General features: G+C 38.0%; 4 protein-coding genes across 6 annotated transcripts in view; 2 read left to right on the top strand and 2 right to left on the bottom strand.

Annotated features, from left to right (window-relative positions):
- Positions 1-750, top strand: part of LOC137036025 (B- and T-lymphocyte attenuator-like) — a 4,570-nt gene extending 3,820 nt beyond the window's left edge. For both annotated transcript variants that reach the window (XM_067409941.1, XM_067409943.1), the window contains one exon: positions 433-750. In XM_067409941.1, the coding sequence (XP_067266042.1) occupies positions 433-621 (189 nt within the window). In that variant the 3' untranslated portion in view covers positions 622-750. The remainder of the gene's footprint in view (positions 1-432) is intronic.
- An 8,492-nt stretch (positions 751-9,242) lies between these two features.
- On the bottom strand, positions 9,243-29,839 carry zgc:113337 (uncharacterized protein LOC503741 homolog). Its single transcript, XM_067410554.1, has 6 exons — positions 29,770-29,839; positions 29,371-29,691; positions 26,198-26,527; positions 23,694-23,978; positions 19,143-19,244; positions 9,243-9,301 (listed from the first exon to the last, which is right to left on the bottom strand). Exons 1-6 carry the CDS (start codon positions 29,837-29,839, stop codon positions 9,243-9,245), a joined length of 1,167 nt encoding a protein of 388 aa, XP_067266655.1.
- A 16,687-nt stretch (positions 29,840-46,526) lies between these two features.
- Positions 46,527-52,129, top strand: si:ch211-214p13.7 (uncharacterized). Its single transcript, XM_067409679.1, has 4 exons — positions 46,527-46,789; positions 46,983-47,005; positions 47,295-47,335; positions 51,701-52,129. The coding sequence occupies exons 1-4, from the start codon at positions 46,764-46,766 to the stop codon at positions 51,878-51,880; spliced, it is 270 nt and encodes an 89-aa protein (XP_067265780.1). The 5' UTR covers positions 46,527-46,763; the 3' UTR covers positions 51,881-52,129.
- A 1,878-nt stretch (positions 52,130-54,007) lies between these two features.
- si:ch211-214p13.9 (cell surface glycoprotein CD200 receptor 1) lies at positions 54,008-60,579 on the bottom strand. 2 transcript variants are annotated; one of them, XM_067409746.1, is made up of 7 exons: positions 59,836-60,579; positions 58,845-58,901; positions 56,956-57,258; positions 56,405-56,680; positions 55,108-55,237; positions 54,933-54,996; positions 54,008-54,818 (listed from the first exon to the last, which is right to left on the bottom strand). In XM_067409746.1, exons 1-7 carry the CDS (start codon positions 59,903-59,905, stop codon positions 54,726-54,728), a joined length of 993 nt encoding a protein of 330 aa, XP_067265847.1. In that variant the 5' UTR covers positions 59,906-60,579; the 3' UTR covers positions 54,008-54,725. The 2 variants fall into 2 exon arrangements, with proteins under 2 accessions (XP_067265847.1, XP_067265848.1); XM_067409747.1 differs by lacking the exon at positions 58,845-58,901.
- Between the last annotated feature and the right edge of the window lie 741 nt (positions 60,580-61,320).

Genomic DNA, 61,320 nt, shown 5'->3' on the forward strand with positions numbered 1-61,320 from the left:
TAAATACAGTCTATATTCCAGAACACACACACAGTTATGTGAACTTTAATTGAACTTGGGATATCACTGAACTTCTGCTCCATCTCCTAACAGCTTCAGCCTAAAGGTCCCAGACAGCAAACTCATTAACGAACAAATAAATATACAAAATAAATGTAGTGCAAAGTGTTACTCATGAACGTTATTTTCACACACATGAACATTATCAATATCTGCTTCATGCAGACATCATAAAATAAAGATGCACTTTAAAAATCCTGTTTTCAGTTTTCAAAATGGCATTTAACAACATTGAGTGATTTACAAGATGCAAACGTTCAACGGAACACTGTTTATGTTGTTTTTTTCTTTTTTCAATGTAGAAAATTCCTCCTGTGAACTCATAAATGGTAAATGAACCCATTCTTAACAATTTTCCTGTTGTGTTTACAGTATACAGATCTTCTGAAGTGTGATGAATTTGTCTGTGTGCAGTACTCAGAAGAAACACTGACCACAACACATCCGGCCTTAACACCTGAAGTGTCTACACTCTATGTGTCATATAGCGGTGATGATCCTTTATACATGAGAGATAACTGCTTGAGCCAGGTTGTATATACATCTCTGCTTCACCAGTAAAATCATCTACTGCAGCCCGTCAGAAAGGATATCCATCAGAACATTTTAAAATATGTTCCCATTGACACAAAGCTACAATTATGTTTAGTAGTTGATCATCTGGTGATCATTTTGAAAACACAATAAATGTTTTGTTCTTTTAGAGCAGGGATGGACAACTCCGGTCCTGGATGGCCAGTGTCCAGCAGAGTTTAGCTCCAACCCTAATCAAACACACCTGAACCAGCTAATCAAGGTCTTTAGGATTAGTAGAAAGTTATAGGCAAGTGAGTTTTTATCAGGGATGGAGATAAACTCTGCAGGACACTGGCCCTCCAGGACCGGAGTTGTCCATCCCTGTTTTAGATGCTTAGATTTAATAGGCTACCTTAATAATGCATTTGGGTTCAGGTTTTTTTTTTTTTTTTTTTTTTAATCCATAATTTTTAGTACAAAACTTAAACCTTGAATGTGTTAACACTGTCAAAATACATTCTTTAATGACATTTTTTTTTCTTTAAATTTAACCAAATTGTTACACCTGTTTTAACCTGAAAGTGAACAAGTGAAAGTGAAATTTTTGTGAACTTTTAGTTAGATTTGTCTCAAATTACTTCTGCAAAATACATGTAGCCTCTTTCTTTAACTCTCTCTCTCACACACACACACACACACACACACACACACACATTTTTTCCTTCCCTCCGGGACTGCATTTTGTTTATGAACATTGCTTGTGTATGCGCACACAGAATAAATGAAAAAGGAAAGAGGGTTTGAACAAGAAGTCCACATTTCACTCTGCTGCCACCTACTGGTGAATCATTGCAGCATTAAAAGGAGATTCTGGCTGTTTGCCATCTTTAAACATCTAAAAAAAATATGCAAGTCAAATATATATTTTGTTTTAAAACATTTAAGAGAATACTGGTATTGTTAAAGTTTCTCATAAATATTGATAAAAATATATTTCATTGCATCACACTGGTTTTTGCTGTAGTTCTTGTAACATTTTAAATGTAAAAGAATTTCTCATTTTTTTTATAAATAAAAAAGGGGCAAATGAAGTAATAGTATTAAGCATACGATAACATTCAAAAAAATAATGGACATTTACTCATTAATGAAAATTTACTGATATAGGTACAATATGCTTTCTGTTGAAAAATATTTTTATAAGTATTTTATAATATTGTTTTATAAACTTAAGTTCCATGGGGTCCAAACAGATCCTGGAAACAGCTGTATATACTGTAGTTTTTGGATGCATTAGGAGAGTTAACAGGAACATTCTCATTTTTTCAAACTGCTTGGAGCTTGATCACATTTACTATGATGTCAGAAAAATAAAAACATGAAAACAAAAAATGACAATTAATGACTGTAATGAACCATTGATATTAATCAGTAGATGGAGTCATACCAATATTGCTCTCGTCTACCAAGAATAACCAGTACACATGACTGGAATACACATAAGTGTTTTGTATCTTAAATAAATACAATTTTGTTTAGTTTTTGTCTATTTTTATTCATATATTACTTCATAAAGTAAAATAATGCAACAAAGCAAAGTGACTTGTTCTGTGTGAATATATTGCCACATTCTGTTTTGATTGCAAAGTGACAGTACCTAATTTTCTGTAGATTTTCAATACCATGGCTCAAAAATTACTCAGAGATTAATGTTAAAAATACTAAAAGTCACATCATGGCAGTAACAGCAGCCATATAACATGCACTCTCAGTTTTTTCTTTCACTTTACCTTGTCATGGTTTTAAAAATATACGTAAACATGAGTAAATAATAATAAAGGTTAGAATCCACTAGGTTGGAATACATGACTTATCTTTGCCTGGATTTACAGTCTGGAGGAGTCAACTGTATTTGCTGAAATTAAGAGACTAGAGTTGACTTCTGTTCAGATTTTAAAAGTCGTTTAGTGTATTCTGGCCTTAAACCTGACATGTCTCTTATTAAAGGAGGCCAGTGGAGTCACAAGGCCAAAACCGATGCTTATCAAATAAGTGTCAAATGTTATTCACACAGCCAGGACAGTCTCTCTCTGTAATTTCATGAACAAACTGCTGTCTGTTTTCACAGCTGAACAAAGCTGGTATCAGCCACCTGACAGGAGAACACAAGGGGCTGGTTCAGATCTATTAATCTGGAACTCTTCAGTGTGAAAAGCATTCGATTTTGGCAAGATCACAAGTGCTGAAACACATTTTTCCTGGAATCTACAAAAATGTTATACTTTTGCCTATTGTCAAAATTTATGACACTGTGAGGAACCAAAATTATGTATTCATTAAACAGACATCACATTATTTACATTTATGCATTTACCAGAAACCTTTTTTCCATGTAACTTACATTTTGTGTGTGTTTGAGTGTGTGTGATTTTGGCATTGCTAGCAAATGCTTTACCAGCTATAGGAACACATTAAAAAAAGCTTTAGGTGTATTTTGTGTATTTTTTTAAATCAACATATGATTTACACAATAGAAAATAATAATAAAATAAAATAAATATGTTTCCCTACCCATGTGTACCAAGAATGTGAAAAACTAAATATACCATAAATAAAAATGTTAAAGAACTGCATGTACTGGACATTATTTTTCTTTCATTCGCTTTCATTGAAATATTTAAAACATAATGCCCATTCATTTCAAGAGATAATGACAAGGACCTTGTTTTCTTCTGTTGCCCTTAACATTTCCAATGCAAAGCAACTATGCTAATAGACTCAAGTCACACATACCATGTCATTTAATTTGATAAATATCATAACAGATTCAATTAAATCAAAGGCCGGACTTCCTTTGATTATTGATGCAAATGCAATGCATTACATAAACAAGTCAATAATTTCCAGCTTGAAGTGGATAATAAATACAACATCCATATATCACAATAGGAAAATAAACTTTTTAATTCTATACTTTATTGAATAGACAGAATTTGTGGTGAATTTATTAATTCTAATTAAAAGTGTGGCCACACTTTCTCACATCCTTAGGACGGCAAATCATTTAACATACACATGACAGAATTAAAAACTCTTTCACCTTTTATCAGATGTTATCATTACACTGGCTTGCACATTTGCACATGCATTAATACAAAGTTCAAAGCAACATGATTTTCCAAAAAATGTAGCCAGCAAAAATGCAATATTTGTCAGACGTTTAAAGACTGCAGATAATGCATTTCCAGTGGTATAGTGAATGCTTTGAGAAGCTGTCATGACCTCTCAGTGTTATCTGAGTGCATCTCCAGTATGGTTTAGGATTCCCACCACTGCTCTGAGCTCAGAGACCAAAGAATTTAAATTGTATAGTTCTAGTTAATCTCTAAAACTCTAGTTCATTCTACCAAATCATTTAACAACAACAACAACAAAAGAATGAGATAGAAAATATTTAATGATTTCATACAGTATCCAAAGACTAGAGTGAAAAACAACAGTGTAGTGCTCAATCTACCTCACTGGACTTGCATCCTTTCATCGGCAGTCCAAATGTCCATCTTAAAAATGAAGGGACAGAGCAAAATCAAGATTAAACGAAACTAAGAAACTATATATTTGATTATGATACAAGAATCAGAAAACCGAGTATATATATGTCTGAGTATATATAAAATCTTGGTTACATATGTAAACCTCGTTCCCTGAAGGAGGGAACAGAGACGTCACTTCAGTGACTGACGAATTGGGAATCTTGCCAGAGAGACCAATCTACGCCAAAAGTTTTTGGATGCCTGCCTTTACGTGCACATGAATTTTAATGACATCTCATTCTTAATCCATAGGGTTTAATATGGAGTTGGCCCACCCTTTGCAGCTATAACAGCCTTAACTCTTCTGGAAAGGCTTTCCACAAGGTTTAGGAGTGTTTTTATGGGAATTTTTGACCATTCATCTAGAAGCACATTTGTGAGGTCAGGCAGTGATGTTGGCGAGAAGGCCTGGCTCACAGTCTCCACTCTAATTCATCCCAAAGGTGTTCTATCGGGTTGAGGTCAGGACTCTGTGCAGGCCAGTCAAGTTCCTCCACACCAAACTCGCTCATCCATGTCTTTATGGACCTTGCTTTGTGCACTTGAGGGCAGTCATGTTGGAACAGGAAGGGGCCATCCCCAAACTGTTCCCACAAAGTTGGGAGCATGAAATTGTTCAAAATGTCTTGGTATGCTGAAGCATTAAGAGTTCCTTTCACTGGAACTAAGGGGCCAAGCACTACAACTGAAAAACAACCTCTCACCATAACCCCCCCTCCACCAATCTTTACACTTGGCACAATGCAGTCAGGCAAGTACCATTCTCCTGGCAACCGCCAAACATTCAGCATTCTCTGACCCGCTCTGTGATTTTGCGTGACCTGCCACTTTGTGGCTGAGTTGCTGTTGTTCCCAATTGCTTCCACTTTGATATGATACCACTAACAATTGACCGTGGAATATTTAGTAATGAGGAAATTTCACAAATTGACTTATTGCACAGGTAGCATGCTTTTTTTTTAAAAATTCACTGAGCTCCTGAGAGTGACCAATTCTTTCACAAATGTTTGTAGAAGCAGTCTGCATGCCTAAGTGCTAAATTTTATACACCTGTGGCCATGGAAGTGATTGGAACACCTGAATTCAATGATTTGGAGCGGTGTCCCCAATACTTTTGGCAATATAGTGTACTTTGAGTGTAAACTAAACAAGCCAATGCACTTTGGCATGCAATATTTGTTAATGACTGCCACGTCTTGCCGGGTGGGTATAAATATTATAAACATATTATGTTTTCGCTGGGGATCCGAGCCAGTGACCCGGCGCCCCAGCAGTGGTACAGCAACTGTGGCACCAGGATGTGACATCTACGTTCCTTCTTTCAGGGAAAGAGGGTTACATATGTAACCAAGACTTTCTCTTTCAGTCGGTCACGTTCAATGTCACGTCAGTGACTGACGAATTGGGAATCCCTACCACAGGTGCTGCCCCTTCCAGCACCCTGCGTAAGCCTGCTGAACCACCAGGAGATGGGACAGGGCGTATGCAGAGAGAGTCGATCACTGCTGTCCCATCAATGGGACTTGGATAACACAGGGAAAACATACCCTTTCCATAGGATAAGGAACATTGCAGATGCCATATCCTACGATAGGGAGGTTCTAAGTGGAGTATAGACATATGAACTAACCCCTTAGGGATGTACTGCATATTGAAGTCGCTGAGGTGGCTTTCACCCAATTTGGGAGGAAGCTACACATGGCAGAGACAGCAGAGCGGACTCTGTCAAGGAAAAGACACAGGCTTACAATGGAAAATACACATATGGGATCCCCTCAGGGTCACAACATATGGTCTACAAAGCTAGGGCTGGGTCTGCCTCCTTCAGGGTCAGTGCTTGCAGGTTCACCACTTGGTCCCTGAAGGGAGTGGTAAGAACCTTGGGCACGTAGACAGGCCGGGCTCTCAGGGATACACTGGAGTCAGTCGGCCCAAATTCTAGGCATGATTCGTCAACCAAAAATTCCTGCAGGTCCCCTACCCTCTTGATGGAAGCCAAAGCAACCAGCAGCAATGTCTTCGTAGACAGAATCTTTAGATCTACTGACTGCAAAGGCTTGAATGGGACTCTCTGAAGCGCTCTAAGCACTAGAGCTAAGTCCCAATTCCCAAGAGGGTATGGAGGTAGGCCGAGGAGGATGCAACCTTCTGCCCCCCAAGGAACCTGTTGACCAGGTCATGCTTCCCTACCAACTTGCCTTCTATGAGGTCGTGATATGCAGAAATTTCAGCAACATATACTTTAAGGGTGGAGGGATGCCTGAATCACATAGCTGAGTCTGATGGTCTGAAGGAGCCAGCAAGATGGGCTGCAAAGCGTTAACCAGGCTTGGACCAAGTTGGACCAAAGGAACCACAGACATACCCGTGTTGGCACAGCAAGGAGTAATGCAGGGACCCGGCCCGGGGGGGCTTCATGACAGCCCGCAGCGGGGTGTGAGTGTGAAATTCACACTTACCTGGTTCCACCCTTGGGCAGAGGGTGTGAAAGAAGACTCTCGAAATGCCCACAGCTGCCCACTGGCAACAGAAGAGGAGGATGAGAGTGGTAAGGTTTTTCACCACCCACTACTTTCCATGTCTTCTTGGGACCCAGAAGACACGTTCATTGGGAAGATCTACTGGTGCAAGAGGGGTGAGGGGCCCTTTGGAGGTCGATCACCCATGCAACTACCTGAAGTAGTCCTCGTCTGATTCCCTCCAGAATGAGAATTAGATCGAGGCAGAGGCAGGGGATTGGAGTCTAGATATTAGATATTGGAGTCTAACTCTGAGATGGTCATCTTCCCGCAGTGGGTACATGACTCATCCGCAAAAGCCACCTTAGCATGCTTTATGCCCAGACACATGAGGCAGCGATCGTGACCATCCGGTGCAGCGCCATCTCACCAAAACTGAAGAAAAGAGGCTTCTTCCCTGAAGAACTGGGATCTTTTAGAAAACACTCTTTATAGATCAGAAGAGCAGACAAACAAACCGCTCAACTACAAAGTGAAAAGCTGATATGCATTGCACCTGCTGCCTATTTATACCTACACGGTAAGGCGTGACAGTCAGATGCAAATATTGCATGCCAATGTGCGTTGGCTCATTAAGTTTACACTCAAAGTAGATTGGTCTCTCTGGCGAGATTCCCAGTTTGTTGGTCACCAACATGACCGACTGAAAGGGAACTACTGCTGTACAGTGCAACATTTAAGTTGCATGTGCTACGAAAAAAAAAAAAAACGGTCTGTGCGATGAATACATTTATCACAGTAGCTCCTATATGACACAGTTTAGCATGTGAGACAGAGCAGCGTGTTTGAAGTGAGAATTTGTTTTGTGCTTGTGTGAGGTTAATCTAGGGCTACACGATTGACTGAAATTAAATCAAAATCACAATTATTATTTAATTTAAACATACAGACCTGAGAATCATGGATGAGAATCAGACCTGAGAGAATGTAATTCATGATACCGTTTAACTGAATGGCTGCTCACTGCAGAACTAATGAGTGGAGCTTGACGTTCAGCCACTCCCTAACTCTAACCTTAAGGCTGGTTTACACTGTGCAATTTATAACAGTCCTTTAGTATTGTTACTTGTCAGACTATACGAACATGATCCTCATGTCACACTGTGGGATTTCAGCTGTCATTTATGTCAGACTGTACGACAGTCAAGACACGTTAAAAACGGACGCGCATGAAAACTTGTCAGAGATTTACTTCATCAACTCATACACGTTCGGTGACTGTGAGCTACATTACATGCAGGACTAAAATGGTGGCTAAAAAAGACATCTCTATCATTAATTTTAAACACGGCTTGTCTTGAAAAACGAAGACAATCTGACGTTCCTCTTAGATGTCACAATGCAGGATTGTGCACCAAATCTTCTGACACTGCCAGAATTTGATCGCAGCGGTCATTAACTGGCTGTCAGTGAACATGTCAAACTAGCGATCAAAGACTACTGATTTTAGTCTGGGATTATAGGAATCTTTTAGGATTTGCAAAATTTGTCAAAATCACACAGTGTGAACCAGCCTTTACCCTACCCCTAAACCTAATTAGGCTGAGCCCCACCCATTAGGTCCACAGAGGTGGAGCTGGACCAGATCAAAAGAGAGGGGACAGTTGTTATTTGGCACTGCAGTGACCACTTTTATGATTAATTAAGTTTTCCTATACTTTATTTGAGTGGATAATTTTTTTCAGAGAATTCAAGAGTTTTTTTTTTATTATTATTTTACCGACGCATTACACCATGGCAAATATTAACTTAACTAATTTACCTCCTGTGCCAAGATAAAATGCTATCTACTGCAATATTTATATTAGTGATAGATTTACAAATTGTTCAGAATGTAGAATCTTTCCTCAAGTAGAGATGTGTCACAGGATTTCTTTGGCTGGAAAAGCAGGTAACGTGGTGACAGGAGATTTTTGTCTTCACAGGTGTCTCAGCATATCCCTCAACCACGATCAATATGATTCACTCTGTGGAAACATGACCGAGCACAGAAGTAACTGTAACATCATAAGTTGTTAAAATATACTTATGTTAAACCCAATATTCTCCCAGTTGTAACCCGACTGTTTTTAATTCCAGACTGATCAGAAAGTAGAATGAATGTCAGAATATGGGTAAAATTAGTAAATTAGAGGTTTGTTGATCAGAACTTAAGGACTCCACCAATGCATGAGCCATGAGAAACTTTCTCACAATAATGAAATAATAATTAAGAAATAACACTGCCAGCTTTGTTTGAACAGGAACCCCGTATGATATTAAAATAATCCAGAATGAAGTCTTTGTTAGATACTTTAGGAGGAACATAAAGGGTAAAGTAAAATAAAAATTTTAAATATACCTGGGATTTACACTGACATTTTGTATAATAAATATTAGTATTTAAACCATTGGTACGGTAATTACACAAACACAACAAATAAAAAATAGATTAATTTCTCATCAGTAGATCAGGCCTGAAGGATTCGTGTTAAGGGCCATCAGAGTAAAGCAGAAATGAGTCACAGGAAGAGGCTTTGCACTTCCTGTTCTACATTCCAGAAGACACCTACATTCAACTGTCTGTTTGTCTGTCTTCTCGGCCTCTTCTCTGTAATTGATGCTCTTCAGGCTCTGTTCATGTAGAACATTACAAATATACACACAAAATTCATAAGCCATAGCTATATTGGACAAAGGTTTCACATTAATTAAATGTTATCTATTTCTTCAAGTGTCAAAGTCTTTATATATATAGTCATGAAACTCTAGAGTGTGCAGGCTGATAGGTCCTTTACATGCAATCTGCAAGCAATCACATGATTGGCCTCTGCTGCTCAACATTTAAATAGTCTGATTTGTTGTTTGCTGTAAGCTAGTCCTGCAGCTCTCCACCTCCCCCAGCTCCACCTGCCTAGAACTGCTACGGTATTAATATGTTTTGTTTTGTTTTTTTGCAGCAGCATAACTTACATGCTCACAGCAGTGTGTCTGTGTATCTATTAGCAGTAGGAAGTCCATATTTAATCTGCAGCAGCAGCAATACTCTGCAATAATCAACTGCGGCAGCCTAGCAGAACTAGTCCGCCAAGACCAAACACAGCCATATTGCCATTATGGGGCTATTATTATAGGTATTATTATAGGGCTTTTCGGTCAGGCTAACATTATGTGGAATACAATATTTATTAATATCTTCTAATTAAAACAAAAACATTAAAAAAAAAAAAAAACCTTTACAATTAAAAAAAATAATAATAATAATAATGAAGCAGCGTGGTTTTAAAATGAAAGAGACTATTTTGTTGTAATGCCCAAAAAACTTAGAACAGTTTCATAACATGGCAAACTACCACCTCTTGATGGAAATAAATGTGGTGATATTATTACCATCAAGAAGTACAAACATTTTGGTCAAGATCTTGAGTCGAGCACTCTATAAAGTCTAGTACATACCAAAAACTTTAAATATTTAAAAATAATTTAAGGTCTGGACTAAGAGGTGCCAATTCATGTGTGAAAATGATTATTCATGCTCCCTCCCAACCATTCTTTCACAATTTGAGCCTGATAAATATTGGCCTTGTCATCCTGGAATATGGCCATGATACGTCCAAATAAACAATGATATGCATTTCCACAGTTTGTTTGAAGCTGCAGTCCATAATTTTTGCCTCTTTGTCGCCATCTCTGTTTGAAACCTACAATTGCAGCTATTTGTGGAATTATCATCTTTAGGTGGGTTATGCATCAGTACGACTCCTCAGTGCCGATGAATCTAATGTTTGCTGTCAGTCACCACATCGATGTGGATACTGTACTTTGGAATCATGTCTTGGAAGACCAAAATAAGAATTTTCGACAGAAAATGTCACCTGAACAAGTAACATGCCTGCCTCTTTTGTTCTGACCAACTGAGAAAAAAAGCATTACAATAAATCGTGCTGCCAATGGTGATTAAATCTAACAATCGCTTAGTTCGGATCATGCCAAACCATGCAAATTATTATTACTGTTATACTTTTTTCTTAAATTGTGAACTTTAACAACATCAGCATTGCGTGACTATGTGTATTTAGTGTGTATTAGTGTTACATGTAGATTTAAATGTCTGTAGCCATTCCGCAGTCCGAAGTCTTTTGCTTTTGACTACTGGTGAAATTTTCAGTTGTCACTGATGATTGTCATTTGGACCTTTCTGGATTACAATTACAAAACGATAAGTTTAATTTTTCCAGCTGCTGTGATAAATGATCCGTCATCAGCAGTATACTCACATGCCAAATAGCCTACTAGCTGGTACTCCTTCTTTCTGTTTACAGATGTGATGTAATGATTCAAAGACGAACAGTGGGATGTATGAATTTCCAGCAGAAACCCACCAGTATCGATTTTATTATAAAACTTTATTACAAGCCTACCGTTGTGAATTGGGCTAAGGTAAGGAGATAGTTTTGAACGCTGGCTGGTTATGTACTATGTAAATTGATTATGGATAATTTTTAACCAAAAAAGTTACAGACTGCAGCTTTAAGAAATTAAAAGTTACACACTCCATCAGTTAGGGTTAAAAGAACTGTTGCCAAACATATAACATGCTAGAAACCACACACCATTAATGATCTAGTCATAGACTCTTATGTATTTGCCTATTTAAATCCAAACAGCAACTTTTTTTTTTTTTTTTTGGTTGGACCTATCTTTAAATGACAATTTTAGGAGCAGTTCCCATAAACACTTTTTTTTTTTTTTTGCATTTAATAATCCTAAGTGCAGAGCAGTGGAATGAAAACAAAACAAACAAACAAAAAAAAACACAAGGTCTAGAGACCTGTTGAACATCTTATAACTTGACATGCCATTCTAAAAGCATGCTGCTCATACCTGAGATACTGCAAAAAATGCAACGTCCAGCTTAGTGCATGTTTACATACAAAAACAATGGAAAAGCAGAACAGTGTGAAAACATGTTTGATGAACTGCCCCTTAGAGTCATTATGTCATTAAAAAAAATTCTTTAATAAAGATATCGTTTGTATGATCATCTTTGGAGCACTTCATTGTCATTTGTAATGAACTCTCGGTAACGCTTTAGATTACAGCCCGGAAAGTACTGCGTAATTACGACGAATTTACAGCATAACTTTCAATAATTATAGTGTAACTATACAGTAAGTATGTGTAAGTATAGGGGAACAATATGTAAAGTATTGGGAATAAAGTGGCACGATCACCAGTGAGAGTGCCCTATCAGCCACTAGAGGGCACTCCATTCCGGACTCTCATTTCCATCCATTGCATTCACTACATTACCCATAACGCACTCCCCGGACTCATTATCACCATGTCATTGCACCCAGCTGTTTTGAGTTCTCTCATCAGTGTCTGTCTTTTTATACTCAGTTGTTTCTGTCCTTGGTTGTGGTTTGTTGTATTGTCTTGCACATTTTGTATTGCTGGCTTTTTGTTTTGTGGACTGATATTCTGGATTTTGACTCTTGCCTGTTCTCTGGACTACGATTTGGATTGCCCAATAAACCCTTATGCTGCACTTGGATCTATCATCTTGTCCACCATCGTGTGCACCCGTGACAGAACAAACCACCGCTATGCAAGGATCCAGCAGCAGGAGACTCCGGTCATCAGTGGGGGCTGAGGAGGCTCAGGCCCTGTTGTCAACTCTTCGTCAGAGGAGAATGGGAGTGCGGGCATTCGTCCAGAAGTTCTGGTCGCGGGCGGAGGGGTATGGTCTCCCTGATGTGGTCCTTAAGGACATATTCAATGGATGTCTGGATAAACCTCTGCCGCAGTGGGAGATGGAGCTGGTAAAGGGGTTAAACTTTTGGAATTTCTCCAATTACCTGCATCTGCGTGGGAATGGGCCGATTCGACTACCTCCAGCACCCGCTCCAGCCCGTGAGACCACTCCAGCCCGGGTGTCCACTCCAGAGCCCGCTCCAGCCCGTGACTCCGCTCCAGTCCGTAAGTCCGCTCCAGCCCGTGTGTCCTTTTCAAGGCCTGCTCCAGCCCATGAGTGCGTCCCAACCCGTGAATCCGCTCCAGAGGCCTCAGAGGAGGTTGGCACTGAGTCTCCGCTTCACACTCGTAAAAGGAGGAGGAGGAGGAAGGCTATAGTCATCCCTCAAGGCCTGGAGGCTTTCCCAGAGCCCGCTCCAGCCAGTGAGTTCACTCCAGAGCCCGCTCCAGCCAGTGAGTCCGCTCCAGCCAGTGAGTCCGCTCCAGCCAGTGAGTCCGCTCCAGCCAGTGAGTCCGCTCCAGCCAGTGAGTCCGCTCCAGCCAGTGAGTCCGCTCCAGCCAGTGAGTCCGCTCCAGCCAGTGAGTCCGCTCCAGAGCCCGCTCCAGCCAGTGAGTCCGTTCCAGAGCCCGTTCCAGTCAGTGAGCCCGTTCCAGTCAGTGAGCCCGCTCCAGTCAGTGAGCCCGCTCCAGTCAGTGAGCCCGCTCCAGTCAGTGAGCCCGTTCCAGTCAGTGAGCCCGCTCCAGAGCCCGCTCCAGCCAGTGAGTCCGCTCCAGAGCCCGTTCCAGTCAGTGAGCCCGCTCCAGTCAGTGAGCCCGCTCCAGTCAGTGAGCCCGCTCCAGTCAGTGAGCCCGCTCCAGTCAGTGAGCCCGCTCCAGTCAGTGAGCCCGCTCCAGTCAGTGAGCCCGCTCCAGTCAGTGAGCCCGCTCCAGTCAGTGAGCCCGTTCCAGTCAGTGAGCCCGCTCCAGTCAGTGAGTCCACTCCAGAGTCCGCTCCAGTCAGTGAGTCCACTCCAGAGCCCGTTCCAGTCAGTGAGTCCACTCTAGTCAGTGAGTCCACTCCAGAGCCCGCTCCAATTAGTGAGTCCGCTCCAGAGCCCGCTCCAGTCAGTGAGTCTGCTCCAGAGCCCGCTCCAGCCAGTGAGCCCGTTCCAGTCAGTGAGCCCGTTCCAGTCAGTGAGTCCACTCCAGAGTCCGCTCCAGTCAGTGAGTCCACTCCAGAGCCCGTTCCAGTCAGTGAGTCCACTCTAGTCAGTGAGTCCACTCCAGAGCCCGCTCCAATTAGTGAGTCCGCTCCAGAGCCCGCTCCAGCCAGTGAGTCCGCTCCAGCCAGTGAGTCCGCTCCAGCCAGTGAGTCCGCTCCAGCCAGTGAGTCCGCTCCAGAGCCCGCTCCAGCCAGTGAGTCCGCTCCAGAGCCCGCTCCAGCCAGTGAGTCCGCTCCAGAGCCCGCTCCAGCCAGTGAGTCCGCTCCAGAGCCCGCTCCAGCCAGTGAGTCCGCTCCAGAGCCCGCTCCAGTCAGTGAGTCCGCTCCAGAGCCCATTCCAGTCAGTGAGTCCGCTCCAGTCAGTGAGTCCACTCCAGAGCCCGTTACAGTCAGTTAGTCCACTCTAGTCAGTGAGTCCACTCCAGAGCCCGCTCCAATTAGTGAGTCCACTCCAGAGCCCGCTCCAGTCAGTGAGTCCATTCCAGAGCCCGTTCCAGTCAGTGAGTCCATTCCAGAGCCCGTTCCAGTCAGTGAGTCCACTCCAGTCAGTGAGTCCACTCCAGAGCCCGCTCCAGTCAGTGAGTCCACTCCAGAGCCCGCTCCAGTCAGTGAGTCCACTCCAGAGCCCGCTCCAGTCAGTGAGTCCACTCCAGAGCCCGCTCCAGTCAGTGAGTCCACTCCAGAGCCCGCTCCAGTCAGTGAGTCCACTCCAGAGCCCGTTCCAGTCAGTGAGTCCACTCCAGAGCCCGTTCCAGTCAGTGAGTCCACTCCAGAGCCCGTTCCAGTCAGTGAGTCCACTCCAGAGCCCGCTCCAGTCAGTGAGTCCACTCCAGAGCCCGCTCCAGTCAGTGAGTCCACTCCAGAGCCCGTTCCAGTCAGTGAGTCCACTCCAGTCAGTGAGTCCACTCCAGAGGCCGCTCCAGTCAGTGAGTCCACTCCAGAGTCCGCTCCAGTTAGTGAGTCCACTCCAGAGCCCGTTCCAGTCAGTGAGTCCACTCCAGTCAGTGAGTCCACTCCAGAGGCCGCTCCAGTCAGTGAGTCCACTCCAGAGTCCGCTCCAGTTAGTGAGTCCACTCCAGAGCCCGTTCCAGTCAGTGAGTCCACTCTAGTCAGTGAGTCAACTCCAGAGCCCGCTTCAGTCAGTGAGCCCGCTCCACAGTCCGCTCCAGTCAGTAAGTCCGCTCCAGCCAGTGAGGCAATTTTGGGTAAGCCACCGCCTCACCCTCATAAGTGGAGGAGGAGGAAAAGGGCTTCCTCCATCCTACAAGGCCTGGAGACCACTCTAGTGGTTGATCGTGGGTTCTCCAAGCGCCTTTCCCTGCCGGCGCCAACGAAGCGCCTTGCCCGCCGCCGTTGCCAGAGCAGCCCGAGCCCGCTGCCGTCCCGGAGCAGCCCGAGCCCGCTGCCGTCCCGGAGCAGCCCGAGCCCGCTGCCTTCATCGAGCTGTCCACTCTCCCTGATACGGCCACGGAGGCCGTCACCGAGCTGCCCGCTCTCCCTGATACAGCCACGGAGGTCGTCACCGAGCTGCCCGCTCTCCCTGAAACGGCCACGGAGCAACCTTGGTCTGCCATGCCGCAGCCGCCCAAGCCTTCTGCCCTGCCGCCACCGCCCAGATCTTCAGTCCTGCCGCCGTCACCCAAGCCTTCTGCCCTGCCGCTGCCGCCCAGGCTTTCTGCCCTGCCGCTACTGCCCAGGCCGTCAGAACCGTTGGAACCAGCCTGGTCAGTTCCTCCGGCACCACCCTGGCAATCAGCCAGGATTCCAGACCCGCTGGAACCAGCCTGGTCAGTTCCTCCAGCAAGAACCTGGCTTTCAGTGGGGCGGCTTGGATCTGGCCCGCCATCCCTCCCCCTGATCCTCCTCCGGTCCACCTCCCTCCTGAGTTTTTTGTGTTTTTGTGTTTTGTCTGGTGGAGCATCTGGTAATGTCACAATCACCAGTGAGAGTGCACTATCAGCCACTAAAGGGCACTCCATTCCGGACTCTCATATCCATCCATTGCATTCACTACATTACCCATAACGCACTCCCCGGACTCATTATCACCATGTCATTGCACCCAGCTGTTTTGAGTTCTCTCATCAGTGTCTGTCTTTTTATACTCAGTTGTTTCTGTCCTTGGTTGTGGTTTGTTGTATTGTCTTGCACATTTTGTATTGCTGGCTTTTTGTTTTGTGGACTGATATTCTGGATTTTGACTCTTGCCTGTTCTCTGGACTACGATTTGGATTGCCCAATAAACCCTTATGCTGCACTTGGATCTATCATCTTGTCCTTGTGTGCACCCGTGACATAAAGGGGTAACAACCAGGAAAATAACAAATTATTTATACTGTAAATATTTTATATCTAAGGGGTACTTATGACATATAACTAAGGGGTAAGTATGACATTACGGGCCATAAATTAAAGTGGAGCTTGTTACCCTCTTATTTCATGTAGTTACAGGGTAAATATGACATTACGGGCCGTAAATTAAAGTGGAGCTTGTTACCCTCTTATTTCATGTAGTTACAGGGTAAGTAATTAATAAAATGCAAACAATCTGATATCACTGACTCCGAAACCTTTATTTGAAAAATAACTTTATTAATGTAACGATCACCATCTGTTCCTGTCACGTTCCTGCTCACTCCTGACTCCATTTCCCATAATCCTCCCTTGCCTATCACATGCACTCACTCCACCAATCACCTGCTGCCACATACAGCCTAGCACTCCACACTGATCACCACACCCAGCTGCACATCATTACCAGGATTATAAAGGACCTTCACACACACCACCTCACCGCGAAGTCTTGATTACTACTGTGTAATTTCTGAGCGTTTATATCCTGTCTGCCTACTTGTTATCGTTCCTGCCTGTTTCTCGTTATTGACCCATTGCTGCCTGTCCTGATCGTTGCCTGTCCCTTGACTACGACTCTGCCTGTTCCTCACTGTTCCTGTTTGTTCCTGTTTTGACCCTGCCTGTACGACCACTCTTGTTATTAATAAAACGCTGCACTTGGATCCTCTGCCTGAGCTCCCATTCATAACAATTAAAAACAGGTCTACAACACTTATTATTCATTTTTTTTAAATCAACTTTTCATTTCAAACTCTAAAGTCCTGACAGAAAGTAACAAGTTTTGTCCATTTTTTGGTTGTTGATGTTTCTCGCTTGGCTTCCACCTGCTCTTGTTTCTCAGCTGATGAATCTTAAGAAGGAATCCCGTTGCTATTCTGTATTATAAGAAAATACAGTACACGCCGAAATTTTCTCATGGTTTAGGCTATTCATCTTTTCGCTTCCGACCAACTGTCACCAGCGCCTGCATGAGAGTCGACTTCGCGTTCGATGGAGCACATTGAAATGAGCAACGTGAAGCTTTCATGACGTTCTCGCAGGAGATTTGTGTGAAACTCGCGCGAGAACTGCCGTCTCTGTTATTCTGTCTTGTTAGTTTTTCATTCTCATTATCTGTTATTCTGTGTATTTTGTTGTGAGCATTACTAAAACAATAATAATAAAAAAAAAAAAACTGACGGCATCCAACATCTGCGTGAGTTTCTCGGCACGCCTACGTCACACTTCAAGTTACATCAAGCATGAACTCTCAACCCTCGCATGCACGCGCAGAAGACAGCTGGTCGAAATTTTTAAAGATATTCAAATATTTGGTATTTTTCTTACAAATACGTATCGTTTCACTTCAGAAGACATCGATTCATCCATTAGGGTCGTATGGATTACTGTAGTTATTGCTGTTTGTGCTGTTTGATGCTTCGACTTTTAGGAACACGTGAGCTTGCATTATAAAGCGTTCCCAGATGATCTATTTTTTTCCTAAAATCCTTTTTGGTGTTCATCTTAAGAAGGAAAGTCGTATACATCTCAGATAGCATGAGGGTAAAAGATGAGTAAACGGTGAGCACATTTCCGGGTGTTCTGTATTTTTTAAATACAGAATAGCAAATGGGATTCCCTCTTAAGTTTCATCAGTGGAAAGAACGAATGAAGAGGAACAAGAGGAGGAGGAAGCCAAGCAAGAGAAACAAATAAGAAGTGTTGTAACTTTAAATCTGTTTTGAAATAAGTTGTTTTTCAAATAAAGTTTTCCAAGTGATATGACTGTTTGCGCTTTTATTTATTTATTTATTTATTTTTATTAATTACTTACCCTGTAACTACATGAAATAAGAGGGTAACAAGCTCCACTTTAATTTATGGCCCGTAATGTCATATTTACCCCTTAGTTATGTCATACGTACCCCTTAGTTATAAAATTTTAAAAGTATGAATAATTTGTTATTTTTCCTGGTTGTTACCCCTTTATTCCCAATACTTCACATATTGTTCCCCTATGCTTACACATACTTACTGTATAGTTACACTATAATTATTGAAAGTTACGCTGTAAATTTGTTGTAATTACGCAGTACTTTCCGGGCTGTAATCTAAAGTGTTACCGAACTCTCTTGTCAGAAGCAGCAGCAGCTTGACTTCAGAATCAATATGTTGGGAGTGCTTACATTAAAAATCAATAGTGTCGCTACAGCATGGACTAGCTTGAACAATCTAGTAATTATTAGGTAAATAAACATCATGACTGCACAGAAACAAGCTGCTATGTATCAGTAATGCCCTCAAGCCATGACTTTCTTCATTCTGATGAACATAATCGGAGATATATTAATAAATATCCTGACGTATCCGAGCTTTATAATGGCAGTGAGCGGGATCAACGAGTATGAGCTCAAGAAAGTGCCTCTATCCACATCCATCCATCATAAATGTACTTCACACAGATTTGTGGGATTAATAAAGACCTTCTGAAGCAAATTGATGCATTTGTGTTAAAAAAATCCATATTTAACAAGTCATGAAGTAAAATGTCTAGCTTCCGCCAGAAGCTAGATTCAACTTATTCAACTTACGAAGAAAGTGTAAAACTCTTGCAGTTCAAAACGCTTGCGTTACATCCTACACCTTCCCTATTCAACTTACAGAAAAAGTATGTTTTCCCCCCCGGAGCCATGTGGAGTATGTGAGTATGTTTATGATGGATGGATATGGATGGAGACACTTTCTTCAGCTCATACATGTTAATCCCACTCACCGCCATTACGAAGCTTATATGCATCAGGATATTTATCAATATATCTCTGATTGTGTTCATCAGAAAGAAGAAAGTCATGTACACCTATGGCTTGAGGGTAATTTTCATTTGAAAGTGAACTAATCCTTTAAAGACAATATTCGCTTTTTATTGTGACAAACTAATTTCAATGACACAGGCAGGGGAACTTAGAGCAGGAGAAAAACTGCCGTCAATTTGTCATAGATAACAAGACAGACATCTGAGAGCACTACAGGATATTGACCTTTGCATGGTGGGATCTTAAACTTAAACAGGCTGGCCTGATAATGACAGAAATGTATCTCTTTAAATGTATTGCATTGTATGATTTTGATATAATATAATTCTGGATTGTTCTCATTATTTTAGATTGCTATAAGAATACTCACCATCCTTACGCAGGACACACTTCCACAAACAGAAACAGAGGCACAGGACCAGAAGGAACGCTACAGTAGTCACAGAGATCAGGATAGTAAGTGCCGTGCCAACTGGTGAGAGAAGAAGAGAAAGCCACAGACTGGTTGCTGCTTTTTGCTACTTTAATTACTATTTGACTTGAGGAAAGGCTTCAGATTTAGAATATATTATGACTGGATGTTTCTTCAACTTCAGGCACTTTTATGTCACAGGGGTTTATTTTTATAAATTAACGTTTGTCAAAAAATACATTTTTGAAGTGGTTTCAGTGGATGGTCTTTTAAACAAGTTCCCTTTAGAGTGGAACCCGATGATGCATCATGCCGTTGATGCTATAGGACTGTTTCCATGTGAGCCGGTGTCTGAAGCACATGTCTAAACACAGCAATCTGATTGTCTGAATGAACTGACAGTGTGCCGTAGCATAGCACATCACAGAGTCCATAAATCGATACCAGATAAGCTCATTGACAGCTTTTGTTGTGCTCATGTCTGTGAAGATCAAGACCCAGAGTGAGTTTTTTTTTTTTTTTTAAAGTTGACCATTATTTTAGAATGTTTCCCCTTATTGTTTCCATGACGACGCGTCATGCTTGTCATGTGACACACCGCAGCCACAATAACACTGTATGACAGATGTATTTTTATTTATTTTTTTCCTCTTTTATTCAAAATATTCACAAACTTGCTTACCATATCATCAACTATATGATATTCTGATTCTCAAATATGTGTATTTATAAAACCTTTATCTATAATGCGAGATGGGCACCGCCATCTTAGTTTGTGCCGCAGTTCAGAGTGCTGTCAATCAGATTTACAGCACCTGAATTCATAATTTTCTCCCAAAATACATGTAAATAAATGGCCGGTGAGCTGGGAGAAGAGTACAGTAAATTTTATAGTTACTTACACTATGTGAATCTGATGTGAATAAAACACTCCAGCAAATTATATTTGAATGGATTGTTATTGCTGCTTCCATAGACATCAGTGTGTATTTTACAAACACTTTGACCAGTTTCACAGACAAGGCTTAAGCTAGTCCCAGACTAAAATGCATGTTTGAGCTGTTTTAACTGAAAGCAACTTGGACTGACATATCTTTAAATGTATAGTTTATAAAAGCTACTGAAGTGTCCTAATTGAATTAAGGTCTAATCCTGGCTTAGTCTAAGCCCTATCTGTGAAACCGTGTATTTAAATGTCTGAAACCTAAAACAAACATTATGTGGTGAAAAACACTGCATAGTTGTGATAAATGACAAGTGCTGAGTGCGTCCGTCTATAGCTCTGATTCTGCATCAGCAAACAGAATAAGGCTGGAGCAAATGATTAGATAAGTATCATCCACACCATTTTTGTTGTCTGGTTGATTTATGGCTATATCTGAGGACGTGTTTTAACCTTTTTTCCTTTTTTACCACTCAATGCTGATATGTTTGCCATGGAGAGGCTTCTGTGGTGTAAAAGATAAAAACCCTCAAAGGGTTATTTGGAAGAGCCATAATGCCAGTGGCTCAGGGCATTGAGGGCTCGCACCCTCAAGGGGGAAATCTAACTAGTTACCCAGGCCATTGTGTTCAGTTAATTCCCTACCGGTGAGCTGTTTCAGGGCACTTAACGGACAATTTCCTTCTGTTGAGAACACTGGAATGGGTATCTCTACTTATCCCTCCACCACTAGTGATTTGGTGACTTTGTCACCTCTACCCAATCTCTTTCAGTGGGTCCTGAGCATTATAAGAAAAAGGATTCAGTTCCAGCATTTAATAAAAAATATAATATTAATAATATAATTTGAATATAATATACTCCTTCCACTAGGAAGTTATATGCCCTGAAATGGCAACTGTATGTATCTTGGTGTGAGCAACATGATGTGGATCCAGTTAACTACCCTGTCTGTCCAGTACTGGAGTTCATTCAAGAGCGTCTCACAACAGCGATGGCTTTGACTACCTTCAAGGTGTATGTGGCCCTCATTTCTGCTAGCCACACACCTCTAGAGGGTTCATCTGTGGGGATGCACCCCTTACTGTCTCAGTTCTTACAAGGTTCCAGATGGTTGCGAACTGTCTGCCAGTCACTAGTTCCCTCCTGGGACCTAACATTGGTCCTGGGAGCCTTAACAGAGACCCTTTTGAGCCCTTGGAATCAGTCCCAGACAAAATGCTTAATCTCAAAGTAGCCTTATTGCTAGCTTTGATATCACTCAAGAAAGTAGAAGACATTCAGGCCCTTTCAGTAGCCTCCTCCTACTTTAGCTACTGCTCCCCAGACTGGACTATATTCTTGCTGGTCAGCCAGTTATCTTGCAGGATTTCTTCTCTCGGCCTCATGAGACACAAGAGCAAGAAAAGCCTGCAACTTTATGTCTGCTTTGAGGATCTATGTCCAGTCTTCAGGCCAGTGACCATACATACCATGCCCTGGTTATGCCTGTGCTTCTTCCTAAGACAAAATGAATGTGTCAACATGCATTTCTGGCATCTATTTATGAACTCGTGACACACTACTAAAGCTTTATTCTCAACTGTAAATCGTGTTCTGAAACCACTGACACAATTACTGTACACCTGTACTGCACTGCTCAATGTGATAAATTTATGTCTTTTTTCAATGATAAAATAACCGCCATCCACCAACAGTTGGCCTCTTTGGCTACTGCTCACTGTAGTTCACCAAACAGTGACTCAATTGATTTTCCTCTTACTCTTCTTTCTTCTTTTGACTTGCCATCTGAACAAGACATTTTTCATCTCATTCACAAATCTAATTCTTCCACATGTTTACTTGATCCTATACCAACTCATTTGGTAAAGGCCTGTTTTCCTTCTCTTTCTTCTCTTATAGCTTTTATTATTCACACTTCTCTTAGCTCCGGCATTGTTCCATCATCTTTTAAAATAGCTGCTATTACCCCAATTCTTAAGAAACCTGGCACAGACCCTATCAACCTGGACAATTTCTGTCCCATCTCAAATCTTCCTTTTATTTCCAAAGTTCTTGAAAAAAGCAGTGGCAGCACAGGTCACCTTAGTAATAATAATTTATATGAGTGTTTTCAGACAGGGTTTCGCCCTAAGCATAGTATGGAGACTGCATTATTGTGAGTGACTAATTATCTGTTAATGGCTGCTGATGGCGGATGCCTGTCCATTCTTGTTTTGCTTGATTTGAGTACAGCATTCTCTTGCACCGTTTGTCCGCCATTGGTATCACCGGTATTCCTCACACCTGGTTCACTTCATACATTTCAAACCGTACACAGTTTGTACAACTAAAAAAAATTAAATCTCAAACTTCTTTTGTTAGCTGTGGTGTCCCCCAAGGTTCTGTCCTAGGTCCCCTATTGTTCCTAATTTAACTTCTCCAACTTGGTAATATTTTCTCCAAATATGGTATTAAATTCCACTGTTACGCTGATGATACACAACTTTATGTATCCACAAACCCTGATTCCACTTTTCCACCTGCCTGTCTTACCAACTGCCTTCACGAAATTAAAGTTTGGTTTTCTGCCAACTTTCTCAAACTAAATGGCAGTAAGACTGAAGTACTCCTTATTGGCATTAAATCTATTCTCTCTAGGTCCGGCAGTTTTTTATCCATTGATGGTTCTTCCGTTTTTTCTGTTTTCTTCTGCTTTTCACCTCTCGCATTGACTACTGTAATTCTCTTTTATTTGGTTTACCACCCAAATCTCTTCATAAACTTAAACTGTTTCAGAATTCTGCTGCTCGTATCATAACCCGGACTCCATATATACAACATATTACACCATCACTTTAACAGCTGGATTGGCTTCCTATCAAATTCCGGATTGAATTTAAAATTCTTCTCCTCAATTACAAATCTCTTCATAACCTCTCTCCACCTTACCATTCAGATCTTTTACAGCCTTACATTCCTTCTTGAACTCTCTGCTCTTCTTCTTTGGGTCTCCTTCATACACCTTCTGCTCATCTAACCACAATGAGCCATAGGGCCTTTAGCTTTTCTCCTCGCCTTTGGAATTCTCTCCCAGCCAACATCCGTGATTCAGACTCGTTATCTCAATTTAAAGTTAAACTTAAGACTCATTTATTCAGAATAGCTAATCCTTCATGATTACTGTGTGCACTCAAGTCTAGCACTTCTTTTTTTTGTTATTCTTACAGCTGTCATGTTTTGTAATTGCTGCCTTTTACTTATTGTTATTGGCATTTACTGTTATTTATTATTTTAATATTGTTCTCGTTGCTATTTCATCTTGTTGTATAATTGAGTGATTTGAAAGGCGCCTAAAATAAAATGTATTATTGTTATTTTTACAACACTAACGCCATGAAGCAGTGTCTTGTCCCTCTCTCAGGGAACTGGGTTACATACGTAACTTGAAACATTTATAGTTCTGAAAGCAACAGTAGGTTTTCATAATACAATGAACCCATTTACCTCAAACAATCAAGAAAAAAATATTTTATACAATATAAACCATCATAAGCAAAGTGCATAATAAAATAGTTCAAACTCACTTTTAGTGTTCATGGAAACAGCAATGGCATTCTCCAGTCCTTTATGATGAACGAGACATTTGACAGAGACATCCTTCAGGAGTCCAGCCTGGATGGTCAATGTACTGATGACTAGAGTCGTCCCATCACTCTGCTGGATAGTGGTGGTCACAGGGGAACCAATGGTCCGGTCATTCCCCTCGACATTCCATACTATTTCAGCCTGTGGCCGGGCGACGGCAGTACAGTTAGCCTCAATCACTCCGGGAGATGCGGTCTTGTAACTTACTTGAGGTTTGGGCAGGACTGTAAATATATATGATACATGTAAATATATATGATACAGGATATAGGTTTTGTGTCTTACTCCCAGAGAGTTTAGTCTGTAAAACATTTTAAACATTTTATTTATTAAAAATTCATAGCTACATGTGAATGACCATCAGTGGAGATAGATGACATGGACCTGCAGATTGAGCAGTTACAGCATCCAGGGTCATAACCACCATAACATTAGAAATAGCCAAACTGTCCCCACAACATTTGATATTCCAGATGCTACTCTGTTTGTTGTTAGGATGACAAATTATTAAAAATGTAAATTTTAAGCTGGATATACTTCACTGACCACACAACATGCATGGAAAACTGAGCGATAACTTTAGATGATGGTTACTGGCTTAAGTAATCACTTGTTTTAAGCTGATTTGCCTCAGCAATCTAACTGTACTCATCTATATAAAAATGTTTGAGACGGGCAATCAAATCAAAGAAGGCAGAATTTACCATTCACAGGTACAGAACATGAATTCCAGATGCTTCAGTTTTTAACAATGAAAGAGTGCAAGGTAAGATTTAAGTAGATTTAAGATTTATTTTTTATTTTTTTATTTTTTTTTCAAATATGAATGGCGTGTAACAGACAGTTTAGAGAAGTAAAAACATTCAGTATACAAAACATATTCTTAAAGCTCCTCCTAGTGGTCATCATATAAAACATAAAGGAAAAGAACTTGACAGCTTTAACTAAAAACAAATCCAGCTCAATGTATGCAGCTCACTGTTTTGAATGATATTCAAAATGTAAATTATAACTAAACGTGTCGAGATAAACATTTTGCCGTTCAGCGTTTTCGGCGATATACTGTATGTATAGGCATAAGAATAAGAGTATTTTGTGCACAGCATCTACCAGTAGGGTGCCAATGGAGCCATGCTAAAAAGCCAAGACTTGACCCCTTGATCCCAACACATAATCATGCATTGACTCTACTCAATGATAACCATTTGTGTTGGCTTGAGCAATAGTTGGCTTTGTACATAAACAGATCTGCATGCCATCTCTGAGTGTTTACAGCCCACATAGTTTCGCCAGCATTTCAAAGCTACAGAGATGCCCATTCAAACCACATCACTGGCCCAAAAAGAGGTATATGCTTGTCACTCCAACAGAGGATAAGCAATTCACATTCTTACAAAACCATGACCCCAGAACCATTTAAGATTGGTATGAATAAGAGATGAGTGAATGTAATTAAGTGAAAAGTTGATCTATTGTCATCATTTACTCACCCTCCTAATTCTGAACCAGTATGACCTTCTTTCTTCTATGGAACAGAAAGGATAGTTGGAAGTCTTGCGGTTTTGGACCAACTGATCGAACCAAAACCATTAATCAAAATATCTGTTCCACCGAAGAAATAAAGTCATACAGGTTTGGAACAACACAAGGGTAAGTAAATAAAGTCAGAATTTTCCTTTGGGGGTAAACAATACCTATAAGTAATAATTGGTGGTTCTATATTCTAGTTTGAACAAATGCAATAGTACAGAGCAAAAGCAATAAGTGAACATAAATCTGAGAGAGACAGGGCAGGAGAACAAGAGCAGCACATAGAGAAAAGCACTGTGTTAGTGGAACAGTGACACAGTCATTCACTTTGGCCACAATCTGAATAAATCATAGATCTCACAGTCTCACCCTTCTACAATCAGTTTCTTTCATATCTCTCTCTCTCTCTCTCTCTCTCTGACTGTTGTCCTCATTTTCTTCAGTTCTGTGTGTTTAGCCTTGTCCTGCCCTCTCTACCACTCTGTGCTACAGCGCTACCAGCTGCATACACTGAGCTGGATTTGTGTTTCATTCAGTTTAGAGTCCAAAAATCAAATATTTAGTAGTGTATTTAGTTAAAGCTGTCAAGTTCTTTTCCTTTATGTTTTATGTGATGACCTCTAGGAGGAGCTCTTAGAATATGTTTTGTATTCTGGTTGTTTTTACTTCTCAAAACTGATTGTTTTGAGCATTCAAACATTCATATTTGGATCTGTGAACAACAAACCCTGCCTTCCTTGATATGATTGGCCATCATTTTGACACTGATGAGCGCTGTTAGCTCACTGAGACAGACCAGCCTAAATTTTTTAAAACTTATTGTCATCCTAACACTCAGAGGAGTCAAATATTGGCATTACCCAACTAATGAATATTTCACTGTAACAGTGGACTAAAACCCTGAGGAACTTACCAAAAATAGTAAGGCAACTTGTGGCACTCTTGATGCCATCCGGGTACGTGTGGAACTCACAGGTGTAGCAGGCCTCATCTTCAGCTCGGACCGGCCATAATGTGAGCTCTGTGTCAGACAGCGAAGGGTTCAAGCTCGCTCGGTCTACAAACTCTTCTTCAATTACAGGGTCACTTTGTTTTGCAAAAAATGCAACGTCACGGGATTCTGCTTTATTCACAATCTTCTTCCACAACACCTGCTTGACTTTCTCTGGTAGGGCATACCGACAGGCAAGAGAGGCTTGTTTACCACCCACTGCAGTCTTATTGCCCTCTGAGATCACTGTTGCTGTAAAACAATTAAAATAAGTTACTAACAATGGCATGATAAAATAAACACTGCATTTTAAACTATATAAATGTAATCTGTTGTACACATGCTATATATACTACTACTGTGTCCCAAGACAAACTTAAGAATTAAACAATTAAGGTATTTAGGCTTGGAAGTCAGAGATCTTAGTGAGACTCAGTAGAGACGAATATTCAGGTCAATAGATATAGCTATTAAGAAAAGAATCCAGAATGCAACCCCCACATGATCAATAAAATTTAAAGAGTGAGGGAAGGACAGTAGTCACCACATCCTCTTTAGAAATGATTGGCAGAATATCCAATCCTGATAATTCTTCCTGATAATTTTCAGGGTTCATCTTTTGCCTAAAATGCTAAAATGAATAACAGCTCTGCTAGTTCTTTTCCCTTTGCTTCCCTGTTTTGTGCAAACTTGTTTAAGCTCCAGTTTGAAACCAGCCTTTGCAACAATTTCATGTGATACCGACAACTGTGAAGACTTCCAATGACACCAACTTTGGATCAACATACAAATTTTCCAACTATACCATCAAACTATCAAATATTATCCTTTTGTTGCAATATTATCCTCTATTTTATAATATATTCAGTATTGTATTTATTACTACTATGTTGCCTAACATTCTGCGTAACTCAATACATGACGTCGTTATCTAACCCACATAACATGTATTGCATATTGTTGTTGTATTTATACACTCATCTCTGACTGATAACAGAATACTTCCTAATTTGTTAACAATGAAACAAGCATTTTCTGTAAATCAGCTTTGAAACAATATGTATTGTGAAAAGCACTATGCATATAAACTTGAATTGAATTAAATCACTATACAGTAGTAATGTGTTTTGTTCCTGAATGAATCAGCATTTTTGAACTAATTTGTTTTTAGTGAATGATTCAATGACACATTCATTGATTAAGTCCTGAGTAAATTAGCATTTTTCAATGAATCAGTTGTGTGAATGATTCAATGATTTACTAATTACCACTTGTTGCCACCTATTGGTGTATCTGCAAAATGAGTCAATGAAAAATCCCCACCATCAAAGGTGGAGTAAGTTATTTTTCAAAAACACTTTGGAAGTTAGTCAGGCTGACACCAACAAAAACGTTTAACCAATCAGCATTAGGGGATGTATGAATGTCGGGGAGACAAAATGAGCAAGAGGGAGATTTGAAGAAAAACTGCAGAAAGAGAGATGAGGCACAATACAAAAGAGCTCAATAGAATATCACTGGGATGAAGGTTTATGATTGACCTGCATTAATATTAAAGCTTTCCAGCGCTGGAGAGAGCTAAGTGGGACTCAGAGGCTGCTTTGATTCCGCTTCATATGTGAGAAACACTGGGTTTGAGTGTCATTGATCGTCTGTCGCTGCTGTGCTGTTAACGACTAACAACAAACTCTTGTTTGTATTTAATCTTGTTTATATGTTAATTTTTTTGTGCTTCCTTGTCGTTTGTTCATTATCTGCTCTTTATTTTTAATTAAAGGTGACATCGAATGTTTTTTTACACGATGTAATATAAGTCTAAGGTGTCCCCTGAATGTGTCTGTGAAGTTTCAGCTCAAAATACCCCATAGATTTTTTTTAAATTCATTTTTTTAACTGCCTATTTTGGGGCATAATTAGAAATGCGCCGTTTCATGTTGCGGTCCCTTTAAATCGCGCACTCTTCACCGCTGGAGCTCGTGCTTGCCTTAAACAGTGCATAAACAAAGTTTACACAGCTAATATAACCCTCAAAATGGATCTTTACAAAGTGTTCGTCATGTACTGTATACTGCATGCATGCGTCGGATTATGTGAGTATTGTATACTGTTATATTGTTTACATTTGATTCTGAATGAATTTGAGGCTGTGAGACATGGCTAACGGCTAATGCTACACTGTTGGAGAGATTTCTGCAAGTGTTTAATATTGAAAATAGCGACGGCTCTTGTCTCCATGAATACAGTAAGAAACGATGGTAACTTTAACCACATTTAACAGTACATTAGCAACATGCTAACGAAACATTTAGAAAGACAGTTTACAAATATCACTAAAATATCATGATATCATAGATCATGTCAGTTATTATTGCTCCATCTGCCATTTTTCGCTGTTTTCCTTGCTTGCTTACCTAGTCTGATGATTCAGCTGTGCACATCCAGATGTTAATACTGGCTGCCCTTGTGTAATGCCTCGATCATGGGCTGGCATTTGCAAATATTGTTATGTTGAGATTCGCCTGTTCTTCGGAGGTCTTTTAAACAAATGAGATTTATATAAGAAGGAGGAAACAATGGAGTTTGAGACTCACTGTATGTCATTTCCATGTACTGAACTCTTGTTATTTGACTATGCCAAGATAAATTAAATTTTTAATTCTAGGGCAACTTTAAAACATTATTTGTTGCTTGTCAACTGTGATAAACAGACATCCACTCATATTGCGTGTGTAACAGTGGCCAGATAGTGAGAGTTGTGTAAACCACTGCACACTGACGGCCGCTAGTGAATGCAGTGTTTAGCATTATTGTTAGTGCACATGCCTCACATGCCAGCAGCGATTGGGCTGGGGTTCGAGGCGGAATCGGAGCAGGGTGGTTAGGGTTGGAGGGTGAGTTTTGGAGGCGGTGCAATGAAGAGAGGTGTGGGTTTGTTTGGGATGATTTCAAATATCAACATTGTCCAACAGCGTTTTTGAAAAATGGCTTACCCCACCTTTAATTATTAATTAATGTGTTGTTTGACTGTAGTCATGCTTACGTCAAACGGAAGTTGTGTAGATGCACTTTCCCAAAATATCTCAGCCAAGACTCACTTGTAACAGTAAGGCAGGTCTGTCCTTCCCTTGAGCCTCTTGGATAAACATCAAAGATGCAAGTGTAACAACCCTCATCCCTGTAGCTGACACGTTTGATAGTGATGGCGCTGGCATCTCGTGGAGAGGTTGCTAGCTCCACATGCTGTTGACCGCTCACGCTGTCTTGTTGACCAGGCTGGTAAGTGATTAACGTCTGGTTCTGCACGTCCAGCCAGCGGATCTGATGAACTGATTCTCCTTTAGCCTTGACAAGCGTACAGCTCAGAGTGAAGGGCTGTTCAACCATGGCCTCCAGACGTGCTGGAGCTGAGACCCTGCCTGAGACACAAAAATACTAAGACTTATCCAAATAAACCACTTACACACAGAACAATGAGATTACTGCAAATCACACACCTTGTAGTCTGGACACCATTACCAAAGACACACAGATCTGTAGACATCTTGGCAAGGAGACCACAAACATTTTAGCCTAATGGAAAGGAAATACTGTATTTTAGTAACTATAGGGGCTTTCGCACTGAATAGTTCTAGGAACTCAGTTCTAGAAACTAGCCACTAGGATAGTTCCCCAAGAATTAATTTCTCCATGTTGCTGGTTGCATTCGCACCGGGAATAGGAACTATTCAGCAGCGACTTTAAGAGCGGCATATACAAATGCTAAAAACCGGTGGATGGAAGATGCTGTGATCGAAGCTGTATTTATTGTCGTGGGTTTCGTGATAATGGAAATGGAATGGAAACGCATAATTTACGTGACTGAAAAAGCAAAAAGTGGGGTTAAGAGACAAAATCTTCTATGACAACTTTCAGTATCAAGGGGAGGAAAAGAACACAACTCTTCAGACAACAGGTAAATGCTGTTATCATTGTTTTCTATGTTTATGAAGTAAATCTGTTTACACGGCTTTTTAAAATTGCGTTTGACCAATCAAGTTACACTCACATCACTGATAGTTCCTATAGTGCTGGTTTAGACCCTACTCTGAAGTAGGAGCTAATTTAGTTCCCGCAAAAGGAGTTCCTAGAACTAAAGTCGTTCCTAGTTCCTGCAGTGCGAACACGGCAAAATCCGGGTATTTCAGCCAATAGTTCTAGGAACTATGAAAAGGTTGCTTCGGTGCGAAAAGCCCCATATAGCGCTGAATTATAAGCTATAATTGTAAAATTAAAGATGTTCACAGTCTTCAAGTAGTTTGTACCCTTTGTATTGAGAGGGCATTTAACAGTCCAGGTCAGTCTTGTGGGATTACAGTGAAGGTGATGATTTCTGTTAATTAGGGTCACTTCCAACATCTTACTGAAGGGCTGCCATCTGTGTTCACATTACAGACAAAAAAGAAAATGTATGAAAGTATACATTTGTTAAAATACTTAGCTTGAAATGAGTTTTGCAGACAAATATAAATTGTATGGTCACACTTTATATTAGGTGCTTTTAATGTACTTGCATAAAAAATTATGGTTAGGTACAATGTATTTATGCTCTTCTGTAATGCAAAACACTTTTTCTGCTATTGATGTGATACGGATATGGTTAGGGTTTGCTGGTATGGGTAGGTTTAAGGGTGGGTTAAGCAGTAAGGGAAGGGTCAACAGTGTAATTATAGATGTAAAAATAAGATTTATAGATTTAAAAAATAAAACAATGTATCTATGTACACAATAAGCACATTGTATCAATTTATTAATTTAAAATGTTAGTATTACATTGTCGTTAAATATAAAAGAAGGGCCAGTTTACATTGCGTACATATTTCTTTACTGAACTAAAATTTTAATTATTATTTTTGAGCGGATTATCTGGATTGGACAGAGAAGGAAAACAGCTTACAAGTGTCCATTATCAAGCTCAAATATAAGAGTATAAGTTTGCGTGTTATTTATAGTTTTCATGACTTTATTTTTCCAAAATAAAATAAGAATGTATATTTGTGTCAAGACCAGAGTCTTTTGTCTTGAAGTCAATAATGAATAATTGAATATTTCAGAAAAAAAACATCATTAATGTGTGTTTGAGCAGTTTCATCCATAATTACACTACAACAACAATCATGATATTAATTTTGACCATTTTTACATAAATATCATCTACACATTGAAATAAAATGTAAGGATAGTAAATATTAGACCTTTATTAGGACTTATTAATGCTCAAATAAAATGGTAAAATTATGAAATCATCTGAAAATGACAACAAAATGAGGCTAAAGTTTGCTATGAAAGTAACCTAAGATGGAGTCTTACATACCTCTATGTGGTGTAGATGCCCTCTGCTCTCAGCTGTACATGCACAACACACTCTTCAACACACCGAATCAACTGGACTGCAAACGGTCCTTTCTCCACCCATCACTAACACACTGCATATGCCAACGTCAAGCATGTGATGGTTCTGTCATAACACTCATTGAGCTGCCTACTTAGACAGCATTGTCAGGCATCATAGGCATCTCAGCTCACACACATACTCAAATGCCACCAATGTCCAAATATGAAACTAAAAATTCAAATGAAACAGCCTCATGATGCATAAACTATATTTTATCTTGTGCTGTATTTTAGTATACACCACAGTATTTATGTATTTGCAAACTTTTTTTTATGATGCTTACATTTCAGAGCCTTAAAATAATCATTACTGATGTACAGTGTTGGACCCCTTCCCTTTTACCCTTAAACCTACCCATACCCCCAAGCCTGTCCTTAACCCGTATCCCACCTCAATAGCAGCACAAGTGTTTTGCAATATGAATACAATAAGTACATTGTAAAAAAAATTTGGTATAAGTACATAGTAGTTAAAGACTAAAGAATATAATGTGTGACCCATTTTCAGAGAATAACCTCAAAGACGTACATTCATAAAAAGGACAAGACAAACAACACGAGTGTCAGGATCCTGTCACCAAACCAAGAATACAATCAATCAAGGTGACAGGACCCTGACAGGGAGGCACAAAGGAACCTTTGTCTAAACTGTAGTTTCTTTAGCATTGGTTGAAATGAACTTAATATGTATGTCTTAGTTTAATACATATATAATATAATTTGATACACATTTAAACTTGAGTCTGTAAAGAGGCCTCACAGCACAGCACTGTTCTCAGTCTGACCTCTAGTGTTCATAATGAGACTGACAATTTTATTAAACTCTGAAATGATAATGAAGAAAAATTGTGGTCAGTTTTTCATCAAGAGATTTCTGTTTTATTTTGCATTATCTTTTTGCCTTGTTCTTTCTCAAGTAGGAGTCCACACCACTATTAGGGTTCTTATAATGTATTTTGGTGTTCATTCACCAAAATACAACAGAAGTAGAAAAGTAAGAATGAACAAACACAGTAGTGGTATTTTCTGTATTGACCCACTTAAGTGAGTAAGAAACAAAAGATGGCTGCATAGATCAATGTTTACAGTAAGTGAGATGATGACAAAAAAGCATGTACACCAATTTCCACATAGCAGCCTTGACTAAAACACACCACAAATGCCATCTGGCCTCATCTATCATTTTCACCATACAGTATTCAGATTTAAACTAATTTAAATTTATACATTTTATACATTATTTACTTTGTTGGTTAAAGGTTCAAAATAATCTGCACACATTTTATAAAGCACACAACTACAGCATCCTCTAATGAGGTCAGTTAACCACAGTTGCAAGATCACCACAGAACCAGAGTTGCAAGCTGGGTGACATTGTCACTAGATGTGTTTGTTTGACCACCCCTGTGTTTGTTTGTCAAACAAGCCTTAGAATCCCTTACGGAACAATAATATATGGGAATATACTGCAAAATATAATGCGGTATATTACACATATCCATTTATGGAAAACTAGTGCTTATATTTTTTTAATATACTGCAATGTATGCATTGACCATGTATGGCTATATATTGATACATATAAAATATTTATAAATGAAGACAAAAATAGCATTACATTCATAAAGTTGTATCCTTTATTAAATGTGAATGTATTGTACACACATATATACACCCATTCACAGAATGAGTTACAATCAGTGGTTACAACAGACTTCTAGTTCCCAGCATGCTTTGCTTCTGACTGTTAAAGGAGAGTAAATGAAGAGTTTATTTGCAAAAACAGATAACTCCATTTTTATGAATTCTCACAAATCATGTTTTTTTTATTGTGCATTCCAAGTAATAACAATCAAACTGCAGTTGGGCTGTTTTGATTAAGTAAAGATAACTCTAAAAAATACAGGTAAATTAAAAAATTAAAATTCAGTGAAAGTATGTTTTATATATATATTAAAAGTTTGTTTTTTAGCAAAAGCAGATAACTCCAACAGTCGTTTTTTTGGCAAAAGCAGATAACTCCACATTTCATGTATCATAGTTAAACAAAACCCAAGTAATTGCATTTAAAACACTCTCAAACACACATGTGCACACAAACGCACACACACACCCACCCACCCACGCGCGCGCGCGCGCGCGCACACACACACACACACACACACACACACACAAACAGATCGGCACACATACACACACACGCACGCTCTCTCTCTCTCTCTCGCTCTCTCTCTCTCTCTCTCTCTCTCTCTCTCTCTCTCTCTCAAACACACACACACAGATCGGCACACAAGTACACACACACGCACTCATCCACACACGCATGTGCGCGCGCGCGCGCACACACACACACACACACACACACACACACAAAAGGACAACCAATTTTTCAGCATGTAAGTCGTGTATGGTGTACAAGGACTTACAGGAGTCGAAATCATAAATCCTCGATCACTTTTAGTGAGCTTTGATAAAACTTCCCTCAGCTAGCACGTCTTTTTGAAGTGACTAGAAGCCTTGTCACCTGACCTGAATACTGCGCGCTGATTCGCTAAAACGGACTTATCGGTTTCTGTACACAAAGAACAAGGGCGCTTGTCGGCTTCTGCTGTAAAACGTGAACTTGCGATGCCTGAAAGTGGACAAAACCGGCTCTTCTGACAAAATGGATTTAGGGTACAGAACGTGCTATATATGGAGAATAATGCACAACACTTAGTTCATTTTTTTAAAAAATGGCGTTTATCGGTTTTTGCAAATGAACTCTTCAAATGTTAAAATTAAGTGCTATTTCTTGTGTTTTGCTCAATATTGATATAGGGGAGATCTGTTAGTGTTTAAAGTTGTATTGTTTTTGGAATTTAAAAGGTTTTTTGGTATGTGCACTCTAAAAAATGCTGGGTTAAAAACCCAAGTTGGGTTGAAAATGGACAAACCCAGCGATTGGGTTGTTTTAACCCAGCAGTTGGGTTAAATGTTTGCCCAACCTGCTGGGTAGTTTTACTAAACTCAACTATTGTTTAAAAATTACAGTATTGCTTACTTAAAATGAACCCAAAATATCTTGAAAATTAACATGTATTAATATGTTTGATAAATGAACATTTTAATTTAATTTTAGATTCATTTTAAGTCAGCCATATAGTCATTTTCAAACAATAGTTGGGTTAAATAAAACTACCCAGCAGGTTGGGCAAACATTTAACCCTGTAAAAAGGGGCCGTTCACACAGAATGCGTCTTTGCGTCTAAAAACGCGAGACGCGGCGCTCAGGAGTGGTTTTTAAAAAAGCGCAGCGTAGAACGCGAGTGTCTCGAGACGCGCTTTTGAGACGTGAGGCAATAACGACAACAACGGAAATAATAAAAAAAAGGTAAACAGCAGAATTGACAGATACAAGTTTTGACATGGAAAAAAAGAAAATAAGATAATAATGAGCACCTCCTCCGCCTTGTTGCCGTCATATAAAACAGTTGTCATGCCAACTTGCTACTGTAAACAGAAGCTTGCAACGTTCGCCCCGCCTCCGAGTTCTTCTGATTGGTCCTCTGTTTTGGAACTGACATTGATGAGCGGCGCTTCATGTAAAAGTTGAAATTCTTTTAACTTGACACGGCGTCTTAAAAACGTGGCGCTCATGTGAGAGGCGCTGCAAAAGACGCGAGACGCAAGCGTAACGGTCATGCACGTCCGTCAAGCGCGTGTTTACATAGAAAAACAATGGGAAAGTAGCGCATTGGAATAGAAAAACGCGTTCTGTGTGAACGGCCCATAAGAATGTAATAACTTTATTTAAAGAGTAATGGCTGTGCACGCTATAGCACAGTCTCTTTGGTAGAAACTTTAGTACGTGCAGGTGTGCTTTTGTCAACTAACTTGAAAACTTTAAATAATTATAAAATATAAGAAATGTGTTACATAATATATATATATATATATATATATATATATATATATATATATATATATATATATATATATATTATAAAGAATGAATAAATATGTCTGCAATATATTTGTTACAGTACAGAAAGGACAGAGACAACGGGAAACAGGTGAGTGATGTTTATTGGAGTGCGCTGTGATTGGGTGATGGTGGAGCCTTGTGTTTCTATAACAATATTATGCATGCAGTACCATATCTGATCATATATAAATCTATATATTATGAAGTATATTACTGAATATAAAATTACATAGATTATGATATATTAGTAAATATATTTTTCAATATATGAAGCGTCAATGCCTTATGTATTATTCAATATATTGTAATATATTTACGCAATATATTTTTCTGTATATTTTCAAATATACTGTTAAATCATGTAATATTAATCATTCATATATAGGGAAATGTAGTTTCTTTCCATAAAGATTAGTTCGGTCTTGTAACAGATGTACAGTGAGAGGAAACCTAAACATCAAGTGTGCAGATTTTCAAAGTAGAAATTTGAAAACAAACTTCAAATATATACACATACACATAACACACAATGCTTGCAGCACCACACAGAACAGTCAAATTTTATGTTATATGTACTTATAAAAAATGTTAGATACAATGTATTTATTTAGGCATTCATTTTGTATTGCAAAACACTGTTATTGAGGTGGAATATGGGTAAGGCTAGGGACAGGTTTGGTGGTATGGTTATGTTTAAGGGTGGGTTAAGTAAGGGATGGGTCAAAAGTGTAATTAGGGCCCGAACACCGATGTGAGGACCCTATTGTAATTGCTTAGTCAATTCTTCTTCTTCTCCATAATGAATCGCATTTTTGAGGGCCTAAACATGCTCAAAAACTCATGAAACTTTGCACACGCATAAGAAGTGGTGAAAATATGTCTGATATGGGTTTCAGAATTAGGTGTGGCAAAATGGCTACAAAATTTCAATGTAAATGCTGTTGCCCAATACCTACAAAAAAGCCACTGGGTGCAAAATCTGAAAACCCATCAGGAAGTGAGATATTTTGAATTTTCTCTGCAATTTATTTGCAGTTTTTGCCATTTCCAGTCATTGTACTTTAACGAACTCCTCCTAGAGCTGTTATCAGATCAACGTCATATTTGGTGAATCTAATCTAAAGGCCTTGGCGGTGTTAAATTGCAAAGATCTAAAGTTTTCCCTGTAGGGTGTGTCTGTGACGGCCTGACAAATTTCAATGTTTCACTTTGAATCAGGAATTTGTTGTAACTCGGGCATACAAAGTCTGATCTGCCCCAAACTTCACATGTTTGATAATAGAAACAGAAAGTTGTTGTAATATATTGTTGAAAAGTTGTTATTTTGTTTTTTCTGGTGCTCAAAAAGTATTAAGATAGAACCACTGTACTCACATGAACTGTTTCAAATATGTTTTTAGTACCTTTATGGATCTTGAGAGAGGAACTAGCCCTTTAAAGCATGCTATTATTAGGGGTGTAACGATACGCTCAGGTCACGATACGATACGTATCTCGATACGGAGTTCACGATACGATACGTATCACAATATTTTGAACAAAATGAAACTGAAATTCAAACAAGATTTATTAAAAAAAAACATTAACAAATTTCAATAATTGTCCTTGTTGTACACACAAGATCACATTTCAATAAAATAAATAAATATAAAATTTTAATAACCTTCTATTCAAATTAACAGTTGAATAGGGCTGTCTGTCACTAATTTTTTTTTTTTAATTTAACATGAACTTAGAATTATGAATAGGGGCCGTTCACATATCGCGTCTAAAAACGCGTGGAAGGCGCGGCCGCACCGCTTCTCCTTCTTTCCAAAGCGCTTGCGCTCCCGTAGCGTCGGTCGTTGCTATGCAACCTTGAACTGGGCTCTCCAAGAGGATCAGAGGAACAAGAGGGTGTTTCTGCAAAGGATAAATGATTTCTAGCCCTTGCATTAGTTTTACTACGAGATATATTGATGGAGATAAGATATAAAAACCACCATGTACAGCTATGATCAGCTGTTCGGCTGAGCTTTTGATGTTTTGTTACGAAAGGCCATAGCTGATCGGTTGATTCTTGTCACACGACCTGCGGTGCGCTTGCGGCATTCTGAGAAGTTGAGAATTGCATGCGCGTCGCGACCGCGTTGATCCCATTATGAGCGCGCCTGCCGCGCGGCTACATTTGAAAATAATAACTGACTTGCATGCGGAAAAGACGCAATATGTGAACGGCGCCACAGAACTTAAAGCAAAGCATCGCAAGCGTCTTTTGCTTTTCTGTGAGCACAGCTGTTGCTGTGCACTGCGGTGAAAGAAAGCCACGACTTTTCTCACGCGACCATGCAAGAGACTGACATGAGAAACGTTTAAACCTGCTTGCAAGATTCAATGTGTGCCCGAAACACTTACTGAACCAGAGCTGATTGAGACACACCATCTACGATAAATCGTTACACCCCTAATACTTATAGTAATTTAAAAATGTGGTAGCATTGGATCTGGACAGGAAGGATAACTCTGGGAGTTGGAACGGGTGTGTCGCGATTCTGCCTTCTCAGATCGCGATACAGGTTCGTGGACCTGCGTATCGCGATTTCGATTTCATATCGCATATCGTTACAGCCCTAGCTATTATCGTCATGAAACAGGAAGTTGTTGTAACTCGAGCATACAATGTCCAATCTGCCTCAAACTTCACATGGTTTATAATGGCCCTGGCCTGAAAGACATCTACATGCCAATTTTTTTTTTAGTCATAGCGCCACCAGCTGGTAGCAGGAAGTGTGGAAAATACAAACGACTGACGTAGTCCTCATATGTTACGTGACGTGTGTATCAAAAAAGCACAACGACGAAGGCGAATACGAAGGGTAGTATTTAATCAAGGAATCAGGCAGGTAACACAATATACACATCTAACATAAACGAGAACGGACAAGGAATGAAGGAGAACACAAGGTATATATACACGAGGCAAACAAAGGGAACTTAACCCTTTCGATCGTGAGTTTAAAATATTCTAACTGTCCCCCCAGAGTGAGTTTTTTTAAGGCGACCGTTATTTTAGAACGTTTGCCTTTAATGTTTCCATGGCGACGCGTCTTGCGTGTCACGAGTGCTGAACGCAGCAACAATAACACTGTATGACAGATGGATCGCAATTGACCTTTCGCCGGGAGTTTGAGATCTAACCAATCAGAACGCCGCATCCGCCATTTTGTCCGTCAAAGCAGCCAGTAGTTAAAAGATTAACCTCGGTGGAGTAAAACTTGAAAAATGGTGTATATTGACGTCTTTCCGTGTTTGAAACAACATTCATTCTCATGTTCATGGACTAATAGGAAGAGATGATCGTTTTTTACGAGCGGTTGAGCTGAGGATCTACAGCAATCTGTCACGACCATGGTCACGACACATTAAAGAGCAACAAAACGGTTTTTATTGTTTGAATTTCTTTAATAACTACACGGTTTGAAAGCTGGGACTTTGTTTAATATCATAAGTAACCTACTCTGTCTTGTCTGTCGATGTGTGTTCAGTATCCTCTTTGTTCCGCGATGTATTTTTCACTGCGTGTGGAGTGACAGCGCCACGGCTTGTCGGACAAAGCAACAGTAACTAAGGGGGGCGGGGCTCGGCGAAAGGCTAATTATTTAGTTTTTCCTTTTATATTTAAAATATTCGCAAAATTGCTTACCATGTCATCAACTATATGATATTCCGATTCTCAAATATGTGTAAGTGAGTGTGCTTTGTCGTTTTAAAACCTTTATAAATGATCTTTATCTTGATCTATAATGCGAGATGGGCGCCGCCATCTTAGTTTGCGCTGCAGTTCACAGAGTCCTGTCAGTCGGATTTACAGCAGGTGAATTCATCAATTTCTCCTGAAATATATGCAAGTAAGTGGCTGGTGAACTGGAAGAATAATAGAGAAAACTTTATAGTTACTTAGGCCCATTATGTGCGTCTGATATGAATAAATGTCGGCAAATTATATTTGTTATTGCTGCTTCCACTGATGTCTGACATCAGTGTGTATTTTATAAAACTCTTAATGTATTGTTTTAATGGTGCTTATGGATATTTAAATGTCTGAAACCTTAAAAGAAACATTATGTGGCTGAAAACGCTGCATAGCTGTGATATATGACAAGAGCTGCGCGCGTCCGTCTCGCAGCCAGAGCGCGAAAGCACAGTTTGAATCTGGCAGTTATGTGACGTCGCTGAACGTTCGAAATCCCATATGTGGTACCGTACACCCAGGGGCACAGAAATAAACATCCCATATGTGGGACCGTACCGCTCAAAGGGTTAACAAGTTAATTAATGGGACACAGGTGAATCAAATAACGAATCAAACAGAGTGGGGAAAACTAGGTCACAGAAAACATGACACATGTGACACTATATTTATATACTTGTGAATATCACCCACGGTGCTCTGTTTTCCTAAAGCCACCAGGCCCTTTCATCGCTGCTCGCAGCTTTAATTATAGATGTAATTACATGCTTTGTGGGTGAGAACATTCACCACAAGGTACTTCAATCTCTTAAAAATATTCTCGTTATTGACACGTTCTTTAAAACCCCTTTCAAACATTCACCCTCATGCAGGAAACAAGAACAAGACAAATCAACTCAAAATAATCGACTCCAAATGATACAACCAATTAACTCAACATAATGAGACTAATTAAATCAAAACGGTGGTTCTCTGTTACAAATACACAAATTTATACATAATACATATGTACATACACATGATACATATACAAAATTAACAAAATTACATACATCACATCCAAATCAATTCACCACCACCAATAATAATAATAATAATAATAATAATTTCAAATACACTTCATACCTGTTAAGCACCAGTATTACACCTCTGGTTACCGGGGTTCTCGAGAGCGCTCATTTACAGAGATTAATTACAGATGTAATTGCATGCAGGTATTAATAATATAAGTACAATGTAAAAACATGTATGTCCATCACTAAATAAATCATTATTTTGTTTTTTTGGCGCTCCAAAAATATTCTCGTCACTTTATAATATTAATATTGAACCACTGTACTCACATGAGCTGATTTAAATATGTTTTTAGTACCTTTATGGATCTTGAGAGAGGAAATGTCATTGCTGGCTATGGAGACATCACTGAGCCATCGGATTTCAACTAAAATATCTTTATTTGTGTTCTGAAGATTAACAAATGTCCTACGGGTGTGGAACGGCATGAGGGTAAGTAATAAATGACATTATTTTCATTTTTGGGTGAGCTAACCCTTTAAAAGTAGCCATGCATTCTGACATTTTATACTATTTCACCCTCAGTGGTAAGCAAAGGTTTCATTGGTGAACAATCAACAATATCTACATTTAACACAAAAGGCAAAAACAAAAAAACAATCACTTAACCATTAACATAAAAAGTGTTCTCATTAAAGAATAAAGTTATATAAACTCTATAGGTTTTTGTAGAGGGACCAGGGTAATGGTAATTTCCAGTTAGGCCCACAGAAATGCGTCATCACTGCAGCGCTCTATACATTTGTTTCTAAGACAAACCAGAGTTAGTTTATGCGCTGCAGTATTGTCGTGGGTTTTACCTCTTTGCTATAGGGGGCCTTTATCTGTTCTTATTATCTGGCATCCTTCTGCCCACCTGTGACCTTTTATTTCCTTGAATTATTGTGTTATTGGCATAGATGTGTTCTTCTGCAAAACAAAAATCTGATTAGGTAGTGGCATTTCAAATGATTATTTTATATGATTATGCATTTTTAAATAAATACTGTCCTAGGTTTGTCAGTTTTTTGTTTTTCAACTAAAAACGGAAAACTGTTTAGTCTATAAGCATGCGTGTTTGGCGTGAGTGCTCTGATTGTGTATGTGCGCAGGCGCATAGTCTTTCTTTACAAAGTCACATCGCCAACTACTGACCTGGCATGCATAATGCAGCGTTTTTAGTCAGTTCCACATATCCTTGTAAAAGGGGATCTTTTTGATAACGTTGTCATCTGTACAAAGAAAAACTTTTCAATTTTTAGTACATTGTTGTCATGTAAATGTACCCTTAGTTCTCTAGTTAGTTTCCTTGGTTGTTAATCAGTTCCCACAACTGTTCTGTTTATCCTTAATTTCACTCCCCATGTATTTAAGCCCTGTGTTTGTTCAGTTCTTTGTCCAGTATCATCAATGTTAAAGTGATTGTAAGTTATTCTCCTGCGATCTCCTGAGTTTTGTTTTTAATTTATTAAAGACTGTTTTTGTTTCTCCACTCATTTGTGAGCTTTATTACTCACACACGACACTTACAAAGGCAATGCGGTAACTACACCAACATTGGAAGAGTTTTCCCACTCCATTTTCAATGAATCTCGAATCGTTAGAATCATAGAAAAGACCATAGTTTAGACACCCAATTTCGATCATAACTAAATTCATACAAAATGTGGAAGATTTCATTAGATAAAATGTTACATTTTAGTCCGTTCCTTACACAAAGGTATTGAATTAGTCTTATGGACCAAATTTTTGGATAGTAGAAGTTTTTTTTTTTTTCATTTTGGAGCATTACCACACTAGTTCACATTGACATTCATTATAATGGAAACGAGGAAAGAAAGATAATTAGTGTTGGTATAACATGAGGGCGAGTAAGTAATGCTTTGAAAACCTTTTAATTTGAAGTACCCCTATGATTAGTATTTTCAGTGATAAATTATAAAATACGATAACACTAACCTGAAGTGCAGTAACACTTTTTTCTACATTTGAAGATGAAAATAGTGGCTACAATTAAGATGACTGCAAGTGCTGAGCACACAAGTATTGTGATCAATGCTGTGGCAGGAATGCCGGACTCTACAACGAAAGAAAAAGAAAGAAAACAAAATGTTCATGAGCAACAATCTGTATGGTGTATGTAAATATTCAGCATTGTCCAGTACATTGTAGTGTCATTAACAATGCCTATAGGGTGATCAGAAACGACTTGCATAGTTACTGTGAGGCAAAGGGGTGGGAATATGATAGATACTTCCTCAACCTAACCTTGTGCTGCTCCGTTTGTTTTATAGTAATGTAAACATTTTATTTAGGCTTTGAAATGAATGAATGAATGAATTAATTAATTAATCAATGAATAAATCAATGTATGAATCAATCAATCAATCAATAAATGATAAAATATGACTACTTTAAAATGTTTTACTACTCATTTTTCATCGGGAAGTGGCATAATGCTTTGTAGCTGCATAATGGCCACTCATTTTAAAAGTTATGTATGTGTAGGTGACTGAGAAAAGTGTGGGAAGATTGAATTAACATTTTCTTTCAGACTTCTTTCAGGCTTATATGAAGAGTGGTATGTGCCTTTAATTGAATGTTCACATTAAATGAAGTGAATGAAAAGGTACCTGATGGTTTCACTGTTGTGGTGTAAAGTGTGCTGTTTGGAGGTTCAGTCTTCAAGTCTTCGGCAGAGAAAACATGATTATTACAAAACAAAACAAAACAAAAAAACATTACTTACAGAATGCATTGATGATATTGTTATTGACTAGCCTCTGCCAGAGATATTTACTCTACTATCCTATTGTCTTATTGTCTAGAGAAATGATCTTGAGTTATTCGTAAGATAGAAAACAAAGGTACCATTATGTACTTGAAGAAAAATCTGCTCTATCTGCATCTTTTGATCATGGAAAATGATAGTGCAAGAGTAATTCCCAGAGTCTTCATCTTTTATATCTTCAATGTGAAGTGTACCATTCTCCATTATTTGCATCCCAGTCCTCTTGCTGAAAATTTTTGAATGCTGTTGTTTATTTAGATTGATCCTGGCCAGCAGGATGGTTTTGTTGATTGTGTGGTATTTCCATTCAATTGAATTAATTTTCCTCAATGGAAATTCAGGGAGAGGAAACATTACAGTCTGTCCCTTCAGTATGGATGTGTGTACACCTTTTACAAGAGAGAGGATCAAGTTATTAATTGATTTCAGTTAAAAGTTCTTAAAAGAAACATTTTTTTCTTAGTGTGAAGAACATTTTAATATTCTAAAGAATATTATTCCACTATAAAGAACCTGCAATGGAAAGTGGATGTTTTTCATTGAACCACAGATGCCAGTAAAGAACCTTTATTTTTAAGAGAGTAGAAAAGTAACTCTGTAACTTCATCTCTGTATTCAAAGTTCCCCTGAAACACTGTTGATCCTTAATAATGTGTGAAATACATCTTCTTTGACCTATGAAGATTGTTGATTTCTATGAAAAACAGCATATCATCACCTTACTGAACAGCATCCTATTTTAGGATTTTAAAAAAATCTTTGCGCTCTGAATTAAGATTAATGTTAAGAAAACCCTATGAGATACATTCAGCAATTGTTTCATAAAACAGTTTGACAGGCTGTCATAAAACAATATTTAATGTTTAACCATAACCCAACTTAAAAATAATATACATAAGAGTGTAACTCTCACCCAAAGTAAGCTGCAAGAGAGTAAAGAAGATGATGCACTGATAATTTTTCATCCCCGCTGAAATCCACCATAAAGAAACGTGTCTGACATCAAGGATAAAGTTGCCAAATACTTGCTGTCTTAGACTGTTCAACAAAAGTGTGCTCTACTTTTATAACATCCTGCTGGCAGAAAGAGCTACAAAGTTGAGGTGGTATAGAGTGGGGCAGGGATGACGTATTTTTGTAGGCCAAAACCCGGAAACAAGTTCGCATTGGTTTTCAGTGAGTTTTTAAAATAGGGTTAAATGCTTCAAATAAGGTTGGTGGTGAACACAAGCTCAAGATATTTCTACATTTTATTCTACAATATAAAATACATCAGTAATGCTCTCTTGTGACTTTTTGAAACTTTGTCTTGTAAAAGGCGTTTGCTAACAAGTGGCAAAATGAAAGGCTGTTGGGAACATCTGCTGAACAGGTAAACTCATCTACTCACTAGTCCGCTTTCAAAGCCTCATTGTGTTTTTAATCTCGCTCTTCAACAAGGAAATGTTTTCAAACAAAGCCTAAAAGGGTTGTTGGAAGTTTAACATTGAAATCATGTGACCAAGGTGTTGTTAGTTGTGAAGATTATCATGATGAAAAAAACTTGTAAAAATCATAAGCTTTTGTTTGTCACAGAGTTTATTTACTGCAATAATCCAAAAGCCTGGTAAAAATGTAAAAATCTTATTGGGTTTTTGTCGAGGGAACCAGGATGATGCTACTGTAACTTCTGGGTTGGCCTACAAAAAAATGTCATCACTAGCACTCATTTATTTGTATACTGCTTTTTTTAGGAGCCAATCACCGAAGGTGTGTAGGCCCCTATTGTATACATTGGCATACTTCTTCTTCTTCTTTTTCTTCTTCCGCTATTGAGTCTATGGCAGCCCATAGAACTGCTTGTGGGAAAGTTATGAAAATTGACACACAGATGGAGGACAGCCTGAATTGTCACCATACCAAATTTGGAGTCTCTAACTCAATTTCTCTAGCATAAGTAATGCCGAGAACATAGATACAAATTTTTCTATAATCGGCCAAACTTCCTATCTGCCATTTTGTTTTTCTTTAAAAAAACTTAATTTTTCTAAATCTTCCTAGACTGTTTGTCCATTTTTCACCAAAATTGAATTGTTCAGTATCATCTTCAGATCATGCCAGCACAGGTTACGGTTTTCATTAGATGATTTTCAATACATTAAACCGTTTTCAAATACCGTTGCAACAAAGTTAAGGCATGATGCCAAAATGACTCTTGAGGCTGTATCTTTACAATGCTTTGACATTGACATCAAACTTTGCATATGTCAATGTCACCTCACTCTGACCACAACACATTAATTTGGTCACAGCGCCTCCTATTGGTCTAAAGTGATATACAATTAAATCATGAATGATCTTAAAAAAATATATCTTAATAGGGCTTTAATTGTTCATTTTAACAGTTGGTCTGATGCTCCCAGCCATGTTGGCATGACTTATCATGCCTTCTTTTTGCTTGGCTCCTTATTGGCTGTTTGCATCTATTGTATATCTTTAACTTTGAGTGTTTTCATAGGGACCCCTACAGGGCTAAGGATGACAGTGCAAAGAAAGCGTCTCACACTGCTTATCTGATGGAATCTCATGCTTATCACAAAATAAAAAAAAACAAAAAGCATTTTATGTTCTTCGTTGAGCGTAAAGCATAAATGTATAAGTAGATTGCAAAAGTAAATGTCAATGATATTTATAAATAATAATGCAAAGTAGTTCATGTTAGAGAGTATTATCTACCTTGTGGTCTCAAAGGAAATGCTTAACTTCCTGTGCCTAACAAGCATCAACTGTCAGAAACCAAAAACCAAACAAAAATCATATCTTTAAAACACTTTGAGGATGTAAAGTTTTTCATAGTGTAACTATTTTAGCTATTAATTCAAAGACACTATGAATTATTGTGTTGTTAGCATTTTTTACATTGACATACAGGCCTATATATACAGTATATACATATCTGTATAGGCCTGTATATATATATATATGAAAGAGGAATTAAGAACAATTCATAGATAGTTTTGGGAAACTTGTTTTCCAACTACTCACCTAAATGAAAAAATACATCAGACACTGTATTGCTTGTTTTTCCTGGTGACAGCTATTTGCATACATATGTCATATGGAAGATTAGTGAAAATAATTTAATAGCAGATGAGTCACAGAAGAGTTGTCGCGGAATAACAAATAACACACACATAAAACTGATATGAGATAGCAGAAATACCACTAATAGAGGTGTAAAAGTGCACACATGAAAATGAGTGTGTCTTCATGACATGCACTCAGAGGCAAATGAAAACCACAAAACACAGGAAACACAAACGAAATACAAGCAGGCTGTTTGACCGCTTTACACTGAATCACTCTCTTCATCCCTCTCTTGTTTTACTACATCTGTCCTCTCACAACTTATTCTCTCTGATTGGGGTGGAAACTCTGGTTTCAGACTACACTGGCAATTTCGGCAGTCTGCAATTTGTGGTTGTAGCTTCAGTTTTTATACTGCGGCAAAACAAACCACATTGAGCTTATTGGAACTATGGGAAATTTAAGCTGCAAGCGAAGGTAGGGCATCTATAGAGCTTAATCATTTACTGAGAATTCTGTTTTATTATTACTATTATTATTGGGACTTAGTAAGTAATCTAACATAAATAAATTGCTTATGTTGTAAAGTCTAAGTGTATGTAAATGTTTTGGAAACGGAAAATTGCATTGTGTATGTGACTTTACATAATTTACCTATTTTTATCCTCAGGAAGAAGAAACATGAAAGCGCTGGTAAGAGAATTTATCAATTAATATACTCTGAAATCGCATGTTCCAGCTAATGCATTAATAAGGAAGTGCCTTTTTACTTGATCAGTCAAACCTTTGGTACAGATACAAACATGCATTTAGTTTTATGTCAGTGTTCATGTGGTTTACACTAAATGCAACACTTCAGTAGCTGACAGTCAGTTTTGTGACGATGTACTTTGAAGGACAGCTATGATAATCATTGTGTACACTGAATGGCTACACTGTGAAGTAACTGTTTCTTGACATGTACTTTGCATGTTTTATCTAGAAGATAATGACCATCAGAGAGAAACAACAGCAGGCACACGGGTAAGAATTCCAATTAGTCATAATGTTTTATAGGAGTTTAAAGGGTTAGTTCACTTTCAAATAAAATTTATCCCAAGCTTTACTCACTCTCAAGCCATCCTAGGTGTATATGACTTCCTTCTTTCTGATGAACACAATCAAAGATATATTAATAAATATCCTGATGCATCCTAGCTTTATAATGGCAGAGAGCGCGGTTCAATACGGAAGGCGGTCAGGCGGAAACTTGATATTTTACTTCATAACTTGTTTTTTTTTTTTTTTTTTACACAAATGCATTACTTCACTTCAGAAGGCCTTTATTACCCCCAGAGCTGTGTTGAACATGTTTATGATGGATGGAAGTGGATAGAGGCACTTTCTTCAGCTCATAATCGTTGATCCCCCTCACTGCCATTATAAAGGATATTTTTTTAATATTTCTCAGATTGTGTTCATCAGAAAGACATATACAAAAAAGTCATATACACCTAGGATAGCTTGAGGGTGAGTAAAGTTTGGGGTAATTTTCATTTGAAAGTGAACTAATCCTTTGATAGACTGCTTATTTGACACTTAAATCATCTTGTTTTGTCTTTGCTGCTGTAGTTAAAATTAAAATAATACATTTAAGCTGTACAATTAAAATTACATTTTCATTTCATATACATGTGTATATAGCCCTTCCTTTTATGCCTGTAGTACTGAAGTTCAAATTTGCACATCTGATAACATCTCGTTACAACATAAGTGCGTGAGTTTAGATCTTGTGTCAGTTTCATTACAGGTGTTTTTGGTTCCTTCTCAAAAAAAAAAAAAAAAAAAAAAAAACGGTTGATGATGTGTTGGCTTGTTTTGCATTTTGGGGCTTCATGAAGGGTGATCTCAATGAGTCTTTTTAATGTAATATTCAAATGATAAACATTTAGTCACAATGGTTTTTCCTGTTACTCCAAAATGATGCTACCAGCGTGACAAAAATAGAATCCAGGTGGGGAAGTATGTCAAAGCAAATGATTTGAGGTTAAACTTACGATACATTTATGATGCTGATACAAGCATTTAAAGGAAATTAAACAAATATAAATCGTCAGTGCATTCAATGCAAAATTTATAAATGTACATATTTTACAATGTTGATAAAAGGATGTTTGGTTCAACCCAATTGAAATCTTCAGTGACATGTTAAATTCATAAATTAACTAATACAGTACTTTAGAAAAATGTACAATTAATTGGGGTACTGGTTCATTAAAGAGGACTACTGACCTCAAGCCTTTAGAAAAGACATAGACCTAATGTTCCTTTGTATAATGCTTCCACTGTGTAATTGTATGAGACGATTCATTCATTTTGTGCTGTAATTTTACATTGTGTAAAATTACATATAAATGGCCACACTTAACCTCTTGGAAAGTTTGAAATACTATTTTATCTTTCAAAATCATTTTTCTCTTTTATTAAAGTACATTTAGCACTGAAGCCAAAGGTGTCTCACTGCCCAGACAGTAATTTGCAGTAGGCACTTCCAAAAGAAAGGTGGTTTCTGACCAACTTCCAAGGCACGATAACATTATTTATAAATAGAAGTACATATAAAATATGTAAAATACAAAATTGTATTTATATTTTACTCAATTCTTAGTTTTATCTACACTGTAAAAAATGACCATAATTTTAACAGTAAAAGACTGTAAAAATGCTGTGGTGAAAAACTGTCAATTGGTTTACAGAAAGTTTCCGTACTATATACGGTGAATAAGTGTAATAGATCTAATGGTACATTTAATGTAATTTTACGGTAAAATACCGTTAAATTCAGTTTTTGGAAGTGAAAAATAACAATTCATTGTAAAAATGTACAGTGAAAAAACGTAAATTGACATTCCCACAATTCCCTGCGTGACACTTCACATTTGATATATTTTCGTTGAAATAACTCTGTTTCTTCTTAGTTTTTCTCATTTTTTTCTAATCAGTTATGTACATTAGGGTTTTATGTCACATCTAATGTTGTTAAATTAATGTTTATTGCATTTTTAAAAATTTCATGCATGTTACCATGATGGTGTTTAGTGTGTGTGTGAATGACACTGTGTGCACCTTCTATAGCCTATATTAGTTGTGGAAAAGCTGCTTATGATGAACTTTGATTCATCATGTGACTCTCATCACCACTGTGTTTGGTGACTGTCAGTGTATTATAAAGGTACAAAACAGATATTATTACTTCATTATGTTGGTAAATTAACATTATATCAGTTAATGAAATACGTTATTTTACCGTAAATTTAACAGATTTTTTTTTCTTACAGTTTTTTCTTGCTACTGTATTTTTGACGGTAAAGTTCTGGCAACCACAGCTGCCATTTTTTTACCGCAAATTTTACTGGGATTTTTTTTACAGTGTAGCCAAAACATAGTTGCGTGAAACAATACTATACTTAGGCAGGGCTGGCACTCGTTGTCGTCACATGGGCTATATCTAAGTAACTTTAGGTCCAATTACACAAATGTGTGTTTTCTCTGACTGTGTTTTGTATGATGATTTCAAGCACGTATTTCAAAACCCTCTTAAATTAAAAGTCATCTTAGTGTTATGCAACCCGGTTCCCTGACAGAGGAACAAGACACTGCGTCATATGTTGACAGTATGGGGACCTGTGAAACCAAGTCTCTGAAGCATGTGTGAAATTGCAACATCTCATTCCTTTCATAGAGAAACAGGGTTACATACATATATGTAACCCTAAGACTTTGCATTTCGAAGGAACTTGACACTGTGTCAGATACTGATGCAATGAGGACTATGGCAAGTAGGGTGAGGCCAAGAACCATGGGAACGGAGCGAGGCTGGTGGTGCGAGTGTTAATGAGTGCCACACTGGTCTCAAGTCCCAAGGAGGAGCTCCAGAAGGATAAAAAGAGGAGTGACAACAGTGAAGGCCTAGGACATTGTATTTAGTTATGTTTATATGTGGCAGTCATCTCTGAGGTGCTGTCGCTTTACTTTCACTGGAGGAGGAGCTGTCGCTGTCCACCAGGGGGTGGAGGAGTCAGAAGGACACCGAGGGGTATCCATCGAGGGTTATCCAGCGTCACCGGCAGGCATCACGGTGGAGGTGCCTACGATTGGTGACAGGGGTATGTGGCAAGCAGGGTGGGCTGAAAGCTGTGGGCTGGTGGCCTAATGAGCGTCACCTGCATGCCACACCGGTCTCGAGTGGCTTATAGGAACTCCAGAAGGATAAAAGAAAGTGTAGGATGAGAGACAATCAGGCCTGGGACATTTATGTTGTGTTTTGTTATGCTTATATGCATCAGTCGCCCGTGAGGGGCTGTGGCTTTGATTTAATTTGGTTGTTTGTTTATTTGGTGATTCAAGTTTTATGTTGAACGTTGGCCAGTTCCCACCTCCTTCTTCACCTAAAATAAACCTCCTTACAAGGATGTTAATAGCCACTAAGCCATGCTGACCAATACCTGATCATCAGGTTTCTAAGAGGCACCAGGAGGTTGAACCCTCCACGCCTTATTCCCTCATGGGATCTCTGTGTGGTTTTGCAAGACCTACAGGCCCCTGGGGTCAGCTGAGCTTAGGGCCCTCTCAATGAAGACGGCGCCCCTGACCACGCTCACCTACATCATGAGGGTTGGGGACCTCCAGGCATTTCTCTGTCAGATTCTGCCTTGAGTTCAGTCTGGTATACTCTCATGTGATCCTGAGACCTCAGCCAGGCTATGTGCCCAAAGTTCCCACTACCCCTTTTAGGGACCTACCGCAGATAATTATTTCCATATGTGGTACTTCCCGGTGGGTAAGTCCTAGTGATGTAAGTCAACATGTTATAGACAATGCAGTCTTCCAGGTTCTACGTCAGAATGCTGACTCATTATTGGCCGGCTCCTGCGTTAGCATCACATGCGTCATGCTGCTCATGTGAACAGCGTCGGCCAATAATGAGTGTTCTGACATAGAACCTGGAAGCCTACGCTTACGCTGTCTATACAATGTAAACAGCTTTGGAGAGTGACAGAGAAGTTATTATTATTGCATAGATTGTTTTTTTTTTAGGCCACATAATATGATAAAAATAGATATACAACTTTTTCTTTTATCTTTTTTATGGAAGTTGTGGGTAAACAAACAAACAAAAAAATAAAAGTTTTGTGATAAAAGAAAAAAAATTAATTTAAACTAAAACAGATAATAAATAAGAAAGGTTCACTGACAGTTTCTCTGACAGTTCCTCATTGTTATACACAGAGTAAACATTAGTGCTGCGGCATTCATCACACACTAATGGATACTGAAAGTTTTTCAAATGCCAGATAAAATACTTCCTCAGCATAATTTACATGCTTGTGTTATCTCTTCCACCCACAGACAGAAGATGTCCTCTATGCTTCAATTGACCACACTACCATCAATCCAGAAAGGCACATTCGAGATCTGGAGGACAACGATTGTGATTATGCCCTTGTAAATCTCCCTCAAAACACAACAGACATAAGCATGCACAAAAGCAGTGAGGACTGTTCAGATGATTATGTACTCATGGGCTGAGCACTGAAATGGCTGAAATCAGCACATTCAACCGGAATGGACACCTGAGATACACATTGAGTTAACTCAACTTTAAACGCTTGTTGACTTTGTATTGATGAGGTTGCAATTATATTGTTTTTTTTTTTTTTTTTTTTTATTATTATTAATTTTATTTTATTTGAAGTATAACATATTAACTTTTTTTTGTATTTGTATTTTAATGCTTTGTAGGTAATAACTGCCTTTATGTGCATAATGAATAAATGTCCATCTTCATGTATGTGTATGTGTTATGTATTATAAAGTGATTTTAATAATGAAACTCAAGAGAGATTTTTTTTCCAATGATAAATGCTCGAATCTGATTGCACAGAAATGTTTTGTCAGCACTGCTCTGACGAAATAATCAGTAAAAGAGTTTAGCAACTTAAAGGATACATGATTCGAGGTAATAACTGTGCGGTTCTTGTGGTGTATAAACTTATAGTTTCGCTATTAGTCGAGACAGTGTTGTCATGAGAGACACACAGACTCAGGTAGGCTAATTCCAATGTGCTTATTCTCTATCCCTCTCTCTCTCTAACTGCATTAATAACTGTATCAACAGTATTATTCTGCTATCAAGGCTCAAGCCTTTGGTGACTAGTTCTGAAACTACATTTTGTGGAATGGACGCTTGGGATGAGATGTGTAAGAAATTAGTCCCACACACAAGAGTGTTTTAAGGACAAAAACCTTACAAAAGTCTTGAAATACAACATCAGAACAGTGTCGTAAGGTATAAGCGAAATATAAGCAAAATAATTTACTCCGCTTCGCATTGTGGCTGCATTAGCATCTCAGGTGTGCATTATTTTCTAAGAATTCAACAGCCTGTCATCAATTATTCCTTACTTAATCAACAATTTGTGCTTTTAAATTTTGATAAGCCAAAAATAGACTGTTTATTGGCAGAATATGTTGTGTCAACTTACCCCATTTAGCGTGACGTGTTCAGTGAACTCTTTTTTTTCTTAGTCAATAATGGTAGAAATGTCCAAATGACTTTTCTCGAACAAAGCCAAGATACCTGAATCAATTCTCAAAAATAAATCTACACTGAGAAATAGTCACTGAAGTAAAAATTGAGAAGTAGCCACGAGAAGTTTCTTCAAAATATATAAATAGTGTTAAGATTTAAAAAAAATAAATAAATAAATAAATAATAATAATCACAATGACCAAATATTTAACTTTTGCTTGTGTTTTTCACCCCTGTTAATGTATAGCTATCATAGAGATTCCAATAAAATTATTCTACCAATAAACAACCACTAGAGGGAGCAATATGCTTTTCATGTTGTATGGTATTGTAGAGCGTAATAGTAGAAGTAGATCGAGGGACAAAGGTACAAAGCTTTAAGATCTAAATTTGGATCAAATGAAAAACAACACTGTCATAGTTCTTGGGGAATCCCACGACAAAAAACAAAAAAGAAGGTGATCGGCATCCCACCAGTTTCAGTTTCTGCAGGAGTATCTGTGTGATATATGAGGGCGTACCTCGTTTCCAGTTACAAGCCTTCAGATAGGTATACGATTACCCCTAAATTTCCACATTGTTCCACTAAACACTGAATCAAGGGGACAGTGTGAGATTTTCATCTCAAGGGACAAATGACTAAGACTCAAAGGGTCTGACTCGCCATCATCTGACCACAAATCTCACAATGGTGCATTTTTTTGTAACACTGAAGGGGATATGTTAAAAGCAGGTAACAAGTAACATACTCCCTATTTAAAATTGACCATTTTGTGGCTCGTTAGAAAGACCTATACAACCAACATCACTGCTCTACACTCTTAAAAATAAAGGTCCTACTGTCATCGATGCTTCCATGAAGAAGCTTTAACATCCATGGAACCCTTCTATTCCATAAAAAAGGTTCTTTATAGACTTAAAAAGGTTCCAAAAGGGTTTTTTTTTTAACTCTGATGCCACAGAAGAACTATTTTTGGTTCCCTAAAGAACCTTTCAGTAAACAAGAACAAGAAGTTTTTCTTAGTGTGAACATTTTATTAATCAAAAAGTAAAAAAGGACGTTTGTCTACATTAAAGAACCTTGAAAGGTTCCATAGATGTTAAAGGTTCTGTATGGAACCATCAATGCCAATAAAGAACCTTTATTTGGGGGAAAAAATGTTCTTTAGATTATTAAAATATTCTTCACACTTAAAATTGATCTTTTAAGAACTGATTAGTGAAATGTTCTTTCAATGGCAAAAAATGGTTGCTACAAAATTGGAACCTCTATTTTTAAGAGTGTTTATGTGACAAGGATGAGTTGATGAATTAAACTCAAAGACCAAATAAGAACATATGCAATAATGAAATCTGAAGTAATAATAGCATTTATTTACATGATTTAAAATCTGTGCAATATGTAAAATATCCTCTCTTTACAAGGAAAAAAAACTTTAGTATTATTAGTGGACAATGGGTAGATTTTTTATTACCTTTTACTCTCTGAAAGGAAAGATATCTGTACAAATGCGAAAGGAACATTTTGTTCAACTGATTAATATCTAACCAGGCTTATAGAAATCTACATATTAGTGATATCGCTGATGCTGAAGCTGTCCCAGTCATTCCTCATCACAAACTAAGACAAATGTTCCTCTGTCATCATCTGTCATGATTTGACTCAGTGTGACTTTTGTTCCTCAGTCAGGCTCTGTTTGCTTTGGGGATGCTCTCTTGAGATGACTATTTTTCCACTAGTATTGTTTTTCATGTGCAATTTTGACCACAGAAACGTCTTTGCCCTCTTAATTCTCAAACTCTTCTGATATCCTGTTTCATCATGAAAAGTGAGTGTGTCTCTCAGGCGTTGAAGAGTTCAGCTGAGGAGTTGTAGATGGAATTGACTCGCTGTATGTAACTTGCATAGGGTTCCACCTCTTCGACATCCGCAGGCTAAACACACACAGACATACGCTTTAATGAGCTTTTACAATGGACCCTACATAGTGGATAAATGGAGTTTGGTGCAGTATATGAAATAATACGTGTTTGACAGAGAAGTGTTACCTGGGCTGGTTTGTCTTCAGCTGGTGGTGAGATTTTGGATTTGCAGCAAAGCATCTTCAATGCACTAAAGAGAACACAAAGACAAATAGATATCGATGAGACAGCTGTATTAATGAATCATCATATCATGCAAAGTGATTCAACAGCACTAATTCAAGGTAGTAAAACAACCCACCTTATGTGCTTTGGCTTTCTGTGTAGTAGGCAAACCACGGCCAGAGACACAATAATTAATAAAAAAAAAACAGAACCAGATGAAATGGCAATAATAAGTTCCTTTGAAAAATTTCCTGTGTTTGGTATATCTGAAAAGAGAGAAGATGAATACTGTGTAATAATAATTAATGTTACATGGGTTAAATTTTATTTCAAGGAGTCTTTGTTACAGTGTAATTACACATTTACTAAGTGATATTAACTAAAAACGTAGATATTGAGAAGTAGAAGTTAACATTAGTTAACTGCATTACTTAACATGAACTAATAATGAACAACACTTCTACAGCATTTATTAATCTTTGTTAATGTTAAGTTCAACATTTACTAATACATTATTAAAATCAAGAGTTGTATTTGTTAACATTAGTTAATGCACTGTGAACTAACATGAACAAACTATGAACTGCTGTATTTTTATTAACTAATGTTAACAAAGATTAATAAATACTGTAACAAATGTATTGCTCATGGTCAGTTCATGTTAGTTCATACATGTTACCCACTTTACAATAAGGTCTCATTTGTTAACATTAGTTAATGCATTAGTTACCTCGAACTGACTATGAGTGAAACATTATTACAGCATTTATTAACCTTATTAATGTTTGTTTATAAAATACAATCATTCATTTTTTATTCATGTCAGATCACAGTGCATTAACTAATACAAATTTAAAAAAAAATGTAAAATGTATTAGTAAATGTAAACATTAGTATTAACTAAGATTAATAAATGTTGTAGAAGTATTGATTATTGTTAGTTCATGTTAAATAATTAATTAACTAATGTAAAAAATGGAAACCTTATGTAAAGTGGTACCATAAACTCTGTAATAGCCTATTGTCAAAACCGATTCTCTTTTAATACAAGCCATTGTACTAAATGAGGTAAATTTGCTCCATATATCATCAAAGGGTGTTTCTTTGCAAAATATTTGCAAATTTGACCCTGTGGACTTTTAGAAAGGTACCTCTCCTAAATACTTTTCACTCTTTCACTGGTTTATTTGTCCAGTAACATGTCTAACAATGTATATACATGCATAAAATTAGAATTCCATATGAAGTGAAATGTTGTATTTAGATATATATATACATGTAATTGTTTACTTTACTCATCATATGTCACATATTTAATTTAAAGCTGATATATCTGACACTGTTGTGTCAAACTTCAAAACAGAATTTACTACTGTTCCACTTCAGAAAACAACTGTCAGTTCCTTTTAAAATACAGTGTGTGTAAAATTCACCTTGTGTAATATCAAGTGTGCTCTTCTGCTGCATAGAGCCGGACTCAGACGGGTATGAGGCCACGCAGGTGATGTTACTGATGGTCACATCATCAGGCAGATGTACGTGATTCTCCATAATGAAAAATGTATTAACCTTCTTGAAAGAAGTGTTAGTGAAGGAAAAGTTCAAGGCAGGTTCCCAGTGAAGAGTGGGTTTCATCTCTTTATATGTGGCCTTACAGACAGCAATCCTCTGACCATTTTCACTGTCCAGCTGAGTTTCTAGGCGGGTAACTAAAAACAAACAACTTTAATTTAATTTGAATATCGGTGTGATATCAGTTAAATACTATTGTCTTTATTGCCAACTCTAAATACTTTTTTTTTTTTTAATTCTTCACTGGCTCATGATGAAAGAGAGGTGAAACAGAGAGATGTAACTAGTCTATCACTAAATAAAACTAGGTAACATCGATGGTTAGTGATTAGTAGAATGACACCTAACCTGTGATTTAAAACATTTTAACAGTTTTTGCAATATTTTTACAATAAATTCTGCTTGTACTCACCGCTTACAGAGATATTTACAGATTTGCTTCCTCCTTTATATGATAAATCACACAAGTAAAATCCTTCATCTTCCACTGAAATCTTGGGAATGAATAAGGAAACTCCATTTGAAGTGTGGCTCAGATTCTTTCCATCATTACAAGTGTCGTCCAGTTTGGGTGACAAACCAAGATAACATTTTTTGCCTTGCATGCTGATGTTCCACACAATAAAAATTAATTCATTCCATTTGACATCAGTGACATTATCGGCACACCATAAAGTGACATCGCTGTCTGCCACAAAGGTCTGCTCTTTGAAAACTGCAACAAAAAAAAGAAGAAAAAAAAATGTATTGTACAAAATCAGATGTAATATTGGATTAGAGTAAAATGTCTGTTTATTAACTAAATAAATATATAAATAAAAAATGTGATCTGCTTTTACATATATTAATGTCAATTAAATTATATTAAATTAATATAATTTAAATAAATTCAAATATAATTCAAATATATACAGTGTTATATGGTCAAAAGTCTGAAATAATTAATATTTTTTAATGCTAAAAAAAAGTCTTGTATGCTCACCAAGGCTGCGTTTATTTGATAAAAAATACAGAAAGAATAGTAATATTGTGAAATGGTATTACAATAATAAAGAAAACTGTTTATGTATATTTCTGTTTTAATATATAAGTGAAATTTATTCCTGTGATGCAAAGCTGAGTTTTCAACATCATTACTCCAGTCGTCAGTGTCACATGATCCTCCAGAAATCATTCTAATAATGATTTGCTGCTCAAGAAATATTTCTTATTATTATCAATGTTGAAAACAGTTGTGCTGCTTAATATTGTATTTGGGTAAACTGTGATATACTACCATTAAAAAGTAATATTTTAAAAAAATAACAATAACAATCATACTTTTGTTATTTTAAGGAGGTATTAATGAAAACGGACAGTGAAGAAATTTATAATGTTATGAAAGATTTCTATTTCAAATAAATGCTGCTCTTTTAAATTTTCGATTCATCAAAAAATCCAGAAAAAAAAAATATTGTGATTTTCACAAAAATATTAAGCAGCCAAAACTGTTTAACAGTCCTAATAGCAAGGACCATTATTAATAATTGAGTATCAATATGAAATGAGCACCAAATCAGCATTTTAGAAAGATTTTAAAGAAGTAAAATATAATTTAAAATATATACAAATAAAAAGTTATGTTAACAATACCGTAGTACATTACCATTTTACTGTACTTAAATTTTACTGTAATTACATTGTACTTTAATCAAATAAACACAGCCTTGGTGAGCATAAGATACTTATTTAAAAAAAAAAAAAAAACTAACAAAAAAAAAAAAAAACTAATTATTTCAAACTTTTGACAAGAAGTGTAAAATTGGGGTATTATGACACATTTTGTGATATTTCCCCCCCTCTATACACTGAACTTATCTCTCCCTGCCATGCCAAACTAGTTTTATCCTTTGGTGTGTCATTTCCTTTTTTTAACCCTAAAAATAGTTACAACACACAACAGCTCTATTCTTACAATAGATGTAACACAGCTGGCACTTTCCATCAGTAGAGTTCATTCAAGACTTTTCAAGACCTTTTATTAAAAAAAAACAAAACAAACAGAAGCACAAATCCCATGTTTTTTATAACTATGTTAGATGTGACGTTGAGCTATTGTCTGAACAGGAAAAGCAGCTAGTTTAGAAACATCTAACGTACGTATTCCCCGTAAAATGGCGATTCTATAAAATTCGACAATCAATGTTTTCTTAAAATCAATTGATTTTGTATGAGTTTTCTGTTCTTGTACCCTATTCATGAAAAGTGCCAGTTTATTTATAAATGAAAAAGAGTAAATTATAAAAGTGTATATTGTCTGACCTGTCAGTTTTTCAATCACAGCATCTTGATTCTGATGTGATACAATATCTTGATCTCCTAGGACAGTTAGTGCACAGCATGTTAGTGACAGGTTAATGTGAGCGCTCAGCACATGGAAACACAATCATTCACTCATGTGAGTTTTCCAGTTATGGGGGATATTGAAGGTTTAGTACATTTACCGGTCATACTTGTTAATGTTAGTCAGAGGTGTACGGACCAAAAATTAGGCAAACATATGCTTTTGTTATTGTAGCACTAGAGGAAAGAGACCTAATTCTGAAAAATATGCAGTTTGAACACCTGGCCTAAAGCAATGACTGCCATACCACCCCATCTACCACATTCAGTGGCATTATTGTAAAAAGTCACACCACAAATGCCACTTGGTTCCACATAAACAACTACATTTACTGTTCCACATTTACAGTTTCTTTTCAGATGCTTCTGTCAGCCTCAAAAACCTCAACAACTCATCTCCCCCTAAGAATCCCCCCTGAGAGGAAGAGCGCTTCGTCATGGCATGTCCTCTCAAAATAGCAACAAACACATTTAGAAACAAACACAAAGCCTTCACATGCACGTGATATAACAGTTTTCTCATTCCCATTATGAGATCTACTGAAGTACAGTACACCGTAAATGTCTTTGCATTTTAAGTGGAAGAATATACATTTTTTTATTTTTCTCAATTGATTAACATTTAAGCCACAATGATTCACTTCACACTTTCAGTATACTTTCTCTAACTGATTTAAACAATGCCAAGATTTCACCTTTAAGAAAATACCCAAAAAGTATTTTGGGACACTTATAAATGTATAAACTGAATTATTTTAGAAATAAAATATCAAGTCCATTAGAAATAAAAGATCAAGTCAAGTGGCATCCGCAAACTGATGCTAGACTAAGAAGATTTTAGACATGAAGGCCAAACCATCTACATACAGCGAGATCAAAAGAGTATCAATAAAAATGTATGTAGACTCACCTTTTGAATGACTTCTTGCCATAAAGATACTTAGGAGGACGACAACCATCAATGTCTGATTGTTCGCCATCGCTGCACTTCAAATCTCTGGTCAGACTCCTCTTCGCTCACCTTTAAATGTGCTTTTTGTGTCTGTTCTCTCGGGTTATGCGCACTTGTAGTCAAAGCACCTTCTTCAAAAGAACTGAAATGTCATACATTTTTTTTCTTTACCATGAACTTAGACTGACTTTATCAAGGTCTTAATAATACAGTAATACATGCTGATCTGAGGAGCTGTTTATCTCTCTATTAAACTTTACTCATTCTCTCTTTCCCTTGTCTGAGTTCTCCTCCTTTTGTTTCCTTCAGCAGTGTGACGCTGTTGTACACTCCTCCATTTTTTTATCATTTCATACTCTTCTCCCACATGAAAATGCTGACTTCCTGTCTTGGTAACCACGACAGTCATGTGAAAACGTTTTCTTAGTGCAAGAAGATTGCAGTTTGATAGTGTGTGATGTGTTGATGGTGATATGTATTGTCTAATTTTGTTGTTTTACCTGGTAGAATGATTATAGTAACGTGACCTTTTATCTCCTGCTGTAATCTACGATTCAATAGAAAGATGAAAAGACTATTTGGATAATTTCAATTTATTCTCTTCCTCACTATCTCTGACAAATGAGACTAAGGCCCTGTATTTTGGTGGATCGGATCACAAAGAGACAAGGCAGACACATTCCTGTTTACACCTGGTATTTTAATCTGTCTCTTTTGTCCACTTTCAACCACCTCTGTCCTGATTTCTTTGAAGGGAGGGTCCATGGGTGGGTAAATGTATGGGTTTTTTTCAGATCTTTCGATCTAATGGACAATATAAGCTCACGCAATTTACATATGAACACGCCCAGAGACGACAGAAAAACATACGTAGAGCAGCAGTTTTATTTTCTGCTCTGACAGCCACAAGACCACGCCGAACACAGTGAGTGTATGTTAGAACATTTTTTGTCTTCAAACCAAACTTGGGTCTTTAGCCGACAAAGTTTAAATCCTGTCTGGCTGACTCGCTTCACATAATATTTATGTGTTAATGTTAATGTTTAGGCAGAGAGTAGGCAGTCTTTTGTGGTTGTTCGAATGCATTCGACCACATGAGCGTTTACACCACGAATGACTTTTCAACATCTCTAGAAGTGGTTGAAAGTGGACAAGCTAAAAATCTTTTAGACCCCATTTAAAGGCTGTCACGATTCCTTGATTCAATTCGAGTACTCAATTTTTAAAAATCCTCGATTGCAATTTGCCAGCAAAAAATATTGGAAGTGGTGCATTCCACAGATGAGAATCCATGAACCGCATTGTTAGACCATTTTCTAAAACATAAAACATTTAAAATGATAATATAGCATAGTGCCATTGTGAAATCACAAAGGCTGTGATTACATTAAATAAAAATATGCGCTGAGGGTGAAGCGCAACACTATTTACATGCCTGCAGGT

The sequence above is a fragment of the Chanodichthys erythropterus genome, chromosome 14 (genome assembly GCF_024489055.1).
Source record: "Chanodichthys erythropterus isolate Z2021 chromosome 14, ASM2448905v1, whole genome shotgun sequence".
In the NCBI taxonomy this organism is placed as follows: Eukaryota; Metazoa; Chordata; class Actinopteri; order Cypriniformes; family Xenocyprididae; genus Chanodichthys; species Chanodichthys erythropterus.

Bases quoted from the DNA above. Each gene is read 5' to 3' on its own strand.
- si:ch211-214p13.9 (XM_067409746.1), bottom strand. From the start codon at position 59,905: ATGGCGAACAATCAGACATTGATGGTTGTCGTCCTCCTAAGTATCTTT. The intron at 57,259-58,844 runs GTCAGACAATAT...TTTTTGTTGCAG, and splicing joins TGTGATTGAAAAACTGACAG to TTTTCAAAGAGCAGACCTTT. The intron at 54,997-55,107 runs GTGGGTTGTTTT...TGTTCTCTTTAG, and splicing joins AGAAAGCCAAAGCACATAAG to TGCATTGAAGATGCTTTGCT.
- zgc:113337 (XM_067410554.1), bottom strand. From the start codon at position 29,839: ATGTTTGTGGTCTCCTTGCCAAGATGTCTACAGATCTGTGTGTCTTTG. The intron at 29,692-29,769 runs GTGTGTGATTTG...TTTGTGTCTCAG, and splicing joins AATGGTGTCCAGACTACAAG to GCAGGGTCTCAGCTCCAGCA. The intron at 19,245-23,693 runs GTGAGTTTGAAC...TTCTCTCACCAG, and splicing joins TGTTTCCATGAACACTAAAA to TTGGCACGGCACTTACTATC.
- si:ch211-214p13.7 (XM_067409679.1), top strand. From the start codon at position 46,764: ATGGGAAATTTAAGCTGCAAGCGAAG. The intron at 47,006-47,294 runs GTAAGAGAATTT...TGTTTTATCTAG, and splicing joins GAAGAAACATGAAAGCGCTG to AAGATAATGACCATCAGAGA. The intron at 47,336-51,700 runs GTAAGAATTCCA...TTCCACCCACAG, and splicing joins AAACAACAGCAGGCACACGG to ACAGAAGATGTCCTCTATGC.